General features: G+C 40.9%; 1 protein-coding gene across 1 annotated transcript; it reads right to left on the bottom strand.

Moving 5' to 3' along the window:
• Positions 1 to 31,014: 31,014 nt before the first annotated feature.
• Positions 31,015 to 64,086, bottom strand: cd164 (CD164 molecule, sialomucin). Its single transcript, XM_060914112.1, has 6 exons — positions 63,827 to 64,086; positions 58,664 to 58,741; positions 35,919 to 35,981; positions 35,586 to 35,708; positions 34,073 to 34,117; positions 31,015 to 33,959 (listed from the first exon to the last, which is right to left on the bottom strand). The coding sequence occupies exons 1-6, from the start codon at positions 63,882 to 63,884 to the stop codon at positions 33,805 to 33,807; spliced, it is 522 nt and encodes a 173-aa protein (XP_060770095.1). The 5' UTR covers positions 63,885 to 64,086; the 3' UTR covers positions 31,015 to 33,804.
• Positions 64,087 to 72,089: the final 8,003 nt, after the last annotated feature.

The following is a 72,089-nucleotide window of genomic DNA, read 5'->3' as shown; positions in this document are numbered from 1 at the left end:
TAGTAAAAAGTGGGAAGGAAAATATTGGATACAAAGCAAGGAAAAAGGCCAATAAACCTTGGGTTACCGAGCAAATGCTGGACAAGATGGAGGCGAGGTGGAAATGGAAGAACATCAACTCTGCGCACGGTAGAACGATATATAGGAAGTTAAATAATGAGCTTCGCAGAAAAACTGATAGAGTGTGCATCAAGTGGTGGGAGAGTCAATGCAGTGAACTAGAACTGGAAAGAAGAGGAAGATCAGATCTAATCTACGCAAAAATAAAGGAGCTCTGCCAGGGGAAGCAAGAAAATGTGCTCAGCAAGGATGGAGCTCTGCAAACAGACCTAGGTGATGTCAAGAAGAAATGGAAAGAGTATATAGAAGAGTTATAACTCTTCTATATACTCTTTCCATCTCTTCTTGGATGAGAAACCAGACATTATCCTGTTAATGCCAGAGGAAGAAGTCTATAGAGATAGCCTCAGACCCGAGGTCTTAGGGAGGAATTTACCAAGGCTATACATCAGCTACCAGATGGGAAGTCGGAAGGAGTAGATGGAATTTCTGCAGAAATGTGGAAAGCAATTGGTACAGCTGGAGTTGACACATTTGTAGAGCTTTGCAGTACTGTATACATGACTGGAGTATGACCAGAGGACTGCTTGGAGTTGGTTCTCATATGTAATGAGAAAAAAACTCAAATTACAAGATGTGAAGAACACAGAACCATAAGTCTTATAGTGTATGCATCCAAAGTTATTCTCCATATATTCATGAGCAGAATTTAAACCAAGGCTAATGCATATACCTTGGTAATGACCAATTTGGTTTCAGGAAAGGAGTTGGCACAAGAGAGGCTATCGTGGTAATGAGACTACTTAGTGAAAGGTGCATCGACCATGAACAGGATGTGTAGTATGTGTGCTTTGTGGACTATGAAAAGACTTTTGATAGAATAAATTGGGCAAAGCTCCTGGCAGTTTTGAAATGCATAGGCATTCACTGGCAAGATAAGAGACTGATTGTAAGGCTATATATGGGGCAAAGTGCAAAAGTAAGGATGAAAGATGGCCTAACAGATCCAGCAGTGATTGGCTGTGGTACGAGACAAGGTTGCTTGCTATCCTCCATACTTTTTAACATATACACTGAAGCCATGATAAGAGAAGCCTTATGTGATGTGAATGAAGGAATTCGAGTGGGAGGCCATCTCATCAAGACAGTGTGATATGCGAATGACCAAGCAACAACAGCCAGCTCTGCTGAGGGTCTACAGCTCATGATGGATAAAATACAGGAGGCCGCTGTGGAATATGGAATGAAGATCAAAATAAAGAAGACTAAGATAATGAAAATCAGCAAGAGACCTGGTGAGAAATTTGCGTTTTTTCTTGAAGGTGAACAACTAAGTCAAGTAACGCAATTCAACTACCTTGGAAGCCTGATGACAGGATGGATACTGTGAGAAAGATATCAGATTGAGAATAGCCCGGGCAAAGGACGCGTTTTCTAAAAGGGAAGAACTGTTGACAAAAACCTTCAACCTTGATCTAAAAAAGAGAATGATCAAGACTATTATCTGGAGCACTCTACTTTATGGAGCCAATTTGTGGTCCTTAAGGAAGGAGGATGTATGAAGGCTAGAAAGTTGCAAAATGTGGCTCTGGAGGAAAGTGATGAACATCTCTTGGTCCGACAAAAAATGTAATGAAGTACTTCGGCATGTCGGCAAGAGGAGGTCCATTATATCCATCCTCAATGAAAGGCAGAATGCCTGGCTCGGCCATACTCTGCGTCATAGGGATCTTCTCCCTGTAATAATAGAGGGGAAAAGGATGGGAGGAGGCCTCCAGGAAGACAACAGATAGGAATATTAGATAGGATAAAGAATGGCAGCCCCTACGTATTAGTCAAGTGGAGTGCCATTGGAGCGGGGACTATAGGGAAGGACCTGCCTGCGGGCAGAACATGAAAGAGAGAGAGAGAGAGAGAGAGAGAGAGAGATGGTCCCCATAAGATTTGTGATGTCAACCGCTACATCTCCTTCTTACGATACTATATATGTGTATAGGAACGTTGCTGATAAACTAAAATGGTCCTATGGCACTAATTAAACTAACCTAACCATTTTTTTAAGTTTCTGATATCAAGGAACTGTTCTTTTTGTTTTGAAGGACTGCATAGCACTTCTTTGGTGTAAGACTTGTTTTTTATGTAGGTGTCAAGTACTGAGAAAGGAACTCCTACAGGTTTGCCCAAGTGATATGTTTTTTCCCCAACATGAAATAAAACATTAACTTTTAACAGTTTATAGATAAGTAACATATCTGTTACTTATCATATCATGTCATAGCCAACAGCATCAACAGAGATTCCTCCATCACCAAGACTAATTTGTATGCCAGAAAAAGCCTTAATATATAAAATATCTATTATTATAATATCTATTTAGGACATTTGACCTTGCTGTGACCTTGACCCTGTTACTGTTCTTGTTAATGTACCAAATTTTGAACCATACAGAGCATTTTGACCAAAAATAAATTGAATTGGAACCTTAAAAGTTGGTTCCCAGCTGGAAACAAAATATAGATGGTTTTTCCAGTGAGAACCATGATGACATCAGTGGGTGTGTCATTCGTTTGGAGAGGAAGTAATGGAGAACACAACTGGAAAGGATACATCTCCAGAAAAAATGGAACAAAAACAAATATCTGCAATAACAGATCAAAAGCTCACAGGTAATCAATGTGCTCTAACATCTTGCTACTACTGTTTACTCCCATTGTGCATTGTGCAACACCTTTCATTCATAATGCATCCTTGATTATAACGGTTCTGTTCAAAACCTGTGAAACACGGGCTGGTTCAGTAGCAGGCACCAAAGTTCAAGGAATCCTGAAAGTAACTGTTTCAAGAACCCTGATTTTCAAGAGCCCTGTTGGTTAAAAAGTGGTATGTTTGGATCTTACTTACTTATCCCTTTAACATCTGAATTACACTGCAAAAACTAAAAATCTTAGGAAGTTTATTTGTCTATTTTCAAGTCAAAACATCTAGCCACCCTTATTATAAGACATAATTGCCCAACAAGCAAAACCTCATTTAGCTAGAAAGGCTAGTTTTTAGACAATCCATCTTGAAAATCTTGTATAGACAAAATGTCTTGAAAAAGTTTTATTTGGAGCACCTTTGAAAATAAAACAAGTTTTTTTTTTTAAATAAGTAAGTACATTTTGGACATTTGTCAAATGCGGTTCATCTTGTCTCATCTCATTCTCATTATCTCTAGCCGCTTTATCCTTCTACAGGGTCGCAGGCAAGCTGGAGCCTATCCCAGCTGACTATGGGCGCAAGGCGGGGTACACCCCGGACAAGTCGCCAGGTCATCACAGGGCTGACACATAGACACAGACAACCATTCACACTCACATTCACACCTACGGTCAGTTTAGAGTCACCAGTTAACCTAACCTGCATGTCTTTGGACTGTGGGAGAAACCGGAGCACCCGGAGGAAACCCACGTGGACACGGGGAGAACATGCAAACTCCACACAGAAAGGCCCTCGCCGGCCACGGGGCTCGAACCCGGACCTTCTTGCTGTGAGGTGACAGCGCTAACCACTACACCACCGTGCCGCCCTCGGTTCATCTTGTTTCAAGAAAAAAAAACAAAGTATGCTTGTTTTGGGAATAAATGAACTTTACTGAAATCTTTGAATCTTTCATTACAATTCAACTCCACCTTACATATCCTAAGTTTAATGCGACTGTTTTCTCAGTCATTCAGAGTGAGGTCCTTCTAGATGCTGTACATACTCTAGACCAGACAAGTGCCTTCAAAAAGGCTATGAGTGAGTGGAGGGCGTTTTAGTGAGGTCTTTTTGGAATGCTGTGAGTTAAGTTCAGTGTTTTTTTTGTTTGGTTGGTTGGTTGGGTTTTTTTGTGCCTGATCTTGTAAACCCCTTGTACACGTGAATAGTCAGTGCCCCCAAAATGCACTGTTGCTTTGGCATTGTGTAAGCACTGTAAGTAAAAATGCGTAGACTTTTTTTTTTGTGCCTGAGGTCCTGGGGAAGTGGAATCTTAAGAGATGTTTTAATGTTTGAATGTTGAAATGGGAAAAAAAAACTTGTTGCAATGCTACACATGTCGTCAACTTGATTCAAGATAGTCTCTGGTCTCATATCTAGAGTATTTTACTAATTACAGGTCACAAAAGGAGAATTTTTAAAGCTAGCAATGCTTAGTCGTAGAATTTAACAATCCTAATATTAGTATATTTATCTTAAATTCAGTTTTTACTGCTAAGACTTTGTCATGAATTTAAGTGAAATACCCTTAAAATGAAATAAATAAAAATGGCTTGAATGGCTAAATGTAAGAAGTACAATCTTGTTATAAGAACTATTTTGATTATTTTGAGTTAATCAGATCTCGCATAATAAGTTCCCCAATCTTATTTTGGAATTATTTAATCTAAAAACAGGTTAGATTTTTCATCTTACTTTAAGAAATCTTACCAAGTCAAATTTGACGAGTGCCACTGGCAGATTTTTTTTCACCTGATTCAAGCAAATATGCTTTGTTTTAATCTTTTATTTCTTATTTTTGAAAGGCCATTTTTTGCAGTGTAGTTCACCTGCTGGCAGGTAGGACGTTGCATGGCTTTAAGTTTGCACCTCCGGAAGACACTATCTGTGGCGTCAGTGGCAGCTAGGCTACACATTTCCAGACCTGCCTTTGTCAACTCTGCCCATGTCTTCCATGGTCTCCCTTTTTTTGCTTGCCCATTCACGTGCAGGCTGCCCACTTTCTTAATCCAACCATCACTGCACTATACATGGCTGAACCAGCACAAGTGTGTAAGCCTTACACTGCAAAAAATGGCCTTTCAAAAATAAGAAATAAAAGATTAAAACAAAGCATATTTGCTTGAATCAGGTGAAAAAAAATCTGCCAGTGGCACTCGTCAAATTTGACTTGGTAAGATTTCTTAAAGTAAGATGAAAAATCTAACCTGTTTTTAGATTAAATAATTCCAAAATAAGATTGGGGAACTTATTATGCGAGATCTGATTAACTCAAAATAATCAAAATAGTTCTTATAACAAGATTGTACTTCTTACATTTAGCCATTCAAGTCATTTTTATTTATTTCATTTTAAGGGTATTTCACTTAAATTCATGACAAATTCTTAGCAGTAAAAAATGAATTTAAGATAAATATACTAATATTAGGATTGTTAAATTCTACAACTAAGCATTGCTAGCTTAAAAGATTCTCCTTTTGTGACCTGTAATTAGTAAAATACTCTAGATATGAGACCAGAGACTATCTTGAATCAAGTTGACGACACGTGTAGCATTGCAACAAGTTTATTTTTTTTCCCATTTCAACATTCAAACATTAAAACATCTCTTAAGATTCCACTTCCCCAGGACCTCAGGCACCAAAAAAAAAAAATAATAATAATAATAAAAAAGTCTACGCATTTTGACTTACAGTGCTTACACAACGCCAAAGCAACAGTGCATTTTGGGGGCACTGACTATTCATGTGTACGAGGGGTTTACAAGATCAGGCACAAAAAAACCCAAACAAACAAACAAACAAACAAACAAACAAACAAACAAACACTGAACTTAACTCACAGCATTCCAAAAAGACCTCACTAAAACGCCCTCCACTCACTCATAGCCTTTTTGAAGGCACTTGTCTGGTCTAGAGTATGTACAGCATCTAGAAGGACCTCACTCTGAATGACTGAGAAAACAGTCGCAGTAAATTTAGGATATGTAAGGTGGAGTTGAATTGTAATGAAAGATTCAAAGATTTCAGTAAAGTTTATTTATTCCCAAAACAAGCATACTTTTTTTCTTGAAACAAGATGAACCGCATTTGACAAATGTCCAAAATGTACTTACTTGTTTTTAAAAAAAACTTCTTTTATTTTCAAAGGTGCTCCAAATAAGACTTTTTCAAGACATTTTGTCTATACAAGATTTTCAAGATGGACTGTCTAAAAACTAGCCTTTCTAGCTAAATGAGGTTTTGCTTGTTCGGCAATTATGTCTTATAATAAGGCTGGCTAGATGTTTTGACTTGAAAACAGACAAATAAACTTCTTAAGATTTTTATTTTTTGCAGTGTATAATGGATTCTAGGTCTTCAATTTCAAGCATCTCTCTAAGCACAATTCCCAGATAGTATCAGTTCATCTAGTTTTGATACAGTGTCTTGCAAAAGTATTCAACCCCTTGGTATTTGTCAAGTCAAGTTTATTTGTATAGCGCTTTTAACAGTAAACATTGTCGCAAAGCAGCTTTACAGAATTTGAATGACTTAAAACATAAGCGAATTTTATCCCTAATCTATCCCCAATGAGCAAGGCTGTGGCGACGGTGGCAAGGAAAAACTCCCTCAGACGACATGAAGAAGAAACCTTGAGAGGTTCCTCAAAGGGGAACCCATCCTCATTTGGGCAACAACAGACAACATGACTATAACATTAACAGTTTTAACATGAAGTCAGTTTCGTTGATGTTATAAACTCTTCATTGATGGATACTTGAGTGCAAAACTGTTCATGACAGCTGCAGTCCTAAAGTTAGCAAGTTAACTGTAGTCCTCAGCCATAAAAACATTACTGTAAGTGTCCAACGCGTCCTCCAAGTGTGACTTTCAACTGTCCACATGGGGCTGTCCTCCACAGGAGCGATGCGATGAGACTCCAACCAGACACAGGGCACCAGGATGGATCAGGCAGGTCCGAGGAGCAGAAGAGGTCAGCATCTCGATCCCAGGACCAACATGTAACTCAGAGGGACAGATTTTTTTTTTTTTTTTTGGGGGGGGGGGGGGGAAACACAGGTTGTTAGGTATGCCCAATGTCACCTGAATAAGTAGGAACAGTATACATATTGCACTGAGTACAAGCAGGGACTCCGGCAACTAACTATGACAGCATAACTAAAAGGGGAGAGCCAGAAGGTAACACAGGCATAAGGGAGTCCCGGGACATAAAGCAGCCAGCCACTACACCGACAACAAACTCGAGTGAGCAAGCAAGTGGGGGGCTGACAACATTCATACATCCCAGTTTACCAAAACACTCTACATCTGACAACCCTCCAGATCTACTCCTTTACCTCAAACACCATTAACAAAAGGCTTGACTAAACAGATGTTTTCAGCCTAGACTTAAATGCTGAGACTGTGTCTGATTCCCGAACATTACTTGGAAGGCTGTTCTATAACTGTGGGGCTTTGTAAGAAAAGTCTCTGCCCCCTGATGTAGCCTTCACTATACGAGGTGCCAGCAGATAGCCTGCACCTTTTGATCTAAGTAGGCGTGGCAGGTCATAGAGGAGCAGAAGTTCACTCAGGTACTGTGGTGCGAGACCATTCAGTGCTTTAAAGGTCAATAATAGTATTTTATAATCAATACGAAATTTGATTGGGAGCCAGTGCAGTGTGGATAAGACAGGGCTGATGTGGTCATATTTTCTAGTTCTAGTAAGGACTCTTGCTGCTGCATTTTGAACTAACTGGAGCTTGTTTATGCACTTATTGGAACATCCAGACAGTAAGGCATTACAATAATCCAACCTGGAGGTAACGAAAGCATGGACTAGTTTTTCCATGTCATGTAGTGACATTAAATTTCTTATCTTAGCAATATTTCTGAGATGAAAGAAAGCTATCTGGGTAATGTTATCAATGTGAGTTTTGAATGAAAGACTGGGGTCAATCATCACTCCGAGGTCTTTTACTGCTGCACGTGAAGAAACAGAAAGGCCATCCAGAGTTACTGTGTAATCAGAAAACTTACTTCTAGCTGCATGTGGTCCGAGTACAAGTACTTCAGTTTTGTCAGAGTTAAGCAGAAGGAAGTTAATAAGCATCCAGTGTCTAATGTCCTTCACACATTCCTCAATTCTATTAAGCTGGTGTCTCTCATCAGGTTTTGCAGAAACATACAACTGTGTGTCATCAGCATAACAGTAGAAACTAATACAATGTTTACGAATAATATCACCCAGAGGTAACATATATAAAGAAAAAAGCAGTGGACCCAAGACAGAACCTTGTGGAACACCAAACTTTACCTCAGTATGTCTAGAAAAATCACCATTTACATCAACATACTGATAGCGATCAATTAAATAAGACCTGAGCCAGGAGAGGGCCTTTCCCTTAACTCCCACATTTTCTAGTCTATCCAGAAGAATGGAATGATCAGTGGTATCAAATACTGCATTAAGGTCAAGCAACACAAGCAGCAAGACACAGCCCTGATCAGACGCCAACAGTAGGTCGTTTACTACTTTAACCAAAGCTGTCTCTGTGCTATGATGAGGTCTAAATCCTGACTGATACAGTTTATGGATGTTATTGCTATGTAAATATAAGCATAACTGCTGTGCCACAGCTTTTTCATAGTTACTGCTATGTAAATATAAGCATAACTGCTGTGCCACAGCTTGATCTTGGAGATAAAGGGGAGGTTTGATATTGGCCGATAATTGGACAGCTGACAGGGATCAAGGTCAGGTTTATTAATCGGGGTTTGATAACTGCTAGTTTAAAGGATTTGGGTACATAGCCAATCCTAAGAGAAGAATTTATTATTTTTAGAAGCGGTTCAATTACTTCAGGTATTATCTGTTTGAATAGACGTGTAGGTAAGGGATCTAGTACACAAGTTGAGACTTTTGATGCGGAGATTAATGAAAGTAGTTCAATTTCTCTAAGGGGAGTAAAACATTCTAATTGCTAATCTGATACAGTTATATTGTTAACTACAGGGTCACTTACATTGTCTGACCTTAAATTAGTAGTTTGAATTTTTTTGTCGGATATTCTCAATTTTGTCATTAAAAAAAATTCATGAAGTCGTTGCTACTACATACTACAGGTATGCATGTGTTTATAGTGGACTTATTCCTGGTTAATTTTGCTACAGTATTAAATAGGAATCTAGGATCATTTTTGTTATCTTCTATTAGGGAGGAGAAATATGTTGATCTCACAGCACTAAGAGCTTTTCTATATTTCAGGAAGCTCTCCTTCCACGCTAATTTGAATGCTAACAATTTTGTTTGATGCCATTTACTTTCCAATTTTTGAGTGGTCTGTTTTAAAGTGCGAGTGTCATCATTATACCAGGGTGCTAATTTTTCGTCTCTAACCATTTTCCTTTTAAGAGGAGCTACATTATCTAAAGCATGGCGGAACGTTGACTCGAAGCATTCAGTTGCCTGGTCAAGTTCTGCAGGGGCTGACAGTGACCCAATCAAAGTTGATAACTCTGGGAGATAATTTATAAAGCTCTGTGCAGTAGTTGACGTGAATGTACATTTAATACAGTAGCGTGGTGAGGTGCATATATTATTACTCAGACACATTTTGAATGAGATGAGATAATGATCTGAAATAACTTCAGACTGTGAAAATATGACTATATTTTCTATGTTTAACCCGAATGTTAGTATTAAATCGAGGGTGTGACCACCATTATGGGTCGGTCCTATGACATTCTGATTAATCCCTACTGAATCTAAAATGGACACACTGTTTTCAAAGGGTCTTCTGGGTTATCGAAGTGAATATTAAAATCTCCGACAACTAAAGCTTTGTCTAAGGAAATAACCAGATCTGAGATAAAATCTGCAAATTCAGAAAGAAACTCAGAATATGGCCCCGGGGGCTTGTAAATAATAAGTAACGGAATTAACTGGGTAGACCTATTTTTTGAGGCCACATACATTATATGAGTATGAAGACTTCAAATGTATTAAATTTATAACCAGGTTTTTGTGTTACACCTAGATAATCATTATAAATAACCGCAACGCCTCCTCCTCTGCCAGTTAGACAAGTCTGGTGTATTTAACTGTATCCCGGAGGACTAGCTTTGTTTAATGCTATACAGTATATTCATTTGGCTTAATCCATGCTTCAGTTAAACAAAGTACATTAAACTCCTGATCAGTAATAAGTTCATTAACCATTAGCACTTTTAATATTAATTAATAAATTAATATTTAATATTAATATTTAATTTGTCCTGTTTTGTTGCATTACAAGCTGGAATTAAATGGATTTTTGGTGGGTTAACACAGTTTGATTTATGCAACATGCCTACCACTTTAAAAGTGAAAATTGTTGGGGGGTTTTTTGTTTGCTTTTTTATTGTGACAAATAATAACTAAGATAAAAAAAAAACAGAAATCTGGAGTGTGCATAGGTATTCACCCCCCGGAAATCATTACATTGTAAAGCCACCTTTTGCTGCAGTTACAGCTGCAGGTCTTTTGGGGTATGTCTCTATTAGCTGAGCACATCTAGCCACTGGGATTTTTGCCCATTCCTCAAGGCAAAACTGCTCCAACTTCTTCAAGTTAGATGGGTTGCGTTAGTGTACAGCAATCATCAAGCTATGCCACAGATTCTCAATTGGATTGAAGTCTGGGCTTTGACTAGGCCATTCCAAGACATTTAAATGCTTCCCTTTAAACCACTCCAGTGTAGCTTTAGCAGTATGTTTAGGGTGATTGTCCTGCTGGAATGTGAACCTTCGTCCCAGTCTCAAACCTCTGGCTGACTCAAACAGGTTTTCCTCCAGAATTGCCCTGTATTCAGTCCCATCCATCTTTCCTTCAGTTCTGACCAGCTTTCCTGTCCCTGCAAATGAAAAACATCCCCACAGCATGATGCTGCCACCATCATGCTTCACTGTAGGAATGGTGTTCTCAGGATGATGGAAAGTGTTGGGTTTGCACCACACATGGCATTTCCCATGATGGCCGAAAAGTTCTATTTTAGTCTGACCAGAGAATCTTCTTCCATGTGGTTGGGGAGTCTGCCACATGCTGTTGGGCAAACTCTAAACATGTGTTTAATATTTTTTCTTTCAGCAATGGCTTTTTTTCTGGCCACTCTTCCATAAAGCCCCCCTCTGTGAAGTGTACGTTTTGGTGGGCGACCTTCTCTTGTCAGGTTTGTAGTGGTGCCATATTCTTTCCATTTTGCTATAATGGATTTAATGGTGCTCTGTGGGATATTCAAAGTTTGGGATATTTTTTTATAACCCAACCCTGATCTATACTTCTCCACAGCTTTGTCTCTGACCTGTTTGGAGTGCTCCTTGGTTTTCATAGTGCTTGCTTAGTAGTGTTGCAGAGTCAGTGTCGTTCCAGAACAGGTTGATTTATACAGACATCATGTGACAGATCATGTAACACTTTGCACGCAGGTGGATCTTAATCAACTAATTATGTGACTTATGAAGTTAATTGGGGTAGCATGGTGGTTCAGTGGTTATCACTGTCACATTGCAGTCAGAAGGTTCTGGGTTCGTGGCCAAGAGGGCCTTTCTTTTATCATTTCTATACTTTACTTTCTCATTGAATTTTCGCTATTTTTTTTCCTCATTTTATTTTTCATCTTTATAAGCTTTTAATTTAATTTTAATTTAATTTCCACTTTTTTTTTCCTTCATCTTTATAAGATAAGTTAGTTTTTAATACAAAATGCCAAAAAGCAAAAAATCCTGCAGAAAATGCATGGAACTAGAACAGAGGATTTCTATTCTGGAATCAAAGATTAATGCTCTGCCAAAGACGGACGAATTAAAAGCGATATCTCAGGAAAGGAGTACAGAAACAGTGGCTGAGAATGCAGAGATTGCACTCCGACAGACCGAGGACATTGTGGATGAATTCATCAATCAAGCTGGGCAAAATGTGAGTACAGAAAACTGGCAAATGATGGGTGGTGAGCCCAAAAATAAAAACAGAAGAGTGATTACTTCAACACCAGCTCGTTCTACAAATTACAATAGGATCTACAATCCTATGGAAAATCCACAGCCCATAAGGATTCAGAACAAATTTGAATGCCTCAGGGATGTGGAAGAGGATTTTTCAAGTGGACAAACACATAGTAAAAAGAGATCGCACCAAGATCGAAGAGCTGTGAGAAGAGGCAAAAATCAGCTCGTAACACCACCTGATCCCACAACCCTTGTTCTTGGTGATTCCACTGTAAGACAATTAAAAGGTTATGGGATGATTATTTGTTGTCTCCCAAATGCATCCATCTCTGACACCAAAGACAGCATTTTGAAGCTCATGTCCGAGCATAAAACTATTAAACGTATTGTTGTGCATGTGGGAGCAAATGATGTTTTCAGAGAACAGCTGTTTGTCCAAGAGGATTTCAGAAAACTTTTTTCTGAGCTCTATAAGACTGGAATTCAATCTTTTATCAGTGGCCCACTCCCAGCAAGAGGAAGTTTTGCTTTTTCTCGACTCTTCAGTCTTAACACCTGGCTTGGAAAAACTTGTTCTTCATTTGGTATGAACTTCATAGACAATTTTATCCTTTTCTGGAATCGCAGAGAATTTTACAAGCCAAATAGCACTGAACTCAGCTGGATTGGAGCCAAAGTCTTAGCAGACCATTACAAACTTGCAATCTTTTCTCAGCCAGCACCGAGGAAAACAGTTGATAAGATGTCACAGACTGACATAGTTACAAAGCCTAAACAATCATCTTTGCAAGTCATCATCAAGGACACACAAACATCTGACTTGCAAGACTCCCAACATTCAAGGACAGACGACTCCATTTCTCCTCGGATGGATTTCCCAAATAGCATGAAAAAATTGCTCCCAATGGCTACACTCTCTTTTTCCAGCCCAAATCTGTCGCGACAAGCAGTGTACCCAGTTTGCCCAGGACTTTCAGCTGGCTACAAATCTTTTTCACCATCCAAAAGATACATGTCATCTCCAATCCTTTCACCCTCAAACCAAATGGAACATTTAGAAAGTCTTGTTTGATGTACTCTGGGTCCCTGCAAATGGGTGTAGTGTTGAAAACCAGCTAGGATCCAATGTGCCTATGCCATCCAGCTCTATTCCTGTGTTGATAAGAAACAGAACACATAGAGCACATTTAACCCTGGGGGTGAACCAATCTAATCTCCTTCCTGTTTTAAAACAACATCAGAGTGCAAAAGCAGATACTACTTCTAGACTTTCTGTAAAGCTAGCTCTTCTGAATGTTAGATCACTTTTAAACAAGTCATTTTTAATTAATGATCTTATTTGCAAACACAATCTTGATTTTTTGCTTCTAACTGAAACCTGGCTGGATCAAGCAAATAGTGCTTCCACCCTTATTGAAGTAGCTCCCCCAAATTTTAATTTTTTGAATGTTACCCGACAAGGGAAAGGTGGAGGGATCGCAAATATATTCAAAGTCTCTTTTCAATGTAAACAATCCTCACTTGGTGATTTTATGTCCTTTGAACACTTATGTGCACTTGTTACATGCTCTCCTAACATATTATTATTAACTATTTATAGGCCTCCGAGACATTCAGCCAAAGTCTTTCTTGAAGAGTTTGGTGAACTGTTATCAGTCATTTGCTTAGAGTTTGATTGTCTTATTATATCTGGGGATTTTAACTTGCATGTAGATAATACTGATAACATTTATGCCAAAGAACTACTTGCAATTATTGACAACTTCAACCTAGTACAACATGTACAGGGGCCGACCCACTCTCGTGGTCATACTCTTGACCTCGTCATCACAAAGGGTCTTACTGTTTCTAATACTGTTGTTGACCTGGCCTTATCTGATCATTTCTGTGTTTTCTTTGATGTTTCTATGTCTCCTCACATTCAGAATAGCTCAACAACTATAGGTAGGAGAGTCATAAAAGACAACACATGTGCTCTCTTTGAGCAAGCTCTCTCGCAGAAATCAACCAAAATGTCAGACTCTGTAGATGATTTACTGGAATTTTTTAATTTAAATATGACCCAAATTATGGATGATATTGCTCCATTCAAAATTAAAAGAGTCAATGATAAGCAGAAAGCACTATGGAAGCAGTACCCGGCTGTTAAACTGCTAAAGAGAGAATGTAGAAAGACTGATAGAAAATGGCACAAATCTAAACTTCACATTCATTATCAAATCCATAAGGAGATGCTTTGTAATTATAATTATGAAATTCGTAAAGCAAGACAGTCTTTCTTCTCCAACATCTCTCAGCAGGAATATGAACAATGCCCATGTGCTATTTTCAACAGTAGAGAAGCTAACTAATCCCCCACCACAATTAGCACCAGAACTTCTCTCAGTTAATAAATGCAATGAGTTTGCATCCTTTTTCAAAGGTAAAATTGATAAAATACGGCAGAATATTCCTCATAATATATCTCAGTTGCAAAAAATTGAAAAACTGCAATCACCAATGACACAGATAGATAACTTCAACACAATGTCAGAATTTTGTTTAATTGATTATGAGACTCTTGAAAAAACTGTACAAAATCTCAGTTCCTCAACATCTGAATTGGACATTCTGCCCACCAACTTTTTTAAGTCTGTTCTTCATCTTATAATTACAGATGTGCTTCAAATTATAAATACATCCCTGGAGACTGGCGTTGTTCCTGTGTCCCTAAAAAAAGCCATTGTAAAGCCCCTTCTTAAAAAAAATAATCTGGATCCTTCAGTATTAAATAACTACAGGCCAATATCAAATTTACCATTCATTGGGAAAATCCTTGAAAAAATTGTCTTCAATCAATTAACTGCCTTCTTGATAGCAAACAGTCGTTTTGATAATTTTCAGTCAGGATTTTGTGCCAATCATAGCACTGAAACAGCGCTGATTAAAGTTATAAATGACATATGTCTTAATACTGATGCAGGCAAAACATCGGTCCTGGTATTACTGGACCTCAGTGCAGCTTTTGATACTATTGATCACAACATACTGCTATATCAACTTGAACACTGGGTTGGATTGACTGGTAAAGTTATCAATTGGTTAAATTCATACTTAAAAGATAGAAGCTTCTCTGTTACCCTGGGAAATTGTTCCTCAACGTCAATGTCCTTGACCTGTGGTGTCCCCCAGGGGTCGATTCTTGGACCATTACTTTTCAACCTTTATATGCTCCCACTTGGGCAAATTATCAATAAAAATTCAATTTTGTATCACTGCTATGCAGATGACACCCAAATCTATTTTGCTCTATCACCTAATGATTATGCCCCCCTTGAATGTCTCTACCAGTGTATCGATCAAATCAATAGCTGGATGTCACAAAATTTTCTTCAGCTGAACACAGATAAAACAGAAGTAATTCTATTTGGAAAAAAGATGAAAGACTCAAGATTACCACTATTCTTGACACAAAAGGGATGAAAACTAAAGAAATGGTTAAAAATCTTGGTGTTTTCATTGACAGCGAGCTAAACTTTGACAGTCACATGAAAGCAATCACTAAAACGGCATTTTATCACCTAAAAAACATTTCCAAACTAAGAGGACTTATGTCAAAAAATGATCTGGAAAAACTAATACATGCCTTCATCTCTAGTAGGGTTGATTACTGCAATGGCCTTTTCACAGGCCGGCCAAAAAAGACCATCAAATGACTTCAGCTGGTTCAAAATGCAGCGGCTAGGGTTCTCACACAAACAAAAAGAACAGAGCACATTACTCCAATTCTAAGGTCCTTTCACTGGCTTCCAGTAAGCTAGAGAATTGACTTTAAAGTATTGCTGCTGGTGTACAAATCTCTAAATGGTACAGGGCCCAATTACCTCTCTGATATGTTGCAGCGGCCTAACCAAATCAGATCTACCAGATCAAAACAGAAAAATTTACTATTAAAACCAGTTGTTAAAACAAAGTATGGTGAAGCAGCTTTTAGCTACTATGCAGTACAGCTATGGAACCAACTGCCAGAGGACATTAAAAATGCTCCTGCTGTTGGCAGTTTTAAATCTAGGTTAAAGACCAAGCTGTTTTCAGATGCTTTCTGTTAAATAATTAATATTGTCTTCTTTTTTTTTTAATAATTTTTACTTTCTCTGCATGTTTTAAATTTACTTTAATTTTAACTTTATTCTATTTTATTCTTTATTCTATTCTGCTGGTTTCTTTTTTTTCTCCTCCTATTTCTACTTTATTTTATTATTTTATTTCTACTATTGTTTAATTCTTATTATTTTCTTTTAATTCTTTTAATTAATTGTTTTAGAATAAAAATAAAATTATTTTATGTAATTTTATTTCTCTATTGTTTACTGTTTTTGTTTTTACTTCTGTAAAGCACATTGAACTGCCATTGTGTATGAAATGTGCTATATAAAAAAACTTGCCTTGCCTTGCCTTTCTGTGTGGAGTTTGCATGTTCTCCCCGTGTCTGTGTGGGTTTCCTCTGGGTGCTACAGTTTCTCCCACAGTCCAAAGACATGCATGGTAGGCTAATGGCCCTAACTCATAACTACATCATAGCTTGTTTATTGCAATGCATTATGGGGGATACCCAGGGTGAACTCCACCATATTGTTTACTTTCGCCTTTGTTAAACACTGCATTGTTTTGTTTAACCAGTTTAACCATGCCTAAAGTGAATTGCTGTGTGCCTTACTGTGTGCCTTACTGTGTTAGAGAACACCTAATTTGAGCTTTTTATCAGCTGCCAGTCGAGAAGAAAAGAAAAAATAAATGGATAAGTTTAATCTGCAACGAAAACCTTCTAATTGAATCAAAATGGACAAATGTTTGTAGCTTACATTTCTCTGGTGGGAAAAAGACGTACTTAAACCCAGCAATAGTTTCATGGTCTGAGGAATGGCCTTCAGTTATAGATTATTATAACAATCAACACTGTTCATCGTCTGAAACTAGCGATATTCAAAAGCCTGTAAAACAAAGAAGCATTCTTTGGCCTTTGCCTCTCAACGTGCTGAAGCACTCAGCAGCCAAACAACCATGAACGGTTCTCTTTCGGGTGCGTATAATGTTCAGTGTACCTCACTAACAGCATTTATTGAAAAAAATGCATTTATACTGAACATGACACGACAGATCAGCGGATTTCCAAAGTGGTTTTTTTTTGTAATGTTTCCTAATATCAAGTTTTATTTAACTAATCACTCATTTATCACTTGGACCGTTATTCACCCATGAATCCCTTGCGAGAGCGCTGCTCCACGCCAATTCCCAATATTCAGATAGATTTGTTTTCTTGATAAAGTTTAGCTGGTGCAATATACGTCCTTAGAAATAAGACATTCTGAGGTTTTATGTTGTACAGTTTGGTAGACTTGGTCTAGATTCTTACCTTCTCACCAAGCTTGATTTGGATTTAGATTTTCCTGCTGTAAACCCTCGACATGTTATCCACCTCTTTAAATCACCAATTTCATTGTCTTCCATGACAGAACATGGCAAAATTGCTCCTCTCACATCGCTCTCATGTAAAATTAATCTGACATCCGTCATATCACTCAACTACTGACCCCAGCTATCCCCCACAATGCACTGTGGTAAACAAGTGATGACATAGTTATGCTTGGGGGCTATTGGTGGCTCTAAAATGACCGTAGGTGTGAATGTGAGTGTGAATGGTTGTTTGTTTCTATGTGTCAGCCCTCAAATAATCTGGTAACTTGTCCAGAGTGTATCCCGCCTCTCGCCCATAGTCAGCTGGGATAGTCTCCAGCTTGGCTGCAACCCTGCATAAGATAAGCGGTTATGGATGGATGGATGGATGGATGGATGGATGGATGAAGTGAATTGGTTGGATCAGCCCTTATTTAGGGGTTTCATATGAAAGGGGGTGAATACCTATGCGCACTCCAGATTTCTGTTTTTTTCATCTTATTGTTTGTGTCACAGTAAAGAAAAAAAACAAAACAATTTGCACCTTGAAATTGGTAGGCATGTTGTGTAAATCAAATGGTGCTAACCCTCCCAAAATCCATTTTAATTCCAGCTTGTGACGCGACAAAACAGGACAAACACCAAGGGGAATGAATTATTTTGCAAGACACTGTATTGTCAATAATTTTACCAGTCATCACCTTGTGACTGCAATTTCACATGTGTAGCCTATAAAAGGTCCCCACTATGCCACATTTGTCCTCTTTTCCATTTTTGTCTTGTTAAGGGGTTGACAAAATGCATTCAAAGACACAGAGTATGGTTTCTGCTAAACCTGATTAAAATCATCTCCTGTGAGACAGTGTGTGTAGAGGCACACTGTAGGTGGTGGAAACACTAATATTTGAACTATATTTGCCTTGATTGACTCTGTTGTTAAACAGCACATGTGGCCTATTTTTTGATGGCTTATCGCAAGGATAATAATGAAAACTTCCTTTGTATCTTTGGCAAAAATTGCCTAAAGTCCACCATCCAATAAGGGGGCATATACAGTATACCAGTCATTCAAACAATATTTATCTTCATAAAGTCCATAAAGATATAAATCATTGTTCTCAAGTCAACTGAGACCTGTGCAATTCATAGATGTGAAGCTTGAGTCAAAGATCATGAGCCTCAATCATAACAACAATCAGAAAAACCTTATCCCAGTCATGCTTTGTGTCCAGTGAGGGCTCTCAAGCGCTAAGGGGATGTGGAAACCAGCTGGCGAGTCACTGACCAGCTGTTTGTGTACTTCGTACTTTTATTAAAATGTCATTTGATCCATGCTACACCTACCTCCTGGTTGAAGTGTCACTTGTGGATATTTGTGCCGCAGCATCATGGAATTTACTTTTGCCAAATTTTACAGGATCAAATATTGCTTCATTACAAATCATATCCTCTTTGGGGAGTTTAAGTGATCCCTAGTCTTGAAAGAATACAATATGTATCAAGACACCGAATAATTCTTACTCTCGAAAGAGTATTAACATCTTAAGTGGTTCTCATTCTCAATATACCATAGTACAATACTAGTATTTGCACTATGAGTGCTGACATTTACTGGCTGGTGACATGTTCTAAACCAGGGGTGGGCAAACTTTTTGGCTCAGGGGCCACATTGACTTTTGAAATTTGCCAGGCGGGCCAGGCCAGCACCAAATTCATACATATCGAACATAAACCGGAAAAGCTTTAGTGTTATTGTAAGGCCTTCACTGACAGAGACCCAAATGCAGATCAGATTGACATTTATTTTAGTTCTCAGTCAACAAAGGCAGAGCAGAAAAATGTTTGCAGTTCAATAGATTGGCACTGGATCCGTCCAGAAAAGTAACACACACACATGTGACAGTAAGAAAAGTAGCACACTTAATTCTTAAATTACATCTTTGAGCTGCCAGGATGAGTAGGATGCCAGTGTATTTGTATATTTGTATCATTTTATACATACAACTAAATTGCATATCATTAAATTGAACTAAATTACATATCAGTACATATCATTTTTGTACATTTCACTGAACTTGTAGATTTACACCTGAGTTTTTTTTTAACCATCCACTTCCAGCCTGCCAGTACTACCAACCACCATTAGTAGGAGAGGTACCACACCATTCCAAAATGTTTGCAGTTCAACAGTTTGGGTACCACACCATGCCAACATGTTTGCAGTTCAATGGTTTGGCACTGGATCCATCCAGCCCACAAAATCAAACAAAACAGCTCAAGAAAGCAAAAAACTCCAAACTGGTTTTCAGGTTCAAAGTCACTCACTGAAATATTTCCAGTCCTCAAAAAATCAAAACACAGGTTCCAAACAGGTTTTCATATTCCAAAAGGCCACTCATAGATCAGAATAACCTCCACAGGCAAAAGTCCAGGAACAGATATAAGCAGAAGCAAGGTCAGCTGCTCATAATAGACAGGGACATAAATGAGGGGTGGAGCAGACATCCAAAAGCACATGGTACTTAAGCCTAGGTCACAACCGGACGTACGATTTTTTGGGCATGCGATTTTTTTTGTTCGTGGAGAAAGACGCGCGTTGGCTGTAAGTTTGTCTTGCAACCTGAAAAAAACGTAAGCGCCCGTAGAGTTTGTTTGACATGACAAAGAACCTCTGCGGCCGGTCTGCGGCCAGTCTACGGCTCGCAAATCAGCACATCACACGCGTGCCCTCCGTGCGTTTCTTGCATTTTTTGCACATAGACCGGCCGTAGGAGCACGTACGGCCGGTTGTGACCTAGGCTTTAAAAACAAACACCAGCACTACAGCAGCCACCCACGACAACCAAAATTTATACTTTTTATATAATTTATACTTTTTATATTATTATGTCTGTAAACATGTGACTACCATCTTATTACAGCTTCAACATAGTTTTAAAAAGAGAAAGTGTTAATACTCACATTCACTCAGCAACCGCTCAGCTGTATTCGTCCGTTCTTGCGCTGACTGGTTGTTAGCATAATTAGCATGCTTGGAGGAAAAGTGCCGTTTGATGTTATATTCCTTTAAAACTGCAACGGTTTCTTTGCAAATAAGGCATACAGCCTTTGATCGGACTTCAGCAAAAAAATATTTAGTTGTCCATTCTTTATTGAACACCCTGCACTCACTGTCCACTTTTCTTTTTTTAGGACCACTCATTGTAAAGTTTTATCCTGTGTTCTCGAAATCATCAGTGGCACGGGCGCCAGAATGACTTCCATGGCACGCGCTGCACCACTCTGCAAATGTAATCTCGCGCGAATATGACTGACTGGAAAGACGGATCTCTAGAACACCTGTCTACGTGATAACACTGAAGCTTATAGTTTATAGATCTGCTCAATCGCGTTTATATGATTGTCTTCCGCAGGCCAGATTAAAAACGCCAACGGGCCGGATGTGGCCCGCGGGCCGTAGTTTGCCCACCTCTGTTCTAAACCCTTGTGACGACTATGATATACGATCACCTCAACTAGTTCTAAAAGAAACCACTCTGATGGTCTGGAAATGCAAAGAAGAGGGGTTGAATTCAGTCAGGCCTCTGTGCAGGACACTTGAGTTCTTCCACTCCAACCTTAACACACCATGGAACTCTTCATAGGACTCACTTTGTGCACAGGTTTGAGCTTCATAGTTCCATTGAAGCTAAATTGCAATGTAAAGCTACAGCATGCAAAGGCTTTGGGCGCTTGAATCTTTGCAGCAACAGATTTGGGAAAAACCATATATGGGTATGATCCAGTGTCCACATACTTTTGGACATATAGTGGTCCTGCACTTGACTGGTGGAATGCCAGACCACTTGGATTATTATTATTATTTTTTTTAAAGGAAGCTGTATCATCAAACTTTAACAGGCTACACATGTAAGCTCATGGCCGCAGGAACTTTGACTCAGTTGTAAAACCACAGGTTATATATAACCTTTTGTCAACTTTCTGAAAACTCTGGCCAAGTTTCCGAAGAGACCAACTCTAGTGGTTACAAGGTAAAAGAAAGGGCAAAACATGTCAATTGGAACACAGTTACAAGAACAAACAAATTAATATTCAGTATACACACATTTATGTCCACACCATGGTAGTAATATTGCATATTCAATATTCCTCCACACATCCTGTATACAACTATTATTTTCTGCTGGATCATCAATAATTAATCATATCCTGTTAACCACCTAAAAAGGAGTGAACAGGACAGAACACAGGCTTTATACGGTAGCTGATAACATGCATCACAAGAGAGGTAGTGTGTTAGGGCTCCTCATCTCATCTCATTATCTCTCGCCGCTTTATCAGTCCCCCCAGGATTTCGCGGGCCTTTTTTGTGATTGTTGCGGGCTAAAATGTCTGATGTTGCGGGGGGTTTTCCCAAAAAAATTGCGATGAAAGCTGCAGTATTTTTCAGGTTTTTGTTGCGATTACATTGCGGGAGGAAGTGAAAGTTGCGAGAAATTGTTGCGATTTTCTCTTTTCTGATTAAAATTGAGTGATATGTTAAATATTAAGTTATTACTGAAAAACTATTGATTAAAAAAAAACAAAGACACTGAGAAATGGTCCTGTAAACAACTTTACCAATATAAAAGATTACCAGGACTACAAAAATGCAGAAAAATAGGCTTTACTTATCCAAATGCACCTGTTGGTTCAAAAGTTATAGTGCATAGAACCTCACAGCACAACATGAAGTTACCTTAAAATATAATATAAATGCCTCAGCTTTCATGTAAGAAAAAAAAAACTATTAATACTAGTACTGTGTGCAGGCAGTCTCTCCTGAAGACTAAATTAAACAATAATTATAAACTAATAAAATAAATGGCTCAGGCTTCATAGAAGAAAAAAAAACAATTTGAACAGAATCTCACAGTATGATGCTGAAGCTGCCTAAACAACGGAAAATAAAATACCATTTTGGCAAAAATGTTGGCATCCATTAATTTCTTGTATTAAGTAAAAAAAATTGTAAAGTGCACACAGTCCTTCACTGTAAACATACACTTTCAGTTACAGAATTTAAGCTTACATAAACACTGACTCGCACGTGCAGTGTTGCCAGATACTGCTGACGTTTTCCAGCCCAAAATATGTTCAAAACCCGCCAAAATGCTCTTAAAACCGCCCATATGGGCGGGAAACCGCCCAATCTGGCAACACTGCGCACATGCTGCTTCTCTTGACCGTATACACGGAAGTAAGGTGGAAGGTAGTTTGTCGACGTCACCTCAAGATGACGCCAACGATTGGTCAAATTTGCGGGAAACTTGCGGTGATTGGATATAATTGCAACACCGCCCTGAATTCGCGGGGTTTGGTTGAATTTGCGTTGAAGTTGCAAATTGCAATATCCTGGAGGGTCTGCTTTATCCTGTTCTACAGGGTCGCAGGCAAGCTGGAGCCTATCCCAGCTGACTACGGGCGAAAGGCGGCTGACACCCTGGACAAGTCGCCAGGTCATCACAGGGCTGACACATATGTAGACACAGGCAACCATTCACACTCACATTCACACCTACAGTCAATTTAGAGTCACCAGTTAACCTAACCTGCATGTCTTTGGACTGTGGGGGAAAACAGAGCACCCGGAGGAAACCCACGCAGACACGGGGAGAACATGCAAACTCCGCACAGAAAGGCCCTCGCCGGCCGCGGGGCTCGAACCCGGTGTCATGGTCTGATCGTGCGCTGGTATAAATTTACCATGCGCAGACCGATTTTTTTCCCCGGTCAACTTCCGGGAAGTCTAAATTTACCATTTTTTGCTGAGATTTTGTACCGAGCATTTCAACACATTTATGGACTAATAGAACGCGAATTGTGACTACAATTGTGAGATTTGATTATCAGTAGACAAGAATGGTTTGGATTGAATTGTATTAGTATATGTATAAATGAAGTTAATAAAGTTGTTCAAAACACTTTACATTCTGACTTCGTTCTTTCATATATACTTAAACAAATCAGTATTCATGAAGATAAAGTTCATCATTCCTGGCTGCTGGCTGGTACTGATCAGCCTACTTAGTGCATAAACTGGAACTAAAACACGGGTCATTCATTCATCAAGATAAAGTGAAAATAATTTATTTGTGGATCAAGTATGAACGTAAATCCCATATCATATTGGGCTGGTAAATTCTGACTAGGCCCAATGACAGCAGTCTAATTATACCAAGTTGGTAAATTTGAGAGAATAACTAAATTATTATAATCATGAGGAGTCTTACTTAAACAAATCAATATTCATCAAGATAAAGTGTAAATAATTCAAGTATGAACATAAATATATTAGGCTGGTAAATTCAGACTAGGCCAAATTATACCAAATTGGTAAATTTATACTGTGGTAAATTCAGACCGTGGCTGCTACAGTTTAAAGGGCTGATGACACGAACATGACTCTATGCAATTTCTTAAATAAACTATACAACATGGCAAACATGTTAGATTTCTGTTATAATTATGTGAAAAGAAGCTGTTGTTACACGAATATCCAACTTTTAATTGCACAGCGCAAGAAAACTGGGTCCGTGGCTCGCGGCCATGCTGTGACGTCAGTGGAAGAACACGCTGCGGTTCACTGGCTGTTCTACTCAATGGAAATGGCGCATGAAAACGCCAGTGAACTCTCTAGTGCTAGCTCTTCCTCTGAACAAAAGAACAACCAAATACTGGTACTTTAAGCAGTGATCATGATGGCATGATTTTATCTGATTTTAAATAAATGAGATTGAAAATAATGTGAATGTTCACAACTAGTACATACAAACTCTGCAGCTTCTGATTCAGCAGCTGCGTCATACTCCGCAAAAACATCAGCAAGAACCTACAATATAAATGGAAATGCAATACACTAAGCTCAAATGACTTTTGGAAAGTATAATTTCTAAATTTTTTCTACATATTCTTGAAGTCGGTCATCGGGGTACTTGCTACCGTTCCCTAACAACACATGGCAAAGGGTAAAGTGTAGTGTTGCTACGAGTACTTGCTAAGGCCTCCGGTGGAAGATCCTCGATGTGCTGATAAGACATACAGTTCTATATAACACACAAGTGTCACGATAATCACAAAACAGATGCAAATTGTTAAAATACCTAATTTTTAAGCAATCATGTGTTGATCTCTTCCGAATAGAATCTATGATAGCCTACCCTCTTTACCCTTTGCCTCTCGTTGCTAGGCGGCAGTTACATGAAAGCCGCAAGCTTTCACAAGCAAATACATGACTGATATCACGCCGTCTTTATGATTACATTTATGATTATCATGAATGTGTACTCTATGATGTGTACTCTATGAGCGCTCTGGAGCGAGTCACTTCCAAGATGGCCGTGCAGACCGCAGTGTTACTATTTTTAGCATCATGTCGGAGCACTCTATAGCTCTACGTACCTTTATCTTATGTCGTTTCTCAACACATGTTCTGACAGGAGGACTGTCTTTGGAGGCGACTGTCTTGTCCCAGGCGACTGCTGGATCCGGCATAGCTACTAGTAGACCCCCTCCGGAATACAGGCACTGCTGATGGTAGTAACACACGTTTGTGCTGAACTGCACACCCAAGAGATTCTTTTAAGCTGGGAAGGGTGTCAAAACAATCCAAATCGAAGTGTTCAGAGCACAGGACGGATGTTGGTGAGGGCTCCCACTTGTCACGAGTGCGCCTGACTTGCTTCACCCACTTCGCATGCAGCTCGGGATCTCTGGGAAACTTGAATAAACTTACCCCATCCTTGTGGGTTTTGGAGCAAAAGCCGGCAACACAACGCGAAGGCATAATAAATATATATATATGAGTGATTCCACGCTTATGGGTACTGAAATGGGGACATGAACTTATTCACCTAAAACCATTTCTTTTTTTACCATCAGGTCACAAAACATGTAATCTTTAATGAATGATATGTTAAAAGATAACTTTAATTTTCTGAGATGTAATAAAAACATATTTATATGCCAAAGTCAAGCCTATGAGTTCCAAAATGATGTCTGTTACATTACTTCTGTTACGATTGTCCATCTCGCGTCTGTTACAAATTAATTACAATCTAGCTATATACCATGTTAATCTTATTGAAAGAATGTGTATGTTTATTCTAATACACGTTTATTAATTATATTTGCTAAAACATCACCTTCCTATGTTTCAAAAAGTAATTCTACATTGTTAAAATTGAGAATATACATGTCCACAACACTTCTGTTACGTTCTGACTTTGGCATATAAATATGTTTTTATTACATCTCAGAAAATTAAAGTTATCTTTTAACATATCATTCATTAAAGATTACATGTTTTGTGACCTGATGGTAAAAAAAAGAAATGGTTTTAGGTGAATTCTTAAAAATAAGTTCATGTCCCCATTTCAGTACCCATAAGCATGGAATCACTCATATATATAATGTATAATAATATTACTAATAATGACAAACTGAACACCTGTTGCATCAACAACAAACTGGTAAGTGAGGAGGAAGATTCTTTCGCTGACATCATATAGCCCCTCCTCCTCATTCGTCTCCTGGGTGCTGCAGCCCCGTCAAATTTGCCCAAATAGCTGCGTTTTTTATCATAACTTGTAAAATAGGCGCCTTCGTGAATTAATATATGGATCATCGGGAATTACTTATGTTATAAAACATCGCCAAAGATGTCAAAAACGTGTCATCAGCCCTTTAAATTTACCTGGTAAATTCAGACCGTGACACCGGACCTTCTTGCTGTGAGGCAACGGCGCTAACCACTACACCACCGTGCCGCCCATTAGGGATCCTTTATTTAAAAAAAAAAAGGAGCCGAGGGAGAATAAAAAGGCAAATTATGTGATTGTTTTCATACAGTACCTTGTAGCATACTCATGGGCGTCACCACCATTGAATGTGAAGGGGGCGTGTCCCCCTCACATTTCATAATTCTTCGTTTGGACCCGCCCACATTTAACATAACATATTAGTTCACCCAGCGCCGTTCTCATTTCTTCGTGAAAGAATCCATTCCACTTGATTGATAAGAGAATACACATCCCAGTGAAAATCTACTCCGGGTTTTCCGAGCGTTCCCTACAACAACTCACCGTGCGTGAGTGAATCTCAGCGCGAGCAGAGAAATGTTGGTGCAGGCTGTTCGAAAGTGGAGGAGGTGACGTCAGCCCCATTGCCAACTCACAATGTCTAGCTTTTGCTAAAACCTTATTCTTTTGTTATATGCCCTCAAAATTAACCCTCGGCCACGTTAAAGTAATGTTCAACTAAACAATGAAATAAGCTTAGCCTAATGGGGTATTCTTGGTTGATGATGAATTGTTTGCAGTATTTGCTCCCTCCCCAGACACAATGCACATAAGGACATTCTTTACAAAGAAGTGGAAAGTCAGTCAAAATTTCCCCACAGGACAGGTTTTTTTTTTTTTGTCCCAATGGAAATGTTAGTGCAGTTAGCTGGCTAGTCAATGTCAGGCGATGTATCAGCTAGCTTAATGTTAGTTATCATTTAATTCAAACCCAGTAGGCCTGCCTTACTGTAATGCCAAGAATGAGGTCAAGTCTGCTCTGATGATCTCATCTCATCTCATTATCTCTAGCCGCTTTATCCTTCTACAGGGTCGCAGGCAAGCTGGAGCCTATCCCAGCTGACTATGGGCGAAAGGCGGGGTACACCCTGGACAAGTCGCCAGGTCATCACAGGGCTGACCTGCTCTGATGATATTTATTGATTCCCTGTTGTGATTTGAAGAACTTGTTTTGTCTGGTCTTTGCCAGTTTTCTGGAAAGTAACATGGGAAATCAGTGTATGGGGAAGGAATAGTAGAAAGGAAAGCAATGGAGAGAGATGGATGTTATTCCAGGTGGATTGTGAAGGAAAGGGGGATAAAAGTTATGAAGTGGTAGAAATTGTGGTGGCACCAATGTAAGAAGGAGTTACAGTGGTGCTTGAAAGTTTGTGAACCCTTTAGAATTTTCTATATTTCTGCATAAATATGACCTAAAACATCATCAGATTTTGCCACAAGTCCTAAAAGTAGATAAAGAGAACTCAGTTAAACAAATGAGACAAAAATAATATACTTGGTCATTTATTTATTGAGGAAAATGATCCAATATTACATATCTGTGAGTGGCAAAAGTATGTGAACCTTTGCTTTCAATATCTGGTGTGACCCCCTTGTGCAGCAATAACTGCAACTAAACGTTTCCGGTAACTGTTGATCAGTCCTGCACACCGGCTTGGAGGAATTTTAGCCCATTCCTCCATACAGAACAGCTTCAACTCTGGGATGTTGGTGGGTTTACTCACATGAACTGCTCGCTTCAGGTCCTTCCACAACATTTCGATTGGATTAAGGTCAGGATTTTGACTTGGCCATTCCAAAACATTCACTTTATTCTTCTTTAACCATTCTTTGGTAGAACGACTTGTGTGCTTAGGGTCGTTGTCTTACTGCATGACCCACCTTCTCTTGAGATTCAGTTCATGGACAGATGGCCTGACATTTTCCTTTAGAATTCGCTGGTATAATTCAGAATTCATTGTTCCATCAATGATGGCAAGCTGTCCTGGCCCAGATGCAGCAAAACAGGCCCAAACCATGATACTACCACCACCATGTTTCACAGATGGGATAAGGTTCTTATGCTGGAATGCAGTGTTTTCCTTTCTCCAAACATAACACTTCTCATTTAAACCAAAAAGGTCTATTTTGGTCTCATCCATCCCAAAACATTTTTCCAATAGCCTTCTGGCTTGTCCACATGATCTTTAGCAAACTGCAGACGAGCAGCAATGTTCTTTTTGGAGAGCAGTAGCTTTCTCCTTGCAACCCTGCCATGCACACCATTGTTGTTCAGTGTTCTCCTGATGGTGGACTCAGGAACATTAACATTAGCCAATGTGAGAGAGGCCTTCAGTTGCTTAGAAGTTACCCTGGGGTCCTTTGTGACCTCGCCGACTATTACACGCCTTGCTCTTGGGATGATCTTTGTTGGTCAACCAATCCTGAGGAGGGTAACAATGGTCTTGAATTTCCTCCATTTGTATACAATCTGTCTGACTGTGGATTGGTGGAGTCCAAACTCTTTAGAGATGGTTTTGTAACCGTTTACAGCCTGATGAGCATCAACAACACTTTTTCTGAGGTCCTCAGAAATCTCCTTTGTTCGTGCCATGATACACTTCTACAAACATGTGTTGTGAAGATCAGACTTTGATAGATACCTGTTCTTTAAATAAAACAGGGTGCCCACTCACACCTGATTGTCATCCCATTGATTGAAAACACCTGACTCTAATTTCACCTTCAAATTAACTGCTAATCCTAGAGGTTCACATACTTTTGCCACTCACAGATATGTAATATTGGATCATTTTCCTCAATAAATAAATGACCAAGTATAATATTTTTGTCTCATTTGTTTAACTGGGTTCTCTTTATCTACTTTTAGGACTTGTGTGAAAATCTGATGATGTTTTAGGTCATATTTATGCGGAAATATAGAAAATTCTAAAGGGTTCACAAACTTTCAAGCACCACTGTATATCTATAAATCTATTTGTGATACTGATTTGTAAATGTTACTGTAGTACCACCAATGCATGGTTGACAAAACTGCACTTGTTCATTGTGTGACGTTATCTTTTATGTCATTGCTTGACACTCTAATTTTCTGTTATGAAGACTGCATGATGCTGTCATTTTTGTTATATCACTAAATCGGAAAAAAGTCAAATGCACCCACTAAAGTCACTGTTGGTGGTTAACAAAATTGCACCTGTTCATTGTGTGAAGTTATTTTTTGTGTGTCATTGCTTGACACAGTGATTGTGTGTGATGAAGTTTGCATGATGCCATGTCATGCCTGTTCATTGTGTGAAATTATGAATATTCTTATTTTTAAGCATACAGTTGAGTGTCACTATTGCTTGGCACAGTGGCATGTTGTGTTACATCTAAAACTAAATAAAGGAAAAACAAAAAAAGTAAAATGCACCCATAAAGTCATTGTTGGTGATAAATTGGTGATAAGCAGTGGGTTTAAAAACAGGCTGATGAATATATGGACTAGTTGAATGAGGAATTATTGTTGAGTCTCTAAAATAGTCATTGACTTTTTTAAGTGACTTTTGTAGGTAAAATTAGGTGTTTAACAACCTGTTAAAAATACACCAGAATGCAAGAAATGGCATCTAATTAATTAAAAATTTTATGGGGGAGGACCCCCCGCCAGTGTGCCCCCCCCCATTAAAAATGCTTCTGACACCCCTGAGCATACTACACCGAATAGTGACACAACTTCAGGTGAAGCCTAATCATCAAAAATACACCCACAGAGCTTAGGAATAATAAAGCCTGTACAATTTACAAGCTTTCACACCATATGTGGGCAAGTGTGAGTGAGTGATAGAAATCAGTCCTTCAAGTGAGATGTTTTGATATGTTTCCTTTCCCAATCAGTGTATGTGGGCTGAGAGGAATGGTTCCCAAACCTGTGAAATGAAGTTCTATTTGTACTCATTCAATACTGACCTCAATAACTCAAAAACAAGGAGGTCTAGAAATATATAATCAACTTGATCCAATCCAATTATAATCTTTAATCAGTGTTTTGTTGGGGGGAAAAAAACAGGACTCAAAAGCTAAATAATGTACACTATTAAATAATGAGCCAAAGAAATCAATTAAACATGCTGTTAAGAAATGTGCTTTTTGTGTATGTCAGATTATAGTGATGCATCACAATGAAGTATCATCTCATTCCAAGGCCTTTTTCTCTTCATTTTCTTTTGACATAGGTTACAAAAACTGCACTCATTTTCCAAGCATTGGAAACCATTTAAATCTTTCAGACAAACCAGTAGAAAGTGAACCGCGAGTTGGCCTAGTGGTTAGTGTCCGCCTCTCGATCAGGAGATTGCGAGTTCTACTTGTGGTCAGGTCATATTAAAGACCATCATAAAAATGGTACCTACTGCCAGCTGGCAAGGCACATTACAATACAGATACGAGTGGGGAGTCAAACTCTTGTGGTTACCAGAGGACTAGCCCCCCACTATAATCCTAATAATAGTTATAGGGGTATAAATGTAATAGACGAGAGGCCAAGGGCTATAGAAACTGAGATTGGTGCTGCCTTATGTTGGCATGGGAAGGACTTTCAAGTAGAAAGTGGGGACAGGAGTGGAAGGGTTTGGTGCAGGCACTTAGATGGCTGGAGCAGTTAAGAAAACAATGATTTGTTTCTGTGCGTTTTCCTTTGCATTTGTTCTCTTTTCTTCTTTTGGCTGCTCCCATTAAGGGTTGCTACAGCAGCTCTCTGTCCCAATTTATGATCCATATGTTTGATCTGGCCTAGGTTTTTACACCAGATACCCTCCCCCACGCAACCCTCCCCAATCTATCCGGGCTTGGGACCGGTGCCAATTATGCACTGGATTATGCAACCCTAGCGACTGGGTATTTTACCTAATCTGCATGTCTTTGAACTGTGGGGAAAGCCAGAGCACCCAGAGGAAACCCACACAGACAACATACAAACTACACCCAGAAAGACCCCAGGCAGCTGCGAGGTTTGAACCCATAACCTTCGTGCTGTGAGGTGACCATGTTAAATCACTGCACCACCCTACCACCTGCATTTATTCCCTTTTACAGAATTTAAACAAGTTAATTTCAAGTACTTTGGTGAAGCCTAGATTTGAACTTCAAAAATTAAGCTTTGGGGAAGTAGGGAAAAAGTAAAAAAAAAAAAAAAAAAACCACCACCACACAAAGCTTGTAGTACATTACCCAGCTTTTAATTAACCAAATTTTAACATCTTCAAACCTAATCAGCACTGCAAAACTAAAGAAAAATAACGCAAAAAAAAAAAAAGATTAGAGAGCTGAACACATTTTAAGGCAGACTCTGACAACATAAAGCAATAGCAGGTGCAGGAGTGTGTATTAGCTCTCACTCAAGCAAACTTTAATACATCAGGACCAAAGATCATCTGCGTTTCATATACACTCATACTAAACAGGGCTAAACAAACCCTGCTGAAAAGCTGAGAAGGAAATAAGTACTGGGATTTTATACAGACCAACACCAAGAACAATAGAGTCAGCATTCCACTCATCTCGCAGTTCTCTGCATTCAAACTTCATTGTCACCCAGGAACAAACATGCACCGTTTCCCTTAAGAATGAATGGGTTTTCAAGACGAACATCTTCATTTTTAAACCTATATCATTAAGGCACTTCGTTTTCAAGAGGTGCAACAAGAAACAAGTAATTACAGGTCAGGAAAAATAAAAATGGATTCATCTGTCATGGCTGTTTGTTTCTATGGAAAACTCAATCAACACTTCATGTTTCAAATCCAAACGCTACCTTGGCACACATGAGCTGCATCTCTGTGAACTGGACGTTTGTATGTTTAACATTTAAATGTGACTGAAAAGAAATCCGAGTGCAAAGCAAAAACTTTGGTCTAAAAGCAATCAAAATTGGCTTGAGTGGTTTTGGTAAAATGTGAGGCTTGGCTAGACATTGAAAAGAAATGCAAAATCAGAATGACAGCAATAATTAAGGCTGCAAGCAAAGGCAGAAGTGGTAAAAAAAAAAAAGATACAAGTCACAGCACACAAACCGCTTTAATAACCAACCTGACAGAATGACCAGGGATTTATTAAAACAGATGGCATTAGCAGCTAATCAGGACTGCTCAAATCTCAAACCCTTCATTTTTCAATTTAATGAACAGTATCTTAAATTCAAACAGCATTGCTTACATGCATCTCGGTAGGTCAACATTTAAAAAAAAAAAAAAAAAAAAAGGGCAACCAACAATGGCCTCCTGAATTACTCTAGATGGGAAAGTTGTGAGAAAACGTCATGTCTAAGAAATAATACTTTCTTCAAAAGAGAAAAGCAACTCCGATTGAGTTTTCATTAGAGCCTTTTTCACTCAAACACTTCAAGACTGGACCAAAAAAAAAAAAAACCCAGGATGTGAAGTGACCCTTGACCTCTGGCATGAAAATCACAGAGGAGACTAATTTAAAAAAAAAAAAAAAAAAAAAACACCACCACACTTGGCAAAAAACAAACAGCTTGCAGTGGCCACACAGTTTAGTGATGTATATATTTTTAATTACCTTAGGATTTTAACACCAGTATTTAAACCTACTTTTGTTTGATTGTTCAGGACAACTTATGACGTTTGTTCCCTTTGAGGTGAAAGGACTATAAAAGCCAATACATAGCAGGGGGAAGGAGAGAGAAGGGGGTGAGAGGGGAGACAAACAAAAACATAAGGCAGTCTCGAAAGAGTCAAGGCTTCAGAATGATTTCACTAACCTCAATGCAGAATTGAACTACTGTGAACTAACTGTTAATTAATATATTCTTTATAATACAGCAAACAGTCCTGCTGGCAGCCTTTATCAAGCTCACAGATAGCACCGTGGTGCACACACAAACACCCTGCTCCAGCAGGAAGTGGCAGACCAAAGTCTATACTCACGCATTCACATGTTTAAGGCTCAAAGAAGAGGGAAGGGAGACAAAAAGCACAGCAACTCAAACCAACCAACCACAGTCTCCAACCCTCTTGGCGGGGTGGGGCCACCCCACCCCCTTCGGGTTTACAATACGCCTTGCTACTTCAATATTTTTTGTAATGGATTCGACGAGTGGTTTTATATTCACTAACCCTGGCAACGGTCATTAAATCAAAGAACTGAACTAGTTATTAGGATTTATTGCAAATAAAACTGCATGCTTTGTTGCTTGGTTGAAAAGGAAGTGTGACAAAAGAACAATGACGACAAATTAAAAAAAAAAAAAAAACTCCCGAAATATAGATTTTTTTTTCAGCAAAGCTTCAAGCAAGAAATAAAATTACAACCCAAAAAAAAAAAAAAAAAAAAAGATGCATCTATGGCTTCAGAGAGGCTGAAATTATGAAAATGGAGGACCACACATGTATTTGCCCTCCTTTCTCATGATGGCAAGCCTGCACGAACAAGATATGCAGAAAAACAAAAAACCAGTATGACAAACACGTAAGGGTCAAAACAACCCTGCTCAGATCACACTAAATGGAAGGAAGCGGGCACTGGTGATGTTTAATCTCCACCTCAGAAAGCAGTGGCATTGAAATTCTGCTTCAACAAGAACAAAATTGCAACATCAACATAATACGCAGCTGAGAGCAGTGGAGCAACTTATTTTTAACTGAACCGTTGGGAGGGAATACATAATTAAGCAACATTCAAAATAGACTGAAACTCTGAATAACACCAACAAGGGAACGGGATAAGTGATAATGCCACTGTTTCAGGGGGACCATTTATAGCGTGTAGGTGTATTTACTCTAAACCTCACTTTGTTTAAATGTAAAGCTCAAACCACAGGCATCAATTAATCATGTGGCACCAGGGATGGAGGAAGATCGAAGAGTGTGGATGTTTGCATGTACGCGCGCATGTGGGGGGTTGTATGTATTGATGTGCAATGTGGTGCCTCGAAACGGTGCCATATTTTAATTTAATTTATTTTTATTATTATTTATTTTATTTTTTACAGAGTGTGGTAGTTGCGGTCCTTGGACTTGCAAAACTTGTAGAGGAAGAAGATGACAGCTTGAAGACCAAGCACAAGGACAATCCCGCCGATGAAGCTGGCAGCATCGAACGTAGATTTCTTCTGAGGAGAGGGTGCTGTTGTGGTGGCATCTGCACCACAAAAAATAAAAAGACATATTTTATTAAGTCTTGTACCAGCTGTTCATCAAGGAAATAAGAAATGCTGTTTGCTAGCAATTCATAAGGGAGGCAGGAGAGCTTACTTGATGTGGTGGTACTTTGAGTGGTAGTAGGCGTGGTTGATCCAGCTAAAATACAAAATTTGAATTGCAGTTGAGACCAAATATATACATGAACCTAACTGATTAGAGAGATTTATTTCAGCTTTACTTCCCTAGATCAGCATTCCAGTTGGTCAAAAACTTACATACATGAAGATGTGTGTCTTTAAAAAGTCTGGAAGATTTCAGAAACTGACTGGCCAATTGTCATAACTGCGAGTTCATTGGAAGGGTGCCCATGTCTTTTTTTTTTTTTTTTTATATTTAAAAAAAAAAAATAAAACACATGAAAATCTAAGCAGATTGTGGACTTGTACAAACTCATTAGAATCAATTTCCAAACAACTAAAAGCATCATGAGTATCTGGACAAACAGTTGTATACGAATATAAAAATCTTGACCACACAGACTTCAAGAAAGACGCACAAATGAACATCCAAGGATGAGCAAACTTTGGTCCCAAAGGTTCAACTTAACTCGAAGACAACAAAGGTAACTGAAGGAACCGCAAGTTGGCCGAGTGGTGAGCGTGCCTGCCTCTTGATCGGGAGTTCTACTGACGGTCGGGTCATACCAAAAACCATCATAAAAATGGTACCTACTGCTGTCTGGCAAGGCACGCTGCAATACAGATGCAAGTGGGGAGTCAAACTCTCACGGTTACCAGAGGACTAGCCCCCCACTGTAACCCTAGCTATGTAATAGGCGAGAGGCCGAGGGTTACGGAAATGGAGATCGGCGCTGCCCTATGCGCCGCATGGTGTGGGAAGGACTCTGACCTGTGAAGGAGCTCGAGATCAAAGTATGTACATTCACCATGAAAGAATACATTTCATTTCCATGGCCTAGAAGGAAATTACTAGAAGACCAGCACAAAAAGCCAAAAGCATGAAAACAAGAATTAACAGTTTGGTGTGAGGCTTTAAAACCAAATAATACCACAACTGTGAAGCATGGGGGTGGCAGCATAATGCTGTAGGGTATTTTGCTGGAAAAGGCACTGGTGCACTTCAGATCATTGTAGAGAAGGAGGATTATCTAGAAATACTGACTGAAGCCATTAGACAAATTTAAAACTTGGTCACAAGCGGAGCTTCTAGCACAAAGACGATCTTCAAGTAAGCCTCCAAAGTTGGAACAAAAGCAATTACAGACAGAGTGAAAACAGATTGGCCTTGACCCAAACCCGTAGAAAATTTGTAGACTGAATTGAAAAAGAAAGCATTGGGCAATGCCACTTTGTGAACTTTAAACCCACAATTTGTTAATTGTAAGAGCAACGGAAAACTTTATATTTAAGGTATATAAAAGTTTGCCATTGCTCTCCGTGTTGACATGGTGGAGTGCAGGCTACCCCAAAAAATTTAAATAAATAAATCCGACAACTGTGTCAAGTGTACGCGCACATGAGCTTTTACCCAAACCACAGCATCCACTGTTTGTGTTAAACTGTGTGAGGGCTGTACTGTTGCATCCAAGTGTGAAAAACATTACATGTGCTATTAGAAGCAGGGGTGGGTGTTGAGGTGTTGGCAGTGGTGTGAGTAGTCAATGTAGTGGCGTTGGCAGTCGTCGTAGTGACGTTGGCAGGTGGTTCAGGGGTCGTTTGTCCAGCAGCTGAAAAAAGGAGATAAGTAAAAGTACTTGTTCTGTCCAGAGCCAATACCTGGACCATAAAACTGACTATAAGCCTGAAATAAATTCAACTGCTTGGCAAGATAACAAGCAACTGTATTTCTCTGTCCCTTTGAAAACTGATGGTTATTGGTCTAGAGACACAAAATATAATTATTGCTTAAAAATAATTCTGGATAAAGAGGAACTCACATGAGCAGTTGGTCTTGTTGCAGTTCGTTACAGGAGCATTGATGTGATAACAAGACACGTTGTCTAAAAAACAAAAAGAGACCATCAATAGTTACTTCTCATTTAGACTAATTCACAGATTTAAAAATAAATAAAATACAAATATTGGACAATACCAAGATTGAAAGTTGGTGCACGCGCGCACAATTTTTTATATATATATATATATATATATATATATATATATATATATATATATATATATATATATATATATATTAAAAAAACGCACATATATAAAAATAAAAGATATGAATCATAGCAGATAAGAGGGGTAGGTGCATGACTCAATACATGAGCGAGGCCCAGAAAGGAACTGGTAAGGACACCAGAGGAACAAAACATCAGCTACTGGTAGACAGTGCAGTTGGTTGAGACTGCAGAACCAGACATACCAATCTGTGCACTGCCCAGATTGACTACAACAAAGCCTATGACTCAATACCCCATGTATGGATCCTGGAATACTTGAAACTGGACAATCAACAGGATTCTCAGAACCTTCATCAAAGAACTCAATGAGGCTGTGGAAAACCACCCTAGAGGCTAACTTCAAGCCAATAACACAGGTCACCAAGTGCAACATATACCAAGGAGATGCCCTGTCCTCACTGCTGAACCCCCTCAGTCAGATTACCACCAGGAACAGCTATAGATACAGACTACGAAATAGAGCAACTATCAGCCACCTCCTCTACATGGACGACATAAAAGTTGTATGCCAGGTCTGAGCAAGACATCAACTCACTGATCCACACCACCAGGATCTACAGCAACGACACTGGAATGTCATTTGGACCAAGTGTGCCCGGATGATAAGGAGAGAGAAGGTAGTCAGAACTAAGGGGGTGGTGCTACCAGATGGCAGAATAGGAGACATGGAAGAGAGCTACAAGTACCTTGGAATCCTGCAAGCAAATGGCAACCATGAAGAGGCTGCAAGGAAAGCAGCAACAGCCAAATACCTACAGAGGGTAAGGCAATTCCTGCGAAGTCAGTTGAATGGGAAGAACAAGGTCCAGGCCATCAACACCTACACCCTGCCAGTCATCAGATATTCTGCTGACATAATAAGCTGGCCAAAGGAGGACATAGAGGCCACCGACATCAGGACAAGAAAACTCCCGACAATGCACGGAGGGTTTCACCCCAAGTCCAGGATCCTAAGGCTGTACATTAAGAGGAATGAAGGAGGCCAAGGACTAGTGAGCATCAGACTCACTAACAAGGATGAAACAAAGATCCATGAGTACATCCCCATCCCCCCTGGGGAGATCCAAAGCTCACATGGGAGAAGCTCTTCACAGGACAGCCATATCCCAAGAGTGGCAAAAAGTGTGTGTTTTTTTTTTTTTTTTTGGGGGGGGGGGGGGGGGGGGGGGATTACGTATTTAAAAAAAAAAAAAGGGGGGCCGTACTTTCTGAAAGCCACGTTGAAAATGCCACAGTTGTGGAAAAGGGTTCTCTGTTCTGACAGAGGCCAAACATTCTTGCTTTGGAAGAATGCAGACACCCAATACCTAAACACCATTCACACACTGAAGCATGGTGATGGTAGCATCATGTCTTGGGGATTGTTTTGGATCAGCAAGGATGAGGTCAGGTTTAAAGACAAGACAGATAAAAGCTGAATACAGGACAATCCTAGAAGAAAACCTGAGTTCTGGGTGGAGGTCCACATTCTAACCCCCAGCACAATGCCAAAGCTACACCAGGATGGTCAAAATCAAGAATGTTAGAATGGCCTGGTTAAAGCCCAGATCTCAAACTGACAGTCTGTGGTTGGAAAAATAGGAAAGTCTGGAAAATTGCTGCTAACCAAAAATGTCAAATACTTGTGCAATTTTTCCAAAAAAGAACAGACTGAAATATTAGGATCCTGACACAAAGCTGATTCAGACCTCTTCCCCAGACACATCAGCGCCTGACCTCACTACTGCTCTTGTAACTGAATAAACAAAATTCCCCACAGCCATGCCCCAAAATTTAGTCAAAAGTCTTCACAGAAGAGTAGAGCTTATGACGACAGCACAATGGGGATCAATGCCCATGGTTTTGGAATGGGCACATATTGGTCAGGCATCCAACATTTTTGGCTGCATACCTTCAAAGACCTGCAGCTCTAATTGCATCCCAAGGTTGTTTGACCAAGAGGGGCTGACAACTTGTAGCTAATGCCCAGGGCTTGCATAAGTGTAAAAGCAAGGTATGTCGTGCATCTTATGAATGCTGGTACAAACATTTTAGACTGTGTCAAGTTTTTGTAGCGCGCTTTAAACATTGTTGCAAAGTAGCTTTACATGAATTTAAGACTCTAAAGGAGATTTGCAGAACCTTTATTTTAAAATACATCTCAGTGGACAGTATCTCCATCCTTGACTTTTGTATGCTGCATAAATGGGAATAAAAATGTTTTTTTTTTTTGAGAGTTAAAATCGACTGCAAAAGTTGGCATTCGAGCTGCCCCACTTAGCCAGCCAGCCCTGAGTGTGTGACGTCACAGCAGGAACCGGTTTTAAGGCCGAGGCCTTTTACAGCTATAGGCCAAAGTCATATAAATACAAGTTTATGGTGAAAATAAAGAAATACCGTTACCAACTTGCTCAACTAAGACTGATTTGACTTCACCGATTGTGGGTTGACTCATTAAAGCAGGATAGGTGTTAGAACTTATGCAACGTACATGCACATGCATTTTTCACTGATAAAACGTAAAAGGCTAATTAAATTAAAATCAGAAGAACTAAGGCCAATCACCTTCTGAAGCAAATTAAATAATCTTATACTGGTAACTTAAAACACACAATACAACTTACATATATTAATCTAAATGCAGGTAAATGAGTGTTTTTGTTTTGTATCCAAATGAGAGCTGCATCTTACCCATCTGTGTTCTCACTTCTTGAAGGGCAACCTTGTGGCTGATTGTTTCAAAAACAATCTGACTTTCAGTCGTTTGGTCAGTTCTACATTCATTCGCTTCTTCCACATAAGGGTGAGCTATTGCTGCTGAGACAAGCATATCCAGCGGAGAAATCAGACGGCTGCTCCACTCATTCTCCACACTGGAGTACTCCATTACTGCTCGGCTCAGGCAATTACTAAAACACGGGACACCACCAGTTTTAGCGACAACCATGGGGAGGTAACTGCCCGAGCGAGGTCACATTCCGTCCCGGGTTTTAGCAACAACCCTTGGCTCACACTCTGGGAGAACTGGTGCAACTGAACTTACTTTCCATTTTCTTGTAGTTTTAATTTTCCTTTAATTGTAGATACTGCATCCTCTTTCAATACAGGCTTATAGCCAACATCTCAACAGATCAGAGGTTTCATATGAGTCCTTAGTAAAACTTGCAAGGCAGAGGAGAGACCACTGCATAGGCACCTTACATGCCCATGAATTTCTCACAAAACACACCCAAATCTTTGCAGTTTGAACATTCTTGGGCCATGAATGCAACATAAATCCACCTTCTGCCATGTTTTTGGCAGATGCAGCAACACATCATGGCATGGTGATAAATTAGCTCAAAATGGAGGATCGGAGTTGCAGTCAGGTCCATGTTTTAGTATAGCGCAAAACGGTGATGAGACCGATAAGACTTCCTGCTGTGACGTCACGGATCTCAAGGTCATTCAGTCAGACTGCTACCTATATGCATCACTTTAAAAAGGTCATAGGCAACAGTTTTCAATTTGTGTCACCTCACCAAATCCAGGGACACATGTTGGCCGAAACGAATCCGAGATAATTGCAAAAGAACGAAATTTGTGATTTTCGTTTTTTCCATAATGTGCAAGTTGAGATCTTGAAGAATGCAATCAGTATTTCAGATAGATTGTTTTGTTGGAAAAGCATACATTTTTTGTTGCAAATTGTCTCGTTTGTCTCAGGACTGTAGCCTGCTGGGGGGTCTGGGTAAATTACCATATGGGCCATTCACGTGATGATTTAAGTCTTTTTTTTTTTTCGCCAATCAGCTGTATGATACGAGCTGAGCTCGTGGCTACTTAAGCTGCATACAGGCATGTAATTTCACTATGGAATGAGCAAGCTAAACAGAGTGCAGAGGAGCTGAAACACCGCGAAGCAAACAGATGCACGGTAGTTACATCGGAGATGACCATGTCTAGCAATAAAACCGCAACCAAAAGGAAGGTGTTCTAGGACTACATATTCCATCGGAGGCATTGATGTGTGCAAGGCGACGTTTCTCTTTCTGATGGGGTAAGTTTATTAATCTAAGGTTGTGTGGTTATTTTTGCATGTAACGGAGAGTGTTGTGGTTTGGTTACATAAAACTAGCATTGTGTTATCATCGTGCTATCTTTCTTACGGTGCGAGTAATTTTTCAACCACAAAACGTTAAAGTATACTTTAGGACTTATTTTTGTACTTCATAATTGTTTTCGGCATACTTTGCATGGAAGGAAAATTGACGTGGTGATCTTTGTTTACATGAAAGTAGCATCGTGCTAGCTAGTAGAGGGTAGGGCTTTCCTTAATGTCATGCAAATGAGCACCATTATGAGCCCGCCCTACACCCAGAGTAGCGGAGATGGAAAACTTTGAGGGCGATTTTCTCCCTTTCCTGTTTTAAGAGGTATGCAGTTTCAAAAGGCCACACATTCGTCAAATATTATCAGATCTCCACATGGAAGGCATCATTGGAAAGCTTAGAAACTGTACTTTCTGAACCTGTCAATAACTCAAAATGCCCCCGGGCTGACGTGTCCCTGGATTTCGTTATGTGACACATTTATGCACATTTGAATCTTTATGTTAAAAAATCCTCTGTAAATTTTCTTCTGGTCCCAAGAAGTATTGTTAAGTAATAATTAAATCAAGTTAGTGCGGATCGCGGCGAATTTCTATTCAGCAATTTTCATGACCACTCTGTGCATGACATCATTTAAGACAAACTGCTTGAGTTGAGTCCACTTCCGTTTACTTGCATTGCTGTTTGGCTTGAGTGCAGACATGCGTTCAGGAATTTCCAAAGAAAAACCATACCTTATTGCTATGCAGTGAACTGTAACAGGACCGGTTCAGGAAGAAGTTTTTACCTTTTTCCGAGAGAGGAGAAGAGGCGGAGCGAGAGGGTTGGCTTTTTCCAAAAAAGGAGACAAGGCGGAGAGTGTATTGTGCGCGTGAAGCCAGAGGGTTGGCTTTTTCTGGAAGAGGAGACGAGGCGGAGAGAGTGGATTGTGCGCGTGAAGCCAGAGGGTTGGCTTTTTCTGGAAGAGGAGACGAGGCGGAGAGTGGATTGTGCGCGTGAAGCCAGAGGGTTGGCTTTTTCCGGAAGAGAAGAGGCAGAGCAATTGGGTTGGCTTTTTCTGAAAGAGGAGACTAGGCGGAGAGAGTGGATTGTGCACATGAAGCCAGAGGATTGGCTTTTTCTGGAAGAGGAGACGAGGCGGAGAGAGTGGATTGTGCGCGTGAAGCCAGAGGGTTGGCTTTTTCTGGAAGAGGAGACGAGGCGGAGAGAGTGGATTGTGCGCGTGAAGCCAGAGGGTTGGCTTTTTCTGGAAGAGAAGAGGCAGAGCAAGTGGGTTGGCTTTTTCTGAAAGAGGAGACTAGGCGGAGAGAGTGGATTGTGCACAGAAAGCCAGAGGGTTGGCTTTTTCTGGAAGAGGAGACGAGGTGGAGAGTGGATTGTGTGTGTGAAACAAAATCAAGCAGTCAAAGAAAAAAAATGGACCAGCAACACTCAAGCAAAAAGGAGAAGATTGGAGGTAAACATTTTTACTTTTGCTTGCAATTAATAAGTCAAGAATCCTGAGGGATCCTGTACAATCACTGTGGAAATGAGACAAAGGGATATTTCCTCACTTAGAGTAGGCTATAAAATAGTATAATACCACAGATGGCAGGCTAACATGGCCTACCGGTGCACTGTCAAGTAATCGTTACCTATATCCACTAGGGAGGGCGGTTTAATTATTCTTCAAAAGGGCTCTTATTTAGTATTATGACGAAAGAATGAATTTATCATAACTACCAGGATAAATCATTTGGGTGCAAGTCTTGTTGAGGTCCGGCATCACCGTGATCAGAGTTGGCAGAGTCGCTGTCCGATTCCAAGGCTGCATGGTCAAACCAGTGAGCCACATGCACAGATTGCGTCGCAATGGCCATAGGTTCATACATATAGGGTTTCACCTCTCGATATTTAATTTGGAGAGGTCCTACTTCAAAATTGCTATCAGACATTTTACACAGTCTCTCACGACCAAAGTCCGTACACGTGTGCTCAGTTCACAGGTAAACACAGAACTGCTCCCGGTCTGTTTGCCTTGAATGACAATCACGATGACTGTCCCCTGGCGGTGAAAGTGCGCATAAGTGAGATGTAAACAAACCTTCAGAAATTGGGCAAAAACGGTATATTTTCTGTTTTATTCAATTTTAGGGTGCAAATTAGGACACTAGGAAGATTGAATTAGTTTTTTTGGGTCATTCTTCTAGACAGTAAAGTTGATATTCTACGTTTCACCTCCGACCATTGCCTAGGACCTTTAATCGTAAAAGTTACTATTAGATATATTGTTAACGCTTAAAACTATTCCTATGCCATTCTTGAGGTTTCAGGCATTTATAAATAAAATGTAAGGCCACGGTTCTGCATACGTGCTTTAACAGTGCTTACGGAGACATGGCTAACCAGCGTTACCATGGATATGCATGCCACGCTGGACAGGTTCCAGCTGGTGAAAGCTGACAGGACGACAGAGAGCAGTAAGAGGAAAGGAGGAGGGCTGGCAGTGTTTATTAATAATAGTTGGTGTAACTCTGGGCATATCACTATTAGAGAGAGGCACTGCTGTCCAGGCATTTAACTGTTAGCAGTTAGCATGAGGCCATTTTACCTGCCTTGGGAATTTTCACATGCTGTTGTAGTAGCTGTGTATGTGCCCCCCTCCACTCTGCAGCGAGCAGGCTGCAGACTTCAAGCCCTCTTACTGATCCCTGGAGACTTCAACCATGTCTCCCTGTCCTCCACTCTGTCCACCTTCACCCAGTACATCACATGCAGCACCAGAGACAATAAGACTCTTGACCTGCTATATGCAAACAAGGAGGCATGTTTGTCTGTCGGAAACGATGAGGACCATCTAGTCATCCTTGGGTTGGGGTTGGACTCCGTGGGTACGAAGATAGCTGATCAGCCCAATTCATGCCTGGAAGGTTCTCTGGCAGTGTGGACAGGGAATGGTGGCTGCTATTGGGGATCTGTTCACACCATTTTTCCTCACCTGCTGCTGCTGTCCTGTTGGCTTCGTAGATTTGTGCACCCTTGTGAACAGACGCTCACCACTTCCCTCTGTCTCATGCAGTTTGTTCCCAAGTGGCAATGCTGACATCAAAGGCCTTCAATGAGGCTTTCAGTGTGTCTTTGTACAACCCCGATTCCAAAAATGTTGGGACAAAGTACAAATTGTAAATAAAAATGGAATGCAATGATATGGAATTTTGAAACTTCCACATTTTATTCAGAATAGAACATAGAGGACATATCAAATGTTTAAACTGAGAAAATGTATCATTTAAAGAGAAAAATTAGGTGATTTGAAATTTCATGACAACACCACATGTCAAAAAAGTTGGGACAAGGCCATGTTTACCACTGTGAGACATCCCCTTTTCTCTTTACAACAGTCTGTAAACGTCTGGGGACTGAGGAGACAAGTTGCTCAAGTTTAGGGATAGGAATGTTAACCCATTCTTGTCTAATGTAGGATTCTAGTTGCTCAACTGTCTTAGGTCTTTATCGTATCTTCCGTTTTATGACTCGCCAAATGTTTATGGGTGAAAGATCTGGGGCCTCATTTATAAAACTTTGCGCAGGATTTACGCCAGAAGATGGCGTGCGCACAAAACTCAATGTGCGTGCGCACAGAAATATTCTGATTTATAAAACCATGCGCACGCACGTTCCACGCCAATTACCCTTTATAAATCACAATCCACTCTAAGTTTGCGGCACCTATGCGTACCTCAAGACACACCCACAATTCCCTATAAATATTCAGCGAAACGCCCTTAATGAATATTGATATCTGTGGACAACATGCCCAAAACAGAAGGAAAGACAAAAGAAGTGCAACTTCACCGACTGTGAAGTTGAAGTGCTAGTAGATGAAGTGGAGCAGCGTCGAGCTGTTTTGTTTGGAGGCCATAATACGGGAGTTACAAATGCGAAAAAAACGTGCGAATGGCAGCATGTGGCCGATGCGGTCAATTCTGTAGCTTCACAAGGCCATACTATGGCAGAGGTTTAAAAAAAAAAAAAAGTACGACAAAGGGGGACGCCAAGAGGAGGATCGCGGCACACCGCCAAAGCATCCGTGCAATGGGCGGGGGGAAGGGGGAGCCGGAGCTCACCCCACTGGATCAAAAACTGGCTGGCATTATAGGGGAAACCCTCCTGAGTGGAGTTGTGCGTGAGGAGGAGGGTGACACCGATGCTGGGCCACATGAACCAGCCGAGGACTCGGGTATGTAATTTTTTTTTTTTTTGGTTGTGTATCAAGGAACCACCTCACATTGCACGTGTGCCCCCTTGTTTGAAATGGGTGTGAAATTAATTGAAATGAGTCTTCATCCAGAAAAATAATTTTATTAAAAAAAAAATTCCCTCGCAGCGGGTCGGCTGCAGCAGCGGGTCGGCTGCAGCAGCGGGTCGGCTGCAGCAGCGGGTCGGCTGCAGCAGCGGGTCGGCTGCAGCAGCGGAGGTCCCAAGGACGTCCACGGCCTCCGATGCATGTGCATCCATGCCGAAACCAGCCACCAGCACCCGTGTCCTAATGGATGCAGTGCTGCAGGTGCAGCGGGAACATGTGGATGCCGTCCGCGAGGTCACCCGGAGTTAAAAGAAACGAGTTGTCTGCATTAAATGCCAGCATTAAAGAATTTCTTAAAAAGTAATCATTTGTTTCCATACCTAATTATTTACAAGTGGCGCATCACCTCCTCGCGCTGGCGCACAGCTCCTGCGTTTGGGTGGAATGCCTGGGGATAGGGATCGGGGTCGAGATCAAGGTTGACCTCTTCAGCTTGCAAAGACACGTTTTGTAGCTGAGCAATTCCAGCGTTATGGACGTGACACTTGAACTCAACATGGCAACAAATGACCCAGTGCATGTTTTATTGTCCCCCAGTATTTAAACAGGTGTTGCATATTTTAAGGCTGTACCATACTGGAGAAGTGATAGAACAAGAACAATTCCCATAGTACATCTCGGGCATGCCAGAAAATGGCAATAAAAGATGCGTTATGGATGTGACAGAAAAAGTATCACTTTTCTTGGGTGACTGTACATTTTTATCAAACTCTGTGAAATTGTAAACCTAATGTCAAAATGGAGATATCCATTTGATAGAGGGGTCCAAGGTGAATATTAAAAAAATCTTTGTTTAAAATATTTTGTATTTCATGCAGAGTTTCGGAAGGAAAAGTCAGCGTTATGGATGTGACGAAATTCCGTTATGGATGTGACGCGTCTGAAATAGACATGGCATATGTTTAGAAAATCAGCAATTTAACCACCATAACCCTTTGAAAAACTCTCTAAATATCAGCTAAAACTATCAAAGTTCTTAAATAATATTTAGGATGGCTATTGTTTTGCTGTTTTGTGGATTTTAGCACACATTTCTGTGGCTTGTGCCAATAATATAGAATTGTACATGATCAAAGTTTATTTTAGCTTGGGTTTTACATAATAAGAAAGAAAGACTGACATATTAAGGCGAAGGGAACAATTCTTGTGACAAATTGGTTCAACTTATTCACATCTGTAAAATACAGGCCTAGGTGATATCTCTGGGAGTGGTATTGATGTATTACATGTTGCTTTATTTTTGCATGGTGAGGTTGACATTTACATGGAATTGCCCAGCTGTGACACATTGTGCAGCACAGCACAGGCCCTAACAAGCCTATAGACCTTTTCGGGTCTGTAGCATAGCGCTCCCCCCATGGCATCCAGACAACGCCATCTGTCCTTCAGGAGCCCGATGGTGCACTCCACAACAGTGCGCGCCTGGCTCCTCAGGCATTTGGGGGTTCATAAATGGCGTGAGCTGTCACCTACAACATAACTGAATGAGTAAAGGGTTGAATATTTAGAAATGGTCTAAGAATGGTTACAAATACTTTCAGGATGTACGCATTAAAAATCACCCACACCCAGACAAGTGCACAAAATTAAGGATTATAAATGTTAAGTCAGTCATGTCTTTGATGCGCGATGTTATGTTTGTGTTAAACTTCGATTATTGAACCAGTTTCGGGTCATTCTCCCCGTTTCCTCCTGAGGTCGCATTTTCCGCGTTTCCCTTTGTGTGCGTACGCATGGGTCAGAGCTTGCGTGGAGGTGCGCACATTTTACCATCAAGTTCACTTTTTATAAATACTGAAGCTTGCGTAGAATGTGGCGTACGCATTCTTTTGTGCGTACGCATCGTTTATAAATGAGGCCCCTGGACTGCAGGCTGGCCAGTTCAATACCCGGACCCTCCTTCTACGCAGCCATGATGCTGTAATTGATGCAGTATGTGGTTTGGCATTGTCATGTTGGAAAATGCAAGGTCTTCCCTGAAAGAGACGTCGCCTGGATGGGAGCACATGTTGCTCTAGAACCTGGATATACCTTTCAGCATTGATGGTGTCTTTCCAGATGTGTAAGCTGCCCATGCCACATGCACTAATGCAACCCCATACCATCAGAGATGCAGGCTTCTGAACTGAGCGCTGATAACTTGGGTCGTCCTTCTCCTCTTTAGTCCAAATGACACGGCGTCCCTGATTTCCATAAAGAACTTCAAATTTTGATTCGTCTGACCACAGAACAGTTTTCCACTTTGCCACAGTCCATTTTAAATGAGCCTTGGCCCAGAGAAGACGTCTGCGCTTCTGGATCATGTTTAGATATGGCTGCTTCTTTGAACTATAGAGTTTTAGCTGGCAACGGCAGATGGCACAGTGAATTGTGTTCACAAAATTCTCTGGAAATGTTCCTGAGCCCATTTTGTGATTTCCAATACAGAAGCATGCCTGTATGTGATGCAGTGCCGTCTAAGGGCCCGAAGATCACGGGCACCCAGTATGGTTTTCTGGCCTTGACCCTTACGCACAGAGATTCTTCCAGATTCTCTGAATCTTTTGATGATATTATGCACTGTAGATGATGATATGTTCAAACTCTTTGCAATTTTACACTGTCGAACTCCTTTCTGATATTGCTCCACTATTTGTCGGCGCAGAATTAGGGGGATTGGTGATCCTCTTCCCATCTTTACTTCTGAGAACCGCTGCCACTCCAAGATGCTCTTTTTATACCCAGTCATGTTAATGACCTATTGCCAATTGACCTAATGAGTTGCAATTTGGTCCTCCAGCCGTTCCTTTTTTGTACCTTTAACTTTTCCAGCCTCTTATTGCCCGTCCCAACTTTGAGATGTGTTGCTGTCATGAAATTTCAAATGAGCCAATATTTGGCATGAAATTTAAAAATGTGTCTCACTTTCGACATTTGATATGTTGTCCATGTTCTATTGCGAATACAATCAGTTTCTGAAATTTGTAAATTATTGCATTCCATTTTATTTACAATTTGTATTTTGTCCCAACTTTTTTGGAATCGGGGTTGTAGCACTTTCTCTGGCCTCCTCGGGAGAGCTTCCCTTGTTGCAGTTCGCCATAAAAATTGTTTCTTCGGCAGCTGATGGTCTGGCATGCGAATTACATGCCCTGCCCAGTGGAGCAGAGACTGCATCAGGATGGTATAGATGCTGGGCAGGCTAGCATATCTGAGGACCTCAGTGTCTGGAATCTTGTCTTGCCACTTGATGCCAAAGAGTTTTCTGAGGCAAGTGGTGTGGAAACAGTTCGGTTTCCTTGCATGGCATTGGTAGACCGTCCACATTTCGCAGCCATAGAGGAGGGTGGTGAGAACTATAGCCCGGTAGACCTTAATCTTTGTCTCTAGGGTGATGCCTCTTCTGTTCCACACGTTCTTGAATACTCTGCCAAAAGCAGCACTAGCTTTAGCAAGTCTGGCATTCACTTCATCAATGACAACATTTCTCGAGAGCGTGCTGCCAAGGTAGGTGAACTTGTCCACTGCATTCAGTCATCGCTTGTTGATTGAGAGGTTAGGTTCAGTGTAGGTCTTTCCTGGGGCTGGCTGGTGCATAACTTCTGTCTTCTTTGTACGGATTGTGAGGCCAAGTTGTTGCAAGCCATGGCAAACTTAACACTATGTTGCATGTCAGCTTCTGAAGCAGCGTTGAGGGTGCAGTCATGGTCAATAACTTTGTTTGCCGATGTCTGATGTGACCTTGGTTTTTGCCTGTAGCCTCCTGAGGTTAAAGATGGAACCATCGGTGTGGTAATTGATGCTGATGCCTACATCAGTGTCTCTGAAAGCATCCATCAGCATAGCAGAAAACAATGCTGAACAGGGTGGAGGCAAGGACACATCCTTGCTCCACACAGTTTGAGACAGGGAATGGCTGGGATCTCTCATCGTTGTCTTGAACTCTAGCCAGCATGCCATCATGAAGCTGTCATATAATGGCGATGAATTTCTGGGGGCATCCATACTTTGCCATGATTCTCCAAAGGCCATCTCTACCGACAGTGTCAAAGGCCTTGGTCAGATCAACATTCTGTTCCTGTCCTGTACCCTCTCAATACGGGCTTATAGCCAACACTCTTCAACAGATCAGAGGTTTTGTACAAGTCCTCAGTAAAATGTGCAGAGCAGAGGAGAGACCACTTCATAGGCACCCAATGTGCCCACGAACTTCTCTCAAAACGCACCCAAATCTTTGCAGTTTGAACATTCTTTGGCCATGAATGCAATGTAAATCCACCTTCTGTCATGTTGCTGCACCCCAGCAACACATCTACAGTATGTGGCATGGCGATAAATTAGCTCAAAATGAAAGCTCAAAGTTGCAGTCAGCTCTGTGTTTTAGTATAGCGAAAATGGCGATGAGACCGATAGCCTTCCTGCAGTGATGTCACAGATGTCAAGGTCATTCACTCAGATCGCTACCTATATGAATAATTTTAATCATAAAAATTACGATTAGATTTATTGTTAATGATTATTGTTAATTTCTCAATCTCGTTAGGAACTCCACAGCTGTCTCACCCACACATCTCCAAGCCTCAATCGGGATACCATCTGGTCCAACTGCTTTCCCAGTCTTCATTCTTTTCACGGCTGCCCTTACCTCATCCTTACTAACCAACTCTGCTTCCTGATTTGCTGTCTCCAACAAATCTGATCTTTTCTCTCTTGGATTCTCCTCATTTAATAAATCCTCAAAGCACTCTTTCCACCTTCTTAATACACTCTCTGTCAGCACATTTCCATCTTTCATCACTCTTACCTGCTGTACATCCCTCGCTTCCCTGTTTCTCTGCCTAGCTAGTCTGTACAGCTCTTTCTCTCCTCCTTTGGTCTCCAGTCTTTCGTACAACTCCTGGTATGTATCTGCTTTCACTTTCGCTACTGCTCTTTGCGCCTTCTGTCTCATCTCTCTGTATAACCCGCTTTCTTCATCTCTCTGATGTCCCAATTCTTCTTTGCTAGCCTCTTCTCTTTTATAATTTCCTGCACTTCTTTGTTCCACCACCGTGTCTCCTTGTCTTCCTTCCTGATGACCACCCTAGCACCTTCCTTGCTGCCTCTCTTACTAGTATAGCAGTAGTATCCCAATCTTCTGGCAGACTTCCATTACCACTCAATGCTCATCTCATTTCTTCCCTAAACTCCTTCTGATGTTCAACCTCTTCGTTTCCACCACTTACTCTTCGGTTCCACTATTTCACGCTTCCTCTTTTTCACTTTCAAGCTCATCCTGCACATGACCACTTGTTGTCTAGCTACACTTGTTGTCTAGCCCCTGCCATCACTTTACAGTCTCCAATCTCCTTCAGGTATGTAGTCCACCTGTGTAGATCTTCCTCCACTCTTAAACGTCACCCCATGCTGCTCCTTCTTCTCAAAGTATGTATTGACTATTGCCAAATTCATCCTCTTTGAAAACTCAGCCACCGTTTGCCCTTCCACATTTCTCTCTCTTACACCATATCTTCCCATCACATCCTCATCTCCCATTTCCCCTCACCAACATGTCCGTTGAAGCCTGCTCCTATCAACACTTCATCCATCTTTTCCCAGAAAGACACTCTTCATTCTCACATCCAACCAGTGGGGCGTATGCGCACACAACATTGATTGCCACTCCTTAAATCTCCAACTTCATGCCCATCACTCCGACACCCTCTTCACATCAATCACATTGTTGACCAACTCTCCCCTCAAAACAATACCAACACCATTTCTTTTTCCATTGACTCCATAATAAAACTTGCCTCCACCTCCAATGTTCTTGGCCTTGCTTCCTTTCCACCTCATCTCCTGCACACACAATGTCCAACTTCCTTCTTTCCATCATACCTGCTAACTCACTCGCTCTGCCAGTCAGTCAATGTTCCCACATTCATTCAGTGTTCCTACCCTCAATTCTAAGCTCCTTCCCTTCCATCTTTTATGCTCTCGCCTAACATGCCTCCTAGAAAATGCTGTGGGAGTTAAGGGAACGGCCCTCTCCTGGCTCAGGTCTTATTTAACTGATCGTTATCAGTATGTTGATATAAATGGTGATATTTCTAGACATACTGAGATAAAGTTTGGTGTTCCACAAGGTTCTGTCTTGGGTCCACTGCTTTTTTCTCTCTCTCAAATGTTACCTCTGGGTGATATTATTCGTAAACATTGTATTAGTTTCCACTGTTATGCTGATGACACACAGTTGTATGTCTCTGCAAAACCTGATGAGAGACACCAGCTTTATAGAATTGAGGAATGCATTAAGGAAATTAGACACTGGATGCTTATTAATTTCCTTCTGCTTAACTCCGACAAGACTGAAATACTTGCACTAGGACCACATACAGCTAGAAGTAAGTTTTCTGATTCACACAGTGACTCTGGATGGCCTTTGTTTCTTCACGTGCAGCAGTAAAAGACCTCGGAGTGATTATTGACCCCAGTCTTTCATTCGAAACTCACATTGATAACATCACCCGGATAGCTTTCTTTCATCTCAGAAATATTGCTAAGATAAGAAATTTAATGTCATTACATGACGCGGAAAAACTCGTCCATGCTTTCGTTACCTCCAGGTTGGATTATTGTAATGCCTTACTGTCTGGATGTTCCAATAAGTGCATAAACAAGCTCCAGTTAGTTCAAAATACAGCAGCAAGAGTCCTTACTAGAACTAGAAAATATGACCACATCACGCCTGTCTTATCCACACTGCATTGGCTCCCAATCAAATTTCGTATTGATTATAAAATACTACTATTGACCTTTAAAGCACTAAATGGTCTCGCACCACAGTACCTGAGTGAACTTCTGCTCCTCTATGACCCGCCACACCTACTTAGATCAAAAGGTGCAGGGTATCTGCTGGTACCTCGGATAGTGAAGGCTACATCAGGGGGCAGAGCCTTTTCTTACAAAGCTCCACAGTTATGGAACAGCCTTCCAAGTAATGTTCGGGAATCAGACACAGTCTCAGCATTTAAGTCTAGGCTGAAAACATCTGTTTAGTCAAGCCTTTTGTTAATGGTGTTTATGAGGTAAAGGTGTAGATCTAGAGGATCCTCAGACAGAGTGTTTTGGTAAACTGGGATGTATGGATGCTGTCAGTCCCCACTCGAGCTTGTTGACGGTGTAGTGGCTGGCTGCTTTATGTCCCGGGGCTCCCTCATGCCTGTGTTACCTTCTGGCTCTCCCCTTTTAGTTATGCTGTCATAGTTAGTTGCCGGAGTCCCTGCTTGTACTCAGTGCAATATGTATACTGTTCCTACTTATTCAGGTGACATTGGGCATACCTAACAACCTGTGTTTTCTTTCCCTCTCCCCCAAAATCTGTCCCTGAGTTACATGGAGTCAACAGGAAGTCTTTTGGTGGAGAGGGTGGAGACCTCGACTGGCTATCGTAGCCTGCAGGGAATCGGCCGTCAGACATTCTGTTGCATGTCCCAGACCTGGTGAAATGTAACTGAATTGTCTTGGCCAGCCCGAAGCATCCCATCTGCATCTCATCATTGCTGAGGAGTGTGCTCCCATCACCCAATCAAGCATCCAGCCAGAGCAGATCATGATATTTTTTAACCATATTAACATGCCATTGTTGTGTATTATGCCTGATGTCAAGACTCATCTCTGCGAGCCTACCACACAGATTTAATACTTGTGTCATTTTTAGGGCATACCTAACAACCTGTGTTTTCTCTCTCTCTCTCCCCCCGTCCCCAATCTGTCCCTCTGAGTTACATGTTGGTCCTGGGATTGAGATGCTGGCCTCTTCTGCCCCTCGGACCTGCTTGATCCATCCTGGTACCCTGTGTCTGGTCAGAGTTTTATCGCATCGCTCCTGTGAAGGACGGCCCCATGAGGACAGTTGAGGGTTACACCTGGAGGATGCGCTGGACTCTTACAGTAATGCTTTTATGGCTGAGGACTACAGTTGACTTGCTAACTTTAGGACTGCAGTTGTCATGAACAGTTTTGCATTCAAGTTTCCATCAATGAAGAGTTACAACATCAACGAAACTGTCTTCATGTTAAAACCGTTAGTCATGCTGTCTGTTGTTGCCCAAATGAGGATGAGTTCCCTTTTGAGTCTGGTTCCTCTCGAGGTTTCTTCCTCATGTCGTCTGAGGGAGTTTTTCCCCTTGCCACCATCACCACAGGCTTGCTCATTGGGGATAGATTAGGGACAAAATTAGCTCATGTTTTAAGTCATTCAAATTCTGTAAAGCTGCTTTGCGACAATGTTTATTGTTAAAAGCGCTATACAAATAAACTTGACTTGGCCTCCCCCCTCTCTTTTTCCTTCTCCGTTTTGGCACAACAGTAGCATACTTTCCACCGGCACCCTGTTGACCAACAGTACCGGAGGTGGCCATTGTTAACCTGGGCCCTGACTGATCCAGTATGGCATTTCTCTTTTCAATCCGCATGTTAGATTTGGCACAGTTTTACGCCAGATGCCCTTCCTGACGCAACCCTCTCCAATTTATCTGGGCTTGGGACTGGCACCAAGAGTATGCTTATGCACCCCCAGTGGCTGGATTCATCTCCTGACAGTCGGTCTCCAAAATTATACTGGAAAAAAATTCTCTTCACAGTTGCTCATTTTTAAATTAGCCTAGGCCTATTATATAAGATCTTATTTAATCTTATCCAAATGTCCTGTGTTTGTGTGCCATCACCGATGTCATTTCAAATGAGGCCACTGGCCCTAGTTTTTAAATTCACCATCACATATAGACCATCATGGTCTGAGATTGTTAGGGAAAGACTCAACGTCACCGAAGTTAGCATTTTGCATTAGAAGACAAATTAGAAATTCATCATGTTCAAGATCTATGGTCATTACTCCTTCATAAAAATAGTTATTTGTTTACCCATTTCTCCTCATTTGGGCACTTTTCTTGCCAAACTTGGAAAGAAGCTGGACAAGGTTGGCTAGTCCTGTAGCATTTCATTTTGAATTGTAGCGAATCAGAAGTGAGCTTTCTGGCACCCCAATAATGCCACGACAAGCAGCCAATCAGCATCAAGCTTTCATACAATGTAGCTGACATGATTGAAGGTCAAGGCCATAAAGCCACCACAAGTACACAAACCGTGAAAAATGTCAAACAACGTGAAAATAACCACTGATAATCATAGGAAAGAAAAGGTCTTGGAAAATAGGAAATCTGCATTTTTGGTTGAGAAACTTTGAAAAGTAACCGGCGCCAGGCTGATCATAGCCAGATTTTGCGCCAGGTGCTGGCCCTTCACGAAACCCCTGTGATTAGTTTTTTTTTGTGTGTGTGTGTGTGTGTGTGTGTGTGTTGCTGCTGTTTTTAACTGCTTCCATGTTTGTCACCAACTAAGAGGGAATGTTCTGTCCATGCACATATTTCCTTATGCACTTTTGTGCTCTGTGACACAATGACTCAAATAATTCAATAGTCCAGAGGCAGAATCAGGTTTCAACAGCTCTTAGATCAATACCCACTGGTTATACCACTTGGATGTGTCGGCGCATGCTACAATTTCCTTATCAACATTTTCTAAGACTTGATCCTATCTAATTACTTTGAAATGGGTCAGTAAGAATTTCTGGCTTCAATGCACTTCCCACCCCCTTCTGGCTCTAGGCTGCGCTTGTGCTAAGAGTGTCATTTTACCACATGCTCTGGCTCACTGAACAGATTCACTTCTTCTGACCTCTCCACTTTACTTCTCGTCCTCACCTGCAGCCATGTAGCTCAAGTCACTATGGCTACGTTCACACTGCAGGCTGAAGTGACTCAAATCCGATCTTTTCGCCCATATGTGACCTGTATCCGATCTTTTATTGACAATATGAACGACACAGATCCGATTTTTTCAAATCCGACCCAGGCCGTTTGGATATGTGGTGCTAATTCCGATTCCTATCCGCTCTTTTCATATGCGACTTCAGTCTGAACCGCCAGGTCGCATTCATCCGACTTACACGTCATCAACAAGCCACAAACGTCACTATTCTGCGCTGAAGTAGGCGGCAGGTCTCTCAAAAAAGTTACAACAACATGGTGCATAATCACGGGCGCAGATAGAGGGTGGGACGAGTCATATTTAAATTCACCTCGCTCGGTCCCCCCTACTTATAGGGAGGAAAAAACGTCTATGCTGTCTTTCTTTGCATAAGGCAAACCTCACGGAAAAATCAAAAGACTAATTACCATTCGGTTTATTGCGGTGCACAGCAGTGTATACATAGTTGCAACAACTCACATAAAACAAAAAGACTGATATTCGGTTGGTTGAGCTGCGCAGACTGCACAGGTTGCGAGCTCGAGCTTGGTTGCTATGGTTACTAACAACAAGTTTGACAGACATATCGGGGTTGGTTTGCTGGCAGCTTTGTCCCCCCCCCCAGTTTTTTGTCCCCCCCAGTTCAAAAAACGTATCTGCGCCCCTGCGCATGACATCAATGTGAGGGACGCTTCGGGCTGTGAAGGTTCTGAATCTTCTCAATGGAAGGACGCAGAGGTTAGGGAGCTGATTCCATTTGGGGGGATACAGCTATTCAAGCTAGATTGGATGAGTCATACCGCAACCGGGCGGTTTTACTTCCGTAAACACTGGCCATGCTCACTGCGTGTGACGTCGTCGTATCCTGCAGTGCGCATGCGGAACACTTTTAGGTCGCTTTTCGTTCATACTGACGATCACATACAAGTCGCATATATTTGTTAATGTGAACGACCTCACAAAAAAAATCGGATTTCACAAAAAAATCGGAATTGAGCATTAAGCCTTGCAGTGTGAACGTAGCGTATGAGTGTATTGAATCAAGCAAATTAACATGCACATTTTGAATGAATAATTACAGTTCAAAAGACATGCAGTTAAGTTAACATGGGGCGGCCTTAGGCTGAGGTGCCCTTGAGCGAGGCACCCAACCCCGAACTGCTCCCTAGGTGCTGTTAGCATTAAAAACATGACAAACCTCTCTAAACATGCAGAACTACCCTGTATTTTGTCATAAGTAAGGACCCAATCCTGTCAGATGGCTTCCACTCCACCCCATACCACTTCTAAAAGCATATTGACTTTCACATTACCCATAATGCTTTGCGCCAGGGGGATCAAAATATTTTTTAAAAACAGCATGGCGTTGCATACTGACGAATCTTTCGAATTTGAATCTCCCTAAAACCTTCAAAGAAGTGTCAAAACTAACTAAACCAAAGCTTCAAGAAATCTGCAAAGCCTCTTCTGTGGACTTCAAGAAATCAATCGGTAAGAAAGCGCTTGTAAATATCATAGCAACCGCTTTGAACATCTCTACTTCGGGTGACAGTCAGCAGCCTTCTTTGTCAACACAGGTGCTCCAACAATTACTTACCTGCAGAAGTTAAAAGATTGGCAGAAGAGCTTCGAAAGATCAGACACTGATCATAGAAGAATCCACAATGAAGTCATTTTTGCTGGCTGTTGGTTACATCGAGAAAGCCATAAGAAAACACAAAACACTTTGTGCATGGGAACACAAGCAAGGAATTCACTTATGGCCCTTTTCCACTACCCTTTTTCAGCTCACTTCAGCCCGACACGGCTCGCGTTTCGACTACCTCAGAACAGCACGACTCAGCTCGCTTCAGCCCTACTCAGCACCCAAAACTCGCACGGTTTTGGAGTAGGGCTGAAGCGAGCCAAACCGAGCCGAGTGGGGCGAGGGGCATGAGGAGACACTCCCCTGTGCACTGATTGGTGAGGAGGAGTGTCCTCACATGCCCACACATGCCCCACGAGCACACTGGGATCTGTAAACACCGTAAACCCGGAAGGAGAAGAATTACGAGAATTTCTGAAGCCTTATGCGCCTCGCCTCATCTATACGCTCTTGCCAGTATCTGTTGGCGTTGGTGACAACAAGCCACAGCACCAAGACCAGCAACACTAACGACTCCATGTCCTCCATGTTTATTGTTTACTATCCAGGTCGTAAGACTACCGCTTAAAAGGTCACTGATGTCGTTAGGTGGCGCAAACAGTGACATCACGTGACGTCCACCCACTTTCTCTAACTCCACCCAATGTTTCCACCCACTTCCAGCCAGCACGGTTCAGCATGGTTGTAGTCGAAATGCAACTCCAACAGCCCCACTCAGCTCGACTCAGCATGGCACGGCTCAGCCCAACTCAGCCGCGTTGGTAGTGGAAAAGCGACATTAGTCAAGTAAGTACTGTAAACACAGCAGAATTGTCATTTATTTTTTTAAAGCTGAAATTGATTTCACTCCGATTTTCCTAGAGCTCATATGCTACCAGATTACAACAATCTTTGGGCTCTTGGAGGAGGCCATTGGGACTAAAGGGTCAAATGCTACATTCGATCTACCTACTTACACTGCATTGTTTACACTTTGCTTTGGGAGCTGATCCTTCAATAAAGTTGTCCTTTTCAGTTCTTTGACTTGTCCTTGTTTTTCGGTTTTCACACTTATGACTAATCACAGACAGAGGGATTGTTGGCTTCGTGACTTGGATCATCAGACTTTACTCCACCATTGAAGTGTGTAGAACAGTCGCGTGTTGTCGGTCAGTGTAAAATTGATAGTGAATTCTGTTTAACCATGCTTTGACACTTAGCCTCTAAGTATTCTATAAAACTTTAAAATCAGGAAAAGTAAATTTTCCCCCCATGTGAATTCGAAAAAAAAAAAAACCCAAGGCACAAAGCATAATGGGCAATGTGAAAGTCAATTTGAAACACAATGCGGCACACTGTGGGTGTGCAAATGGCTTCCTGCTACTCTGACTTGGAGAACAAAGTCTGCGTGCACTGCGTTTTTGACCTGCAGTCCAAAACTTATTTTAAAAAATAAAGGGGGGGGGGGGGGGGGGACACCAGGGTGGGGTGGCTCATACCAGTATGAGCGCGCACCCCCCCCGTGTGTGGTTCCCCCCCTTTCTTTATTTTTCTAGAACACCTTGCACAGGCAGATGATGAAGGCTTACAGTATATACACAATGATTCATTTCTATTTCCAGAGGTCTGCCAAGAGGAAATGGCCTCTTTCTTCTTAGTGTCACAACACTGTGGGTAAAGTGCAACTAGACATTTATACATAATTAAAAAAATAAAATAAACTCTACCCATTTGTATTGCACAAGTCTACAGTTACAAGCTGCACCAAGAAATATGAACCAACTGGTTCAAAAACAAAATCAAAACAAGTGCTCTGATTACACAGACAAGAAATTATTCATATATAAAATAAAATACGCAAATGCATTAACAGCTCTCAAGTCATTTCTTGATGCAAGGCATGCCAATTTTGCAGAATTGCAACCAATGACCATACCACTTGTGCCACAACTTTAAGCGCAGCACATCTAAAGAACAAAAAGGTTCATGAGCCAAACACATTTTATTCCTATTTTTCATACAAAAGTCACGCAATGATCCAATTATATCACTCAGCTACAGAAAGGTTTATTGGTGATAGTTACCTACATAATACTGGGGTGTGGAAGAGAATGGAAGGAGTTGAGGCTTGGTCTAAACTCCAAGCCTGAAGAGTTAGCTATTCAAACCCCCCCCCAAAAAAAGTCACATCCTCTTAACCACAGGAGAACATTTGGATACAGATTCATGATAAACCTTTGGAATTAGTTAACAGAAACTAGAAAAAAAAAAAAAAAAACTACAAAATCGTAACTGCTGTTAAAACTGCTCTTATATGAAAATAGATATTAACAGGTCATACACGTCTTAATCATCGTTCTAGACTTCCTACTTGCTGCAATGAGCCCATTTTTCCTCCATTTTTTTTTTTTTTTAAATACCCAACTGCATGATAGTCAAGGGTAGTCTAGCTAACATGCACAGTCTGGTGTAATTATTGTATATTTGCACTCATCTCATACGGCCTTTGTATGAGATGGCACCCTGACCACAATTATTGTATATTTGCACTTTACGTCATCCTTTGTATTGTCCTGCGTCACACTATGGTCATAAAGAAACACTTCAGCTTTACTGCATGTAAAGTGATAAAGGTTTGGCAGTGCTTACAAACAAAGAACTTGAAGAAAAAAATGAAGGCACTCACTTGGGCATGTCATCCACACACATTCAGATGTGTTTGTGCATTGATCACAAGTCAGTTTTGTACAGTTCACGTCTGCACCTGAAAAAAAATTAATCAAGTCAGATGTAGCTTTAAACACCATTTAAGAGTGCGGTCACATTTCAGAACATTTATAGTTTATTTGAAATCAATCCTGGTGCGCCTTCACCCTCAGTAAGGTTCATTCAGACAGGTGACAACACAGCAATCACACTCGGGTGTAGCCCAAAACAACTGGTCTGAGCCTGTCTGGGCAGTTAGACGTGAACTTGATTTGACCCTGAATTGACTCGACTGCAAGAACAGAACCAAACGTGTTGTGTATTCTGGCTAGGGGCAATATATTTGTGTACATGTGAGCTGTGGTGTTAAAGGTGCAAACAGATCCAAATGACAGAGCTATATTGCTGCAAAAATGTGTTCAATATTTGGACCACCAAAAATAATAATAATAATAATAATAATAATAATAATAATGCTGGACGTGTTACACAAAATGTTTTAGAGTTATTTAATGATTCTTCAGTGTTTTCTCCGTTTTCCACACTCAAAAGATTTGCATGATTTCTAAGAAAGCCTGAACGATAAACCGGCATGCCAATATTATTGGTTGAGTTAACTGGCAATAAATTGGTATTTATAATGGCTGACAAAATATTGGTCCTAATTTCTCAGCACAAGACTATTTCTGTCCGATGAGTAAAAGTTTACTATGTCAGTCGTATACATCAAATGTGTTACATAAGTGACTGAAAACCAAATGAATATTCCTTGCACTGACTTAACAGTCTAGTGTGAAGTCTTGTGGCATTATCGGAAAACATTCCATGGCGGGGTGGTGCGATGCAGCCCAATGCGAAGTAGAGGGGTCTGGTTTATACCACACAGGCTACACTGTTCACACGCTGGCTACACACCTTATCCAAAAGATTTAAAAATGGCATTCACCGAATGGCACATCAGACCCAAAACATCCCTGTCTGGTTTCCAAGCTCAACTACAAAATGCTTTTATGTACAATGTTAAACCCAGTAACAAACTTTTTTTTTTTTTTTAACTTTCTGCCATTGTTGCGATTGTAGTCATGAACTGCTTCACCAAATCAAAAAAACACAGAGAAATGTTTACAAACCTTGAAGGATGGTATACACAAACCAGGCCTTTCAGTAGGTTTGATGGTGACATGAGAGGTTTTAAAAATTCAAACACTAGTTGTAATAGGAAGACAGGCTAGTGTTAGTGCTTAATAATGACCTAAAATGGTACACAAGTGTGCGATTTGAGACACAATGCTAGTGTGTTTAGGTGAGGTAGATGGTCAGGTAAACGCTTATTGTTGCACTAGCTTGTCAGGGTAGTGACACCTAGTAACATTTCAAAACATTAGCACATAAGATTCGATATTTCTAATAATTTGTAAAATAAAAAAACGAAAGACAAGAGACAGAGTTTCTCCCATTACCTGATTAGCCCTAGCTAGGGAAGCCCTGGATTAGACAAATAGGGCTCGACATTTAGGAGGGCTCGATTGCCTGGGGCAAGTGAAACATGCATTCGGACAAGTGGAATACATCCCTAACATGCCCGACTAGGCAAGTTGGAATGAGCATATATTACAAACTAGCATCACAAAAATTAGGCTTTTTGATCTTTTATTTCAGTTCCTAAAAGCATCCCTCACTATTGCCCCTTTTCCACCAAAGCAGTTCCAGGGCTGGTTCGGGGCCAGTGCTTAGCTTGGAACCGGGTTTTCTGTTTCCACTGACAAAGAACTGGCTCTGGGGCCAGAAAAACCAGTTCCAGGCTAGCACCAACTCTCTGCTGGGCCAGAGGAAAGAACCGCTTACATCAGCCGGGGGGGGGGGGGGGGGGGGGGTGACACCTAGTAACATTTCAACAACAATAACAAGACCATGAAAGATTGCCATTTTTAAGCGACGAGAAGCAGCAGCTGTACAAACGCGAAGTCATCCATTATTATTGTCGTTGCTGCTGCTTCTTCCGTGTTGTTTTTGCGTCGATATTCATGCCAAGGTTTATGCAAACGTAGCGACATAACTGACGTATACAGCGACGCAACTGACGTGGCTTCCCTTAGCACCGCAAGCTATGGAAAAGCAAACTGGTTCTCAGCTGGCTCGCAAGTTGAACGAGTTGTGAACAAGCACCAGCCCTGGAACTGATTTGGTGGAAAAGGGGTACATGTATCCACCATTATGTCTTAGCTGTTTTCTTAATCTTGGTTTCATTTACTTCCTTGCAAGTTATTTATATACCCCAGCTGTTTATGGTACGTGTAGTGTTTATAGACCCCTTGTTCATGACATCACGCATCACGTGATAATTACAGCTGAGGTCAGACAGACACCATCTTTCATGCAAGCAAGACTTAATCGGTCTTCAACATAGTTAATTTTTGCGACGTTTTTGCTTGTTCAAACAGAAATAGATAAGCGGCATTACCGTCTCCCCGCTATCAAGAAAAACGTTAACACAGAAGCAAATGCTTCAAGAACAACGAGGAAATGAGCGGCTAAAGAACATGAAGAGAGGAGCTCAGCCTGAAAACTCCAGCTAAATTCACAATTGTATTTAAAATGTATTTTACAAAAACATCAAGTTGGACGTGAGGATGGAAGAGTTTGCTTAAGAATCTTGTTAATTTTATTTTTTCTGCTCGCATTCGAATTAACTCCTTCATGAAAATGTTTGATTTTCTTACAGGTGAAGCAGCTTCCTTATTCGACACAGAAAACCCAGATTGGTTTCAAGCAACTAGGGCATTTAAAAAAAAAAAAAAAACCTCAACAAGGAGTGACATCCTGAAAAAACAAAAGAGATTAAGAGCAGAGAGAGCTGGAGCTTTGTTTCTGTTATCAGAGGAACATAGTCCTGTGCAAAATCTTTATCTCTTTTTTTTTTTGTCATGTCATCAACCTCTAGGTTTAAAAAAAAAAACCTGCGCAGCATCATGACAGACCAGCTGCACTGATTCAGTTACAGGTTGCCAGGACTGTATAAAAAACACCCACAACCTACACTAAATTTTAAACTCAAACGTTATCCTGTCATGACACAGCACAATTTTTTTAGAGGTGGATGATTAAAAAAAAAAATTATATTTTATATATATATATATATATATATATATATATATATATATATATATATATATTCTCAAACTACTGTTCAAATGTTTTGGCACCCTATTATTTTCTTCATACAAACTCATATCATCTCTAGCCGCTTTATCCTTCTACAGGGTCGCAGGCAAGCTGGAGCCCATCCCAGCTGACTATGGGTGAAAGGCAGGGTACACCCTGGACAAGTTGCCAGGTCATCACAGGGCTGACACATAGACACAGACAACCATTCACACTCACATTCACACCTACGGTCAATTTAGAGTCACCAGTTAACCTAACCTGCATGTCTGTGGACTGTGGGGGAAACTGGAGCACCCGGAGGAAACCCACGCGGACACGGGGAGAACATGCAAACTCCGCACAGAAGGCCCTCGCCGGCCCCAGGGCTCGAACCCAGGACCTTCTTGCTGTGAGGCGACAGCGCTAACCACTACACCACCGTGCCGCCCCCTTCATACAAACTTTGTTATAGATTTCTATTTTATGATTTCTACATTATCAAGTAATGAACCTACAGTCAGAGTTCTACACAAACACACCGAACTTTACAACAGCTGCATGCGAAATAGAAATAAAATCGACTAAGGCAGGAAAAACTATTTTGGATAAAATTGTTATTGTCCATTACAAGTAAAAATTAACCAATAACCAAACTTAATAATAAACTTAAATCAATAACCAAACTTCAACTCAACGTGTGATCATTTTATGTTGCAATTCACAACTATTCTATGGTTTTCCTAAAATAAAAAAAAAAAAAATAAAAAATAGTATTCGCAAAATAGGGGGCAAGGGGAAATTAACCCCCACTTTGTCCCCCAGAGCAAGTGGGTTTAAAAGTTACTCATTTTTTTCTTTTTGAATTCAAGTAGTTAATTAACATGCTTGGAAACAAAGGTCACAAACCAAGCAAAGACAATTCTTTGACTCATATTTAGATAAACAAAGCAACAGATTTGAAAGCACCTAGATACACATTTCTGTTCAGCTAATGGATAATACAGCGCTTGAGAAGGCGCTACTTCACAAACAAACATCATTTCTGGTGACATCTGGTTACAGTTTAATGACCCACGTCATCCACCCGACCTAGAATATTCCTCCAGGCCAGGAGACATCTTGTAAATGATCCCTGACGGTTCGACATGTTTTCAGATAAACAAGACAGACTGGATGATAGTTTATACATGTTAACCATGTCCACCTCATACCTTTAATTCCCTACATGTAGTCAAACTAGCATTTAATTCTCCCACAACAGAATTATACGCTGGAAACAAAATGAGTCCTGACTATTTAAAAAAAAATTGTATTTATAAGTATTTTTATTGTATTGTGGTTTAAATTTTATAACCCATCGTGTTTTCTCGCCAAACGAGTTATATTCGGCCATCAACGCAGGACACCGACAGACAGACACACAAACTAGTATACATATATTAAAATATTACATCACAGGAGTTTAAAGTCAACAAAAATCCGCAAAAACATTAACAAAAAGGTATAAATAACCAAATGTTTGATGTCTGATAAACTCTACACCACCAAAGAGCAACTCTGAAGTGGCTAACAGGCTAGCTATTATTAGCAAACAAACTGCTGCTCTGGTTAGACTAAACAGCAGGCCAAAAGTTAGCCTTGAGCATTTAGCTAACTAGCAAATTAATTATACGGGGAATGTTTGAAGATTAGAACAAGAATATATTTTTTTAAACTGAATGTTTGTCTGCAAATGTGTCACTCGAACTAAGTTTTTTCTTTTTTTAAAGTTAACGTTATTAAATATCTAATGCTAACGCTAGGCTGAATCCCAAATATCTTCATTTTGTACTATGCAGGTTAGAATACAGTAGTTTATACCCTCGTTATAGAGTGCACCTTTAAAGGGAATATGGATATATTTGGGATTGGACTCGTTATGATTGAATTTGGCCTGGGTGAAAAGCTTAAAGACTACTCTTCCTGCTTGATTTACTGCGAGCTCAGTTATTGTACTTACCCATAGAAGATCCAAAAACAGACAGCACAAGTATCACAAAAAGAATTCTCCAAAACATCTTGATGTTAGCCTACTAAGCGTTTATTTCCAATCGACAAAACAGGACAGACTTTTCTGCTCGATGTGGAATATATTTTGTAAGGCTGAACTGAAGCTGAAACACTTCCTGCTTTGCAAGTCATGTGGCAGGTTTTTCTGAGTGCCACGTGTTCCCTCTCTCTCCACGAGCGACTAATCAAAACTAGGAAATGAATAGTATTAGTCACTTGATAAAATCTTCATAAAGATGATTACAGGGTGCAGGTCACAATATGGATGCACGGGAAAAGCTCAGGTTTAGACAGAATAAATAATAATCGAACAAAGACTGAAGTCTAAACATTATTCCTTCAACCTCATGATGAAAACACTCTATTCAAGGCCTTATATCACCACCTGCTGGAGAATGTCACAAACCTGGATTAGGGATGGAGTCATTCTCATCCCATTCTCATTATCTCTAGCCGCTTTATCCTGTTCTACAGGGTCGCAGGCAAACTGGAGCCTATCCCAGTTGACTACGGGCAAAAGGTGGGGTACACCCTGGACAAGTCGCCAGGTCATCACAGGGCTGACACATAGACACAGACAACCATTCATATTCACACCTACGGTCAATTTAGAGTCACCAGTTAACCCAACCTGCATGTCTTTGGACTGTGGTGGAAACCGGAGCACCCGGAGGAAACCCACGCGGAGAACATGCAAACTCCGCACAGAAAGGCCCTCGCTGGCCACAGGGCTCGAACCCAGAACCTTCTTGCTGTGAGGCGACAGCGCTAACCACTATAGCACTGTGCCGCCCCTAGGGATGGAGTCTCATCTCATCATCTCATTATCTCTAGCCACTTTATCCTTCTACAGGGTCGCAGGCAAGCTGGAGCCTATCCCAGCTGACTACGGGCGAAAGGCGGGGTACACCCTGGACAAGTCGCCAGGTCATCACAGGGCTGACACATAGACACAGACAACCATTCACACTCACATTCACACCTACGGTCAATTTTAGAGTCACCAGTTAACCTAACCTGCATGTCTTTGGACTGTGGGGGAAACCGGAGCACCCGGAGGAAATCCACGCGGACACGGGGAGAACATGCAAACTCCGCACAGAAAGGCCCTTGCCAGCCCCGGGGCTCGAACCCAGGACCTTCTTGCTGTGAGGCGACAGCGCTAACCACTACACCACCGTGCCGCCCAGGGATGGAGTCATATTTCAAAAATAAACTCAGCACGAGAGTCTTGTTTAGATTTGTGGAGGTATAACCCATCTGCTGCATCTGAACTGTTTTTCTAAACGGTGTGATTTTATGTGATTTCTGATGCCAAAACTGTTCCAGAATGACAATGCTCCTGTGAACAAATCGAGCTCCACGAACAGCTCCATGGTGTGTTAATTGGTTGGAGTGGAAGGACTCAAGTGTACAGAGCCTTGCCTGAACTCAACCCCACTGAACACCTTTAGGATGAACTGGAACATCAACTGCACCCCAGACCTCCTCACCAACATCAGAGTAAAAATAACTTACATTATAGACTGCCCTGACAAAAAAAAACAAAAGAATAAATAAATTGCGCACTTTTTAAAAAAATTCTTTTTGTTGGACCACCTTTAGCTTTCATTATAGCATGCATTCACCGTGACATTGTTTTGAATGAACATATGCAATATCACAACGTTTATTTCAGTGCAGAGTTTTATTAATTTTTCACTGAAATCTTGTGTTGAGGATGGGCGAGTTAAACCACTCTGTAAAGTCTTTTCCAGCACATCCCAAAGATCCTCAATGGGGTTAAGGTCAGGACTCTGTGGTAGCCAATTCATGTGTGAAAATGATCCCTCATGCTTCCTCTTTCATAATCTGAGCTCTAATTTTATGCCCATGTCATCAGGGAAAAAAAATCCATTGATGTGATAACCTGGTCATTCAGTACATTCAGGTTGTCAGCTGACTTCATTTTATTGCCGCATAATGTTGCTGAGCGGGGCGGCACGGTGATGTAGTGGTTAGCGCTGTTACCTCACAGCAAGAAGGTCTGGGTTCGAGCCCCGTGGCCGACAAGGGCCTTTCTGTGCGGAGTTTGCATGTTCTCCCCGTGTCCGCATGGGTTTCCTCCGGGTGCTCCGGTTTCCATCACAGTCCAAAGACATGCAGGTTAGGTTAACTGGTGACTCTAAATTGACCGTAGGTGTGAATGTGAATGTGAATGGTTGTCTGTGTCTGTGTGTCAGCCCTGTGATGACCTGGCGACTTGTCCAGGGTGTACCCTGCCTTTTGCCCGTAGTCAGCTGGGATAGGCTCCAGCTTGCCTCCGACCCTGTAGAACAGGATAAAGCGGCTAGACATAATGAGATGAGATGAGATAATGTTGCTGAGCCTCAACCTGACCAACTGAATCAACTACAGATCATAACACTTCCTCCAGAGGCTTGTAAAGTGGCCACTATGCATGATGGGTGCATCACTTCATGAGCTTCCCTTCTGACCCTGACATGTCCATCAATAGGGTAAATCTAGACTTATCAAACCACATGACATTTCTCCATTGTTCCAGAGTCCATTCTTTATGCTCCCAAGCAAATTGAAGCCTTTTCTCCTGATTCGTGTCACTAACAAGTTGTTTTCTTATGGCCACATACAGTGGTGCTTGAAAGTTTGTGAACCGTTTAGAATTTTCTATATTTCTGCATAAATATGACCTAAAACATCAGATTTTCACACAAGTCCTAAAAGTAGATAAAGAGAACCCAGTTAAACAAATGAGATAAAATATGATACTTGGTCATTTATTTATTGAGGAAAACGATCCAATATTACATATCTGTGAGTGGCAAAAGTATGTGAACCTCTAGGATTAGCAGTTAATTTGAAGGTGAAATTAGAGTCAGGTGTTTTCAATCAGTGTCACGACAATCAGGTGTGAGTGGACACCCTGTTTTACAACCCCGATTCCAACAAAGTTGGGACAAAGTACAAATTGTAAATAAAAACGGAATGCAATGATGTGGAAGTTTCAAAATTCCACATTTTATTCAGAATAGAACAAAGATGACATATCAAATGTTTAAACTGAGAAAATGTATCATTTAAAGAGAAAAAGTAGGTGATTTTAAATTTCATGACAACACATCTCAAAAAAGTTGGGACAAGGCCATGTTTACCACTGTGAGACATCCCCTTTTCTCTTTACAACAGTCTGTAAATGTCTGGGGACTGAGGAGACAAGTTGCTCAAGTTTAGGGATAGGAATGTTAACCCATTCTTGTCTAATGTAGGATTCTAGTTGCTCAACTGTCTTAGGTTTTTTTTGTCATATCTTCCATTTTATGATGCGCCAAATGGTTTCTATGGGTGAAAGATCTGGACTGCAGGCTGGCCAGTTCAGTAACTGGACCCTTCTTCTACGCAGCCATGATGCTGTAATTGATGCAGTATGTGGTTTGGCATTGTCATGTTGGAAAATGTAAGGTCTTCCCTGAAAGAGACGTCATCTGGATGGGAATATATGTTACTGTAGAACCTGGATATACCTTTCAGCATTGATGGTGTCTTTCCAGATGTGTAAGCTACCCATGCCACACGCATTAATGCAACCCCATACCATCAGAGATGCAGGCTTCTGAACTGAGCGCTGATAACAACTTGGGTCGTCCTTCTCCTCTTTAGTCCAAATGACACGGCATCCCTGATTTCCATAAAAACTTCGAATTTTGATTCGTCTGACCACAGAACAGTTTTCCACTTTGCCGCAGTCCATTTTAAATGAGCCTTGGCCCAGAGAAGATGTCTGCGCTTCTGGATCATGTTTAGATATGGCTGCTTCTTTGAACTATAGAGTTTTAGCTGGCAACGGCGGATGGCACGGTGAATTGTGTTCACAGATAATGTTCTCTGGAAATATTCCTGAGCCCATTTTGTGATTTCCAATACAGAAGCATGCCTGTATGTGATGAAGTGCTGTTTAAGGGCCCGAAGATCACGGGCACCCAGTATGGTTTTCCGGCCTTGACCCTTACACACAGAGATTCTTCCAGATTCTCTGAATCTTTTGATGATATTATGCACTGTAGATGATGATATGTTCAAACTCTTTGCAATTCTACACTGTTGAACTCCTTTCTGATATTGCTCCACTATTTGTTGGTGCAGAATTAGAGGGATTGGTGATCCTCTTCCCATCTTTATTTCTGAGAGCCGCTGCCACTCCAAGATGCTCTTTTTATACCCAGTCATGTTAATGACATATTGCCAATTGACCTAATGAGTTGCAATTTGGTCCTCCAGCTGTTCCTTTTTTGTACCTTTAACTTTTCCAGCCTCTTATTGCACCTGTCCCAAATTTTTTGAGATGTGTTGCTGTCATGAAATTTCAAATGAGCCAATATTTGGCATGAAATTTCAAAATGTCTCACTTTCGACATTTGATATGTTGTCCATGTTCTATTGTGAATACAATATCAGTTTTTGAGATTTGTAAATTATTGCATTCCGTTTTTATTTACAATTTGAACTTTGTCCCAACTTTTTTGGAATCTGGGTTGTATTTAAAGAACAGGGATCTATCAAAGTCTGACCTTCACAACACATTTGTGGAAGTGTATCATGGCATGAACAAAGGAGATTTCTGAGGACCTCAGAAAAAAAGCATTGTTGATGCTCATCAGGCTGGAAAAGGTTACAAAACCATCTCTAAAGAGTTTGGACTCCACCAATCTACAGTCAGACAGATTGTGTACAAATGGAGGAAATTCAAAACCATTGTTACCCTCCCCAGGAGTGGTCGACCAACAAAGATCACTCCAAGAGCGAGGCGTGTAATAATCGGCGAGGTCACAAAGGACCTCAGGGTAACTTCTAAGCAACTGAAGGCCTCTCTTGTATTGGCTAATGTTAATGTTCATGAGTCCACCATCAGGAGAACACTAAACAACAATGGTGTGCATGGCAGCGTTGCAAGGAGAAAGCCACTGCTCTCCAAAAAGAACATTGCTGCTCGTCTGCAGTTTGCTAACGATCACGTGGACAAGCCAGAAGGCTATTGGAAAAATGTTTTGTGGACGGATGAGACCAAAATAGAACTTTTTGGTTTAAATGAGATGCGTTATGTTTGGAGAAAGGAAAACACTGCATTCCAGCATAAGAACCTTATCCCATCTGTGAAACATGGTGGTGGTAGTATCATGGTTTGGACCTGTTTTGCTGCATCTGGGCTAGGATGGCTTGTCATCATTGATGGAACAATGAATTCTGAATTATATCAGCGAATTCTAAAGGAAAATGTCAGGACGTGTGTCCATGAACTGAATCTCAAGAGAAGGTGGGTCACAGTAAGACAACGACCCTAAGCATACAAGTCGTTCTACCAAAGAATGGTTAAAGAAGAATAAAGTTAATGTTTTGGAATGGCCAAGTCAAAGTCCTTAATCCAATCGAAATGTTGTGGAAGGACCTGAAGCAAGTAGTTCATGTGAGGAAACCCACCAACATCCCAGAGTTGAAGCTGTTCTGTATGGAGGAATGGGCTAAAATTCCTCCAAGCCAGTGTGCAGGACTGATCAGCAGTTACCGGAAACGTTTAGGTGCAGTTATTGCTGCACAAGGGGGTCACACCAGATACTGAAAGCAAAGGTTCACATACTTTTGCCACTCACAGATATGTAATATTGGATAATTTTCCTCAATAAATAAATGACCAAGTATAATATTTTTGTCTCATTTGTTTAACTCTTTATCTACTTTTAGGACCTGTGTGAAAATCTGATGATGTTTTAGGTCATATTTATGCAGAAATATAGAAAATTCTAAAGGGTTCACAAACTTTCAAGCACCACTGTAGCTGTTTAGTACCAATCCTGTGAGTGTGGAAATGCTCCCAATCATCACATTGGGAATGTGGAAATGCTCTTAATTTCACAATTAAACATAGCCGTGAATTCTTTGTTGACTTTTTTATTTATTTAAATTTTTTTTTTACAATTCGACTTCACCAAGGGGCGGCACGGTGGTGTAGTGGTTAGCGCTGTCGCCTCACAGCAAGAAGGTCCTGGGTTCGAGCCCCGGGGCCGGCGAGGGCCTTTCTGTGCGGAGTTTGCATGTTCTCCCCGTGTCCGCGTGGGTTTCCTCCGGGTGCTCCGGTTTCCCCCACAGTCCAAAGACATGCAGGTTAGGTTAACTGGTGACTCTAAATTGACCGTAGGTGTGAATGTGAGTGTGAATGGTTGTCTGTGTCTATGTGTCAGCCCTGTGATGACCTGGCGACTTGTCCAGGGTGTACCCCGCCTTTCGCCCATAGTCAGCTGGGATAGGCTCCAGCTTGCCTGCGACCCTGTAGAAGGATAAAGCGGCTAGAGATAATGAGATGAGATGAGATGAGATGAGATGAGATGAGATGAGACTTCACCAAGCATTTAAGTGATCTCTGATCACGGTCCGTCAAGATCTTTTTCCAACCATGTTTCTTCCACAAAGTTAATATTCACCAGTATCCTTCCAGGTTTTATGTGCTGAACAGTTCTTAACCCAATTCCAGTCATTTCAATAAGCACCTTTGTTGTTTTCTTTGTTTGATGCAGGCCAATAATTTGATACTTCTGAAATACAGTAACATCTTTTCCATGAGTACAGGATATATCTTCCAAGATGTCTGTTTAAGAAATGAGAAGCTACTCACTACATCAGTTAGGGTTAAAAGAATTGTTGCCAGTTGAAACATTAATCACTGTAGTAATTATCCAATCAAAGGCTCTTGAGTATTTGCTTATTTAAATCCAAATAGTGACTTCCTTTTTTTTTTTTTTTTGGCCAGGCAGTGTAAATGTGATAAGGTATTTGGACAAAGTACCAGGATCTGGTATCTGATTTTTTTTTTCTTCAAATTATCCAATCCACAAATTTTGCTGGCATTAGCCTGATACCGATGCCCAGTACCTATTATGCACATCCCAGTATCTTTTTTGCGCATTCCTTGCACATAACTAACTGTATAGTTTTTCATTCATTCATTTATACTATATGGCCAAAAGTATGTGGACACCTGACCATTCTACCCATATGTGGCCATTCTAAAACTATGGGCATTAACACAGGGTTGATCCCCCCCCCCCTTACTGTTATAATAAACTCCACTCCACTCTTCTGAGAAGGCTTTCCACTCGATTTTGGAGCATGAATTATGTTAAGAGCATTAAAGGCATGAGTGAGGTCAGGTTCTGAGGAGGCCTGGGGTGCAGTCAGCATTCCGTCTCATCCAAAAGTGTTCAGTGCGGTTGAGGTCAACACTTGGGCCACATGAGATGTTTCACAAGAACCTTGGCAAACTCTGTTTGAGCACTCACTATCTTTTTCTAAGATTATCTATGCACCCCATTTCGCCTGGTTCATCTGTATATGACAAAGAAAGTATTCCCAGTTCACTTGCCTGTGTGTGTATTGGAAAATAGCGCTGTCATAAACCGTTTCGCCACCAGATGGAGGTCTGTTGGAGAAAATGATGTGTTTTGTCTGGAAATTAATTTATTTGAAGCTTTTGTGAATGGTTGTTGGAATTTGAGAGCCATTGGCCTTCATAATCCTTACTCTTTTAACACAGAAAGTTAAATATAATTGAGTTCAAGACGTTTTGCAGTAATTCATGTTTTGCCTTGAGTAATTCAGTCCTTTCAAAGTATTGACATGATAATAAGTATTTATTCTGCATTATAAATAATGCCGGGGCGGCACGGTGGTGTAGTGGTTAGCGCTGTCGCCTCACAGCAAGAAGGTCCGGGTTCGAGCCCCGTGGCCGACGAGGGCCTTTCTGTGCGGAGTTTGCATGTTCTCCCTGTGTCCGCATGGGTTTCCTCCGGGTGCTCCGGTTTCCCCCACAGTCCAAAGACATGCAGGTTAGGTTAACTGGTGACTCTAAATTGACCGTAGGTGTGAGTGTGAATGGTTGTCTGTGTCTATGTGTAAGCCCTGTGATGACCTGGCGACTTGTCCAGGGTGTACCCCGCCTTTTGCCCATAGTCAGCTGGGATAGGCTCCAGCTTGCCTGCGACCCTGTAGAACAGGATAAAGCGGCTAGAGATAATGAGATGAGATGAGATAAATAATGCCTTTAGTGTCATGTAAGCCACAATATATGGCCAAAAGTATGTGGACACCTTACCATCACACCTACTAGTGCATCTCAAAAAATTACAATACCATGAAAAAGTTCCTTTTTTTCAGAATTTAATTCAAAA

The sequence above is a fragment of the Neoarius graeffei genome, chromosome 2 (assembly GCF_027579695.1).
Source record: "Neoarius graeffei isolate fNeoGra1 chromosome 2, fNeoGra1.pri, whole genome shotgun sequence".
NCBI lineage: Eukaryota > Metazoa > Chordata > Actinopteri > Siluriformes > Ariidae > Neoarius > Neoarius graeffei.
Note: the sequence above shows the minus strand (reverse complement) of the source record. Positions and strands in the feature narration are given on the sequence as shown.

What these genes read in the sequence shown, in the direction of transcription:
- cd164 (XM_060914112.1), bottom strand. Translation starts at nt 63,884, where the DNA reads ATGTTTTGGAGAATTCTTTTTGTGATACTTGTGCTGTCTGTTTTTGGA. An exon ending in TGTGTGGATGACATGCCCAA is followed by an intron (nt 35,982 to 58,663) that starts GTGAGTGCCTTC and finishes TTTGTTTTTTAG; the next exon opens with ACAACGTGTCTTGTTATCAC. An exon ending in TCAAAGTACCACCACATCAA is followed by an intron (nt 33,960 to 34,072) that starts GTAAGCTCTCCT and finishes TTTGTGGTGCAG; the next exon opens with ATGCCACCACAACAGCACCC.